The 72,089-nt window shown below is 49.3% G+C and overlaps 1 protein-coding gene across 1 annotated transcript; it reads right to left on the bottom strand.

Moving 5' to 3' along the window:
- Positions 1-15,860: 15,860 nt before the first annotated feature.
- On the bottom strand, positions 15,861-28,375 carry ptafr (platelet-activating factor receptor). The gene is made up of 2 exons (XM_070898406.1): positions 28,194-28,375; positions 15,861-17,766 (listed from the first exon to the last, which is right to left on the bottom strand). Exon 2 carries the CDS (start codon positions 17,714-17,716, stop codon positions 16,667-16,669), a length of 1,050 nt encoding a protein of 349 aa, XP_070754507.1. The 5' UTR covers positions 17,717-17,766; positions 28,194-28,375; the 3' UTR covers positions 15,861-16,666.
- Positions 28,376-72,089: the final 43,714 nt, after the last annotated feature.

A 72,089-nucleotide genomic window follows, 5' to 3' on the forward strand; every position in this document is an offset into this window, starting at 1 on the left:
AAGTGCCGTAACCTACAGGGCTACAGACCAAGACCTGGAAAGTGGGATTAGGCTGGATAGCTCTTGGTCGGCCGGTGCAGACACAATGGGCCAAAATGGCCTCCTTCTGTGCTGTAAATGTTTATGATTCTATGAACAAAACTATCTTGATTCAACAGCACATTTGTAGGGCTACAATGTCATGCCTCTGTGATGCTCGCAGCTCACAGCGGGTTGGGTTATTGATATTTCGGAGCGCAGTCAATGGGTGTTTGATGTTGTAATGTAAAAGCACCAATGTGCCTCCTCGGTGATCAGTTTCCATACAGGTGGATTGTAACTGTCATGTATCCAGACATGTTACTGCCTGTACTATTACATATGATGTGCCACCAGAGGGCACTACTATGGGAAACTTGTACCTCAGCAGTATGGTCACTAAGGTTTGCCACCAGAGGGCACAGCAGTGGGAGACTTGTAGGTTACCTGTACAGGTGTGCCAGGCCTAGTATAAAAGGCAGGCCATCAAGTGTGATCCTCACTCTGGAGTTATCAATAAAGGACTAAGGTGCAATACATTGCCTCATGGAGTCATTATCAGAGCATCTAAAGACATAACAATTGGCGACGAGATTACGAACTTTCACGTGAAAATGGTTAACCTTGGCACATTGCAGCAGTTCGCCGAGGGTGATGATTGGGACGCCTTTGTAGGAGGCTCGACCATTTCCTCACAGCAAACAACCTGGCAGGTGACAACCCGGCCACACTGGCTGATAAGCGCAGAGCTATCCTGCTAACCAGTTGTGGGCCCACCGTCTATGGCCTCGTCAGGGACTTGCTGGCACCAGCGAAGACAACGACCAAGAAGTACGAGGAGCTTGCAACGCTGATCCAAGAGCAACTCAAGGCCAAAGAGAGCATCCTCACAGCCAGACACCGGTTTTACACCCACCGACGACCCGAAGGCCAGGTAATCGCGAAATATGTTGCAGACCTCAGGAGGTTGGCGGCACCATGTGATTTCGGCGAACACCTCACCGAAGTGCTGCGGGATATCTTTGTCATCGGAATCGGCCACAAGAGCCTTCTTCATAGGCTACTGTCTGCGGATACCACAGTCACACTGCAGAAGGCCATCTCCGTGAGCCAGGCATTCATGACCTCGACCTGCAGCTCTAGGCGGATGACTCATCCTCAGGACTCAAACCCGGCAAGTACGGTACACAGAATGGTGCCTTTTAGAGGCTGGACTGTAGAACGTGAATCTCCTCAGGGAAGAGAGAACAGGCCCCTGAGTCCCTTAACTCAGAGTCTGCCGAGGGGGGCTAATTGTTTAGCACCACCTCTAGTGAATGTGTAAAAGAAATATGACTCACTGCGCTGATGAAGAGTCTGCAGATGGCCATGAATCCAGTGTGGATTATGAAACGATAGTCAGAGAGGCAGCTCAGCCCCACGATGAGGTGTTTAGAATGTTTCCCTGCACCACAGAATGTTCCCCATTGAGGATGGAAGTCGAGATAAACAGCATTCCAGTCTTCATGGAAGTGGACACGGGGGCGAGCCAGTCGGTAATGAATCAAGAAACCTTTGAGAGGCTATGGGACAATCAAGCTGAATGACCCAAGTTGGTCCCGGTTCAGGCAAAGCTGCTCAGCTACACCAATGAACTTATCCCACTCATTGGCTGTGCAAATGTAAAGGTACTCCATGATGGCGCGGTGCACAAGTTACCTCTGTGGATTGTTGCAGGTGATGGACCAACGCTACTCGGAAAAAGGTGGATGGAGAAGATCCATTGGAGCTGGGAAGATTTCATCCCTCCAGCGATCGATGTCGCCCGCGCCCAGAGACAAAGCAAGCCCTCACCTGAGGTTGGATCCGGCACCAGAGAGCAGACCAGCACAGCACCCGAGGCACAGACCGCTCAGCACGACTGCGTGGAGATGATCCAGCTGAGACAACCTGAACGCACCTTCCAGGCTCCAGTGGCAGGACTCCGGAAGAAGAAAATCGGATCCAAAGGCGACTTCCCAGCTTCAGTGGCAGAACCCGGGAAGAAGAGGATCACAGCAGTTGACATCATGGAGGGAGGAAAGAAGGCACCCAAACCACGAAGTGAGGCGCTGAAGGAAAAGATGGCGGCGGCCAGACCACGTGTGCAGCGCTGATGGAGCAACACGTGGCACCAAGCGAAGAAGAGGATTGGGGTAAAGATAGCAAGGCTCGCTTAAAGGAGACCAGCAACCCACCACACTTAAAGGGACAGGTCCACATTCTCAATCAATATAATAGCAACTGTGAGTTAAATATAAAGCTTGCAATTGATGATCAGAGTTTTATACATATAATAAACAAAGAAAAGTTGTGCAATTGCGATCGGAGCTACAGTTTATCTACAATGAGTAATGAAACAATGTGCGTTGTAGGATTTCAACTGTATTCAGATAATGTAGCGGGCAAACACCCATCCACACAGGTCCAGTGGGCTACCCAATGCTGTAGCTTGCGTCCCTGGGACCAGAGTGATGCACGACAGAGTGTGGCCACAAGCAGCTAACATAGACAAGCTGCAGAGCAAGTGATCTCAGGAGGGCAATGGCACTGGTATCGATACCCTGCCCCTGATCAGCTCCACCTCTCAGGCACCCGATGGCACCAACCGCCACGAGCCCGAAAGAGCAAACTGCGCTAAGGCGCAGCCCCCAGACCCCATCGCCACCAAGGCTACAACCGGGAACGAAGGTCACCCCGCAACGGGTCTCCCAAATGGGACCGGGACCAGCCAGGATCCCAAACCAAATAACGCCCAGGCAAGCGAGTCAGCAGTTCTCTGCCCGCTGCTAGACGACTGCCCCTCAGGGAGCAGCAGTGGCCCAGGGCGTAAGGAAAGGACAGGGAGGTCACAGGCATCTGTGAACCTGCCCGACGCTAGGAGCAACGGCAAAGGCCCTGAGAGCGGGCAACTCGAGCCAACCGGGTTCCCACTGCCAGCACCGGGCACCGCGCCACCACCAGACTATCTGGACAACATCCAGCAGCTCTGGTACTAGTTTGTCCTCATGCACCGGTGCTAACACCAGTACTGATTCCAAGTATGTATCAAGTATGTACCTCACCAGTCAAATATACTTGCCTCACAACTGTACCACAAATGTAATGACTTGAATGTATATGAATGTAATGAGCCACCGGCATAATCTATATGTGGAAGGGGGGAGGGGGGGGGGGAGAATGGAGTGGTCATGGACGCACAAACAGAAACCACCAGCACCTCTACTGCCAAGCAAACACCACCTACTCACCCAAGATGGAAACTGTCATGTATCCTACATGGCTACTGTTGGTACTATCACAAGGTGTGCCACCAGAGGGCACAGCAGTGGGAGACTTGTAGGTTACCTGTACAGGTGTGCCTGACCTAGCTCGGGTCCGAAGCGTTACCGGGGCGATGTGCTCGGTGATGACATCACGATCTCCGGGTGAAGGAGATTGGGACGCAATGACTTACCGCCGCCGCAAATCTCTCGCCTCCATTAGCGGGAGTCATTCACCTCGCCACACCCGGTCGGTAAATCGTTAGCGCCCTGTTAGCACCCCCCAGAGGCCATAATGGGAGGCGCTAAGGAGGCCAATTTCTCGGACGTATTTCTGAATCAGAGTCTATACTAACCATTAACCAACAGGGTGTGCTATTGATGTTATGAAAATTGGAACACAATATTGTTGCGACATTCCTTTGATATCATACAGTATTTTATTGTGGTAATCGGTAGGCTTGAAATAATGCCAATGAATTATTGATTATGTTCATATTATAGTTACTGTGCAATGTAATCGTTTGCAGATTCGCTCATAGACCTTTCCACAGGTAGAACTGAATTGCTGATTCCCTTTTCTCACCATCACTGTACAAATTTAAAACAGTCTAATTTCTGTACATCTAACTTAGCATGTTTCAGAATAAGGGGTCGCCCATTTAAGGCGGAGATGAGGAGGGATTTCTTCTCTCAGAGAGTCGTGAATCTGTGGAATTCTCTGCTCCAGAGAGCTGCGGAGGCTGGGTCATTGAATATATTTAAGGTGGAGATAGACCGATTTTTGAACTATCGGGGAGTGAAGGGTTATGAGGAACGGGCAGGAAAGTGAAGTTGAGGTCAAGATCAGGGAAATTAACCGATTACGAGTTCTAACCTTGAGTGACCTCCAGGGTGACCAAGGCTGGGAACTCAACATCCAAGGCTATTCAACATTCAGGAAGGATAGACAGAAAAGAAAAGGAGGCGGGGTGGCATTGCTGGTTAAAGAGGAAATTAATGCAATAGTAAGGAAGGACATTAGCTTGGATGATGTGGAATCGGTATGGGTGGAGCTACGGAATACCAAGGGGCAGAAAACGCTAGTGGGAGTTGTGTACAGACCACCAAACAGTAGTAGTAAGATTGGGGACAGCATCAAACAAGAAATTAGGGATGCATGCAATAAAGGTACAGCAGTTATCACGGGTGACTTTAATCTACATATTGATTGGGCTAACCAAACTGGTAGCAATGTGGTGGAGGAGAATTTCCTGGAGTGTATTAGGGATGGTTTTCTAGACCAATATGTCGAGGAACCAACTAAGGAGCTGGCCATCCTAGACTGGGTGATGTGTAATGAGAAAGGACTAATGAGCAATCTTGTTGTGCGAGGCCCCTTGGGGAAGAGTGACCATAACATGGTAGAATTCTTTATTAAGATGGAGAGTGACATAGTTAATTCAGAAACTAAGGTCCTGAACTTAAGGAAAGGTAACTTTGATGGTTTGAGGCGTGAATTGGCTAGAATAGACTGGCAAATGATACTTAAAGGGTTGACGGTGGATAGGCAATGGCAGACATTTAAAGATCACATGGATGAACTTCAGCAATTGTACATCCCTGTCTGGAGTAAAAATAAAACAGGGAAGGTGGCTCAACCGTGGCTAACAAGGGAAATTAAGGATAGTATTAAATCCAAGGAAGAGGCATATAAATTGGCCAGAAAAAGCAACAAACCTGAGGACTGGGAGAAATTTAGAATTCAGCAGAGGAGGAAAAAGGGTTTAATTAAGAGGGGGAAAATCGAGTATGAGAAGAAGCTTGCCGCGAACATAAAAACTGACTGCAAAAGCTTCTATAGATATGTGAAGAGAAAAAGATTAGTGAAGACAAATGTAGGTCCCTTGCAGTCAGAATCAGGTGAATTTATAATGGGGAACAAAGAAATGGCAGACCAATTGAACAAATACTTTGGTTCTGTCTTCATTAAGGAAGACACAAATAACCTTCCGGAAGTACTAGGGGACCGAGGGCCTAGTGAGAAGGAGGAACTGAAGTATATCCTTATTAGGCGGGAAATTGTGTTAGGGAAATTGATGGGATTTAAGGCAGATAAATTCCCGGGGCCTGATAGTCTGCATCCCAGAGTACTTAAAGAAGTGACCCTAGAAATAGTGGATGCATTGGTGATCATTTTCCAACAGTCTTTCGACTCTTGATCAGTTCCTATGGACTGGCAGGTGGCTAATGTAACAGAGCATTTTAAAAAGGGAGGGAGAGAGAAAGCAAGTAATTATAGACCGGTTAGCCTTTCATCAGTAGTGGGGAAATTGTTGGAATCAATTATTAAGGATGAAATAGCAGTGCATTTGGAAAGCAGTGACAGGATCGGTCCAAGTCAGCATGGATTTATGATGGGAAAATCATGCTTGACAAATCTTCTGGAATTTTTTGAGGATGTAACTAGCAGAGTAGATAGGGGAGAACCAGTGGATGTGGTGTATTTGGACTTTCAAAGGGCTTTTGACAAGGTCAAAGCACATGGTATTGGGGGTAATATACTGACGTGGATAGAGAACTGGTTGGCAGACAGGAAGTAGAGAGTCGGGATAAATGGGTCCTTTTCAGAATGGCAGGCAGTGACTAGTGGAGTGCCGCAGGGCTCAGTGCTGGGACCCCAGCTCTTTACAATATACATCAATGATTTGGATGAAGGAATTGAGTGTAATATCTCCAAGTTTGCAGATGACACTAAACTGGGTGGCGGTGTGAGCTGTGAGGGGGACGCTAGGAGGCTGCAGGGTGGCTTGGGCAGGTTAGGTGAGTGGGCAAATGCATGGTAGATGTAGTATAATGTGGATAAATGTGAGGTTATCCACTTTGGGAGCAAAATCGCGAAGACAGAATATTATCTGAATGGCGGCAGATTAGAAAAAGGGGAGGTGCAACGAGACCTGGGTGTCATGGTTCATCAGTCATTGAAAGTTGGCGTACAGGTACAGCAGGCGGTGAAGAAGGCAAATGGTATGTTGGCCTTCATAGCTAGGGGATTTGAGTATAGGAGCAGGGAGGTCCTCCTGCAGTTGTACAGGGCCTTGGTGAGGTCTTATGTGGAATATTGTGTTCAATTTTGGACTCCTAATCTGAGGAAGGACGTTCTTGCTATTGAGGGAGTGCAGCAAAGGTTCACCAGACTGATTCCCGGGATGGCCGGACTGACATATGAGGAGAGACTGGATCGACTGGGTCTTTATACACTGGCGTTTAGAAGGATGAGAGGGGATCTCATAGAAACATATAAGATTCTGACAGGATGGGACAGGTTAGATGCGGGTAGAATGTTCCCGATGTTGGGGAAGTCCAGATCCAGGGGACACAGTCTTAGGCCTTTTAGGACTGAGATGAGGAGAAAGTTCTTCACTCTGAGAGTTGTTAACCTGTGGAATTCCCTGCTGCAGAGAGTTGTTGATGTCAATTCATTGGATGTATTCAAGAGGGAGTTAGATATGGCCCTTACGGCTAAGGGGATCAAGGGGTATGGAGAGAATGCAGGAAAGGGATACTGAATGAATGATCAGCCATTGAATGGTGGTGCAGGCTCGAAGGGCCGAATGGCCTATTCCTGCACCTATTTTCTATGTTTCTATGTCTATGTTTCTATGAGTGGTGACAACAACCACAGGAACTGGAACTAAGATTACTGAACACTTTATTCAATTGGCAGCAGCAATAAGCAACAGCTCTAAATAATACTCACAACTGTGGACTGTGGTTCCAAACTGGTGCTTGTTGTGGGGGAGGACAGGAGTGTCTCCTTGTTTTCAAATCCCTCTGTGACCTCGCCCCTCCCTATCTCTGTAATCTCCTCCAGCCCCACAATCCCCGAGACGTCTGCACTTCTCTAATTCTGCCCTCCTGAGCATCTCTGATTATAATTGCTCAACCATCGGTGGCCATGCCCTCTGCTGCCTGGGCCCCAAGCTCTGGAACTTCCTCTCCAAAGCTCTCCGCCTCTCTACCTCTCTTTTCTCCTTAAAACCTACCTCTTTGACCAAATTTTCAGTCACCTGCCTAAATTTCTCCTTATGTGGTTCGGTGTCAATTTTTTTGTCATATAATATTCTTGTTAAGTGCCTTGGGATGCTTCACTACGTTAAATACAAGTTGTTGTTGTCATTCTTCTTTGTCTTCTTCATGTTGCTTCTCCTCCCGATTGCACAGTTCATTCTCTTTTTATACACTTTGGAGGTTTTGTCTTCTAATTACCGACTCCCATAAAAGGGGCCTCTCTGTAAATAACCCAAAACAATCCTGTAACCTCCAGCTTGATGCTATTCCTGCTAATGCTGCTTTCTTATTGATAGACACTCGTTGGTTCTCCCAGAACAAAATGCCTGATCTTGGGGCAAAGGCGGGGAACCTGTTTATATACTTACTCACAGTACATGTGCAAGCACATTTAGGGGTGGGTTATTTTCTTATGTTAAGAGTACAACGGATCTCGGGATGTCAGTTGTCCATAACACTGCTCCATACGCGTATGGAGTCAATCAAATCTCTGAATTATAACACACAACAGAATAACATGGCGTAATCAAGGCATGATAAAAAGTAATTACTTGAACAATAACAAAATACTTCTGAACTCTGACAGTGTTTCCTTCAAATAATGACTCGTCATCGCCTTTAGATAATAATTAGTTTATGTTTTGTTTATGCAAATTGTGCAAATTGTGCCAAGTATTATGCAAATTGTAGCACACACAGAAGAAAGAAAACACTTCAATAATATTCTTAACATTCATACTGTTATGTATGTAAACATTATAACTGTGTAAGACTTGCCACCAGAGGGCGCACCTGTTGGAGACCCAAGGGTCACCTGCACACCTCATGCAAGCGAATATATAAGGTTGTCTGCCATGCTGTTTTGGCACTCTGGAGTTTTATTAAAGAGACTAAGGTCACATCAGTTTAAGCTCACAGTACTCAGTCTTGTGGAATTATTCTAAACATAACAACTGGCGACGAGTAACAGATCACGAACTTTCACGTGGTTATGGCTGCTGTTGTTATTCTTGAACGATTTGTAGAGGGTGATGGTTGGGAAGCCTTCGTTGAACGTCTCAACCAGTACTTCGTGGCCAAGGAGCTGGATGGGGACGATAAAGCGATCGAGCGCAGGGCGATTCTCCTCACCGTGTGTGGGTCTACAATATACGGCCTCATCAAGAATCTGCTCGCAGCGGAGAAACCAGCGGAGAAGACATATACAGAGTTGTGTACGCTGGTTCGGGAACACCTCAAGCCGAAGGAGAGCATCTTAATGGCCAGGTATCGCTTCTATACGCACCATCACTCCGAGGGCCAGGACGCGGCGAGTTATGTCGCCGACCTAAGACGCCTTGCGGGACCTTGTGATTTTGCTGGATATTTGGGGGAAATGCTGCGGAACTTTTTTGTGCTTGGAATTGGCCATGAGGTCATTCTTCGCAAGCTGCTGTCTGCCGAATCCCCAGACCCGAACAAGGCTACCACCATAGCCCAGGTTTTCATATCCACGAGCGATAATACTAAACTGATATCTTCTCAGCATCGAAGCTCACCGGCAAGTACTGTGCATAAAATAACACCATTAGCAGGCAGAACTGTACATGGCAGGGCCTACATGTCTGCAGCTGCAAGACCTAGGATGACTCAGAGTCCGCCATGGGGCATGAATGCGAATCCATTAACACCATGTTGGCGCTGCGGGGGTAATCATCGAGCCCATCAATGTCGATTCAAGCATTACGTGTGCAAAGGCTGCGAAACAATGGGGCACCTCCAGCGAATGTGCAACCATGCTGCGACTCACCAGGTGGTAGAGTTGGCAGAAGATGGTTGATCCGAAGTGGATCACGCAGAAGGAGTAAGAGAGACAACTCAACCCAAGGCCGAGGAAGAAGTGGATGGGGTACACACCATCACCAAGAGCCCTCCTATCATGCTGAAAGTCAAATGAAATGGCATTCCAGTTTCCATGGAGTTGGACACGGGGGCGAGTCAGTCAATTATGAGCCAGAAAGCTTTTGAGAAACTGTGGGGCAACAAGACACAAAGGCCCAAACTGAGCCCGATTTATACAAAGCTGCGCACTTACACCAAAGAGCCAGAGTCAGTCATTGGCAGTGCGGCAGTGAAGGCATCGTACGATGGAACTGTGCATGACTGATCACTGTGGATTGTACCAGGCGATGGCCTAACGCTGTTCGGCAGAAGCTGGCTAGGAAAGATTCGATGGAACTGGGATGACATCAAAGCACTATCTTCGGTGGATGATGCCTCGTGCACTCAAGTGCTGAGAAAGATTCCGTCACTATTTGAACCAGGCCTCGGCAACTTCACAGACGCGAAGGTGCAGATCCATCTAGTCCCTGATGAACGGCCTGTTCATCACAAGGCTCGAGCGCTTCCATGTATGATGAGGGAGAAAGACGAGTTCGAACTGGACAGACTTCAACGAGAGGAATCATATCGACAGTTGAGTTCAACGAGTGGGCCAACCCAATTGTTCCGGTGTTGAAAAGCGATGGCACGGTCAGAATCTGCGGAGACTACAAGGTAACGATCAACCGAGTCTCGTTACAAGACCAGTATCCACTACCAAGGCGGATGACCTGTTCACAACATTAGCAGGAATTCAACGAGTTTATGACCCGCAATGGCATTAATCATGTCAGGTCTGCCCCGTTTAAACATGCATCCAACAGTCAAGCAGAACTGGCAGTCTAAACTATCAAGCAGAGCTTGAAACGCGTGACGGACGGCTCCCGTTTATCTCGGGTTCTGCTCAGCTACCGGACGCGATCCCACTCGCTTACCGGGGTTTCCCCCGGCGGAATTGTTAATGTAGAGAGCACTCAAAACCAGGCTCTCCTTAGTTCACCCAGATTTTAATGATCATGTGGAAACCCAGCGTCACCGGCAAAACATGTACCACGATCGCGTGACTGTATCACGTGACATTGATGTAAACGACCCTGTGTTTGTCCTTAATTATGGTCATGGTCCCAAATGGGGTTGCTGGCACTGTCCTGGCCAAGGAGGGGAATAGAGTGTTTATTGTCTAACTATGTAATGGACAAACGTGCAGATAGCATTTGGATCAGACCAAACTGCGATTAACTGACAACCAGGAACAACTTGAAAAGGACATCACCATCATCGATCCACCAACACACACCCAACCAACAATCGACCTCGCCGTCAATCAAGAGGATGAACCCACTATGCTCAACAGTCCAGTCAGACCAGCCGTGCCGCAGTGCAGCAATGGTCCAACCAACTCACCCATACCAGGGTTCAAACTCAGGCGTTCAACCAGGGAGTGAAGGGTCCCGCATCGCCTCAACTTGTAAATAACTTGTATCTAAGATTTGAGGGGGGGGGAGTGATGTTATGTATGTAAACATTGTAACTGTGTAAGACTTGCCACCAGAGGGCGCACCTGTTGGAGGTCCAAGGGTCACCTGCACACCTCATGCAAGCGAGTATAAAAGGTTGTCTGCCATGCTGCTTTGGCACTCTAGAGTTTTATTAAAGAGACGAAGGTCACATCAGCTTAAGCTCACAGTACTCAGTATTGTGGAGTTATTCTAAACATAACACATACAGTGGGACATGACAGGATTGCCAGCGTTTGGTCAGTCCTGCGCACAGGGACAATGTCGGAGAATGGGACCGAACAGGACATCTCCAGACCATTAACAGCTGAGCAACAGCAGTGGCTCAGCAACAAGTTGCATTCTGCAACATCTCAACCTTATCTCACATTTCCGAAGTTGATGTTAAAAGAAAGACTTGCATTTCTATAGCACCTTTCCCAACCACTGGACGTCACAAAGCGCTTTACAGCCAATGAGGTACTTTAGGAGTGTGGTCACTGTTGCAATGTGGGAAGCAGATACAGCTGAAGTTTCCAGCATGGGTTCTTTTCTGATTTGAAACTTTCGACATTTTTCCTATTGCAGCAGGATTCACGGAAAGTTGCAGGAAATCCTCTTTGCTGAGGTCCGGCAGCGTTGCACCATCACACATGATGTATTATTCTGCTGTTAAAATGTAGAATTGATTCCTCCCTTAGGGTGACAGGGTCTAACACTTGACAAAAATGACAAAAAGAGTTCATTTGAGGTGATGCACAAGCAGGTGGGTGTGTAGAAGTGTGGAAGTGTGAGCTTGCCTCAATGGCAGCATCTCCCTTCTAAGTCAGAAGACCGAGGCTGCAGGTTATTTCCCAGGACTTGAGCACAAAATCTAGGCTGACACCTCAGTGCCATACTGAACAAGTGCTGTATCTTCTGAGACTGTCTTTTTAAAAAATGTATTAATTCTCGCAATGTGGGCGTCGCTGGCAAGGCCGGCATTTATTGCCCATCCCTAATTGCCCCTTGAGAAGGTGGTGGTGAGCCGCCTTCTTGAACCGCTGCAGTCCGTGTGGTGAAGGTGCTCCCACAGTGCTGTTAGGGAGGGAGTTCCAGGATTGTGACCCAGCGACGATGAAGGAACGGCCGATATATTTCCAAGTCAGGATGGTGTGTGACTGGGAGGGGAACGTGGAGGTGGTGGTGTTCCCATGCGCCTGCTGCCCTTGTCCTGCTAGAGGGTAGAGGTCGCGGGTTTGGGAGGTGCTGCCGAAGAAGCCTTGGCGAGTTGCTGCAGTGCATCTTGTAGATGGTGCACACTGCAGCCACGGTGCGCCGGTGGTGGAGGGAGTGAATGTTGAAGGTGGTAGCTGGGGTGCTGATCAAACAGGCTGTTTTGTCCTGGAGGTCTGTTCAGGTTGATGTAAAATCATAAAGTTCTTCAACAAATTTCCCTTGCAGATTAATTGGCTATTGATCTCATTGCTGATTGTGGGACCTTTTTTTGAAGAGTAGTCACTGTTGTAATTTAGGGAGTCACAGCAGATAAATTGCACATAGTAAGATCCCACTAACAGAAATTAGGTTTTTACCGCAGCTACAGTTCAGGTTGCCTCTTGAGCGATATTCGGCTCTTTGGGGTTTTTTTCCATGGGGTAGCTCAGTCTGTGGATGGGGTCTGTGGATGGGGTCTATGGATGGGGTAGCTCAGTCTGTGGATGGGGTCTGTGGATGGGGGTCTGTGGATGGGGGTTTGTGGATGGGGTAGCTCAGTCTGTGGATGGGGGTCTGTGGATGGGGTCTGTGGATGGAGTAGCTCAGTCTGTGGATGGGGTCTATGGATGGGGGTCTGTGGATGGGGGTTTGTGGATGGGGTAGCTCAGTCTGTGGATGGGGGTCTGTGGATGGGGGTCTGTGGATGGGGTCTATGGATGGGGTAGCTCAGTCTGTGGATGCGGGTCTGTGGATGGGGTCTATGGATGGGGTCTGTGGATGGGGTCTATGGATGGGGTCTGTGGATGGGGTCTATGGATGGGGTAGCTCAGTCTGTGGATGGGGGTCTGTGGATGGGGGTCTGTGGATGGGGTCTGTGGATGGGGTAGCTCAGTCTGTGGATGGGGGTCTGTGGATGGGGGTCTGTGGATGGGGTCTGTGGATGGGGTAGCTCAGTCTGTGGATGGGGTCTGTGGATAGGGGTCTGTGGATGGGGTCTATGGATGGGGTCTGTGGATGGGGTCTATGGATGGGGTCTGTGGATGGGGTCTATGGATGGGGTAGCTCAGTCTGTGGATGGGGGTCTATGGATGGGGGTCTGTGGATGGGGGTTTGTGGATGGGGTAGCTCAGTCTGTGGATGGGGGTCTGTGGATGGGGGTCTGTGGATGGGGTCTATGGATGGGGTAGCTCAGTCTGTGGATGGGGGTCTGTGGATGGGGTCTATGGATGGGGTCTGTGGATGGGGTCTATGGATGGGGTCTGTGGATGGGGTCTGTGGATGGGGTAGCTCAGTCTGTGGATGGGGGTCTGTGGATGGGGGTCTGTGGATGGGGTCTGTGGATGGGGTAGCTCAGTCTGTGGATGGGGTCTATGGATGGGGGTCTGTGGATGGGGTCTGTGGATGGGGTAGCTCAGTCTGTGGATGGGATCTATGGATGGGGGTCTGTGGATGGGGTCTGTGGATGGGGTCTGTGGATGGGGTCTGTGGATGGGGACTGTGGATGGGGTAGCTCAGTCTGTGGATGGTGTAACTCGGTCTGTGGATGGGGTAGCTGGCCCCTGCTACCCTCAGCAACACCGCATTCCAGAAAGTTCCTGTCAGCTGCTGCAACCAATGCTCCTTTTTCCTTTAAATCCCCTCCCCCTCGGTGTACCAATCTCTCATGGCTATCCTCAACAAGCAGAATGTGTTTTCTTGATAATTTCCACAAGCCCATCACAGGATGGGAGTTATACTCAGCGTGACGATATAACGCCTGCTGCTTTCTCCCAGTCACCCGTTCCTGTTTCCTAGATCTAATTTATTATCAAAATCGTCAAGGGAAAAATAACCCTTAATGTCTTAAGGTTCTTCAAAACATACTTTCATCACAGATTCCTGAGCTAAAACAATTAAATCTTGAATAGTCTGCAACATTCATGAGAAGGAGTCACATAAAGCAATGTAAGAGTGATATAAACCCTGTCACTAGGCCGGAAGAGATTAAAAGACCCAGCGAGATGGTCCTCATAGGAATATTTTGCATTTTCCAGCATATATAAAGCAATTCACTCACAGCTGACAGTGAGAGACTTGTACATTTACCATCAGCTGCAGCTGTTTTTAATACTATTTTCGTCAACATGGAGATATATAGATGTAGTTCACAAAGTCGCTGTACAATTTGTCACATGTATGCACCTATGAGTATGCTCACAGGTTTGTCGAGCTGTTGAGCTGGAAGTGGCTTAGCCAGTCACGTGATGTTCACAAGACTCAATAGAAACATAGAAACATAGAAAATAGGTGCAGGAGTAGGCCATTCGGCCCTTCGAGCCTGCACCACCATTCAATATGATCATGGTAGATCATTTTTGCAACTTCAGTACCCCATTCCTGCTTTCTCTTCATACCCCTTGATCCCTTTAGCCGTAAGGGCCACATCTAACTCCCTTTTGAATATATCCAACGAACTGGCCTCAACAACTTTCTGTGGTAGAGAATTCCACAGGTTCACAATTCTCTGAGTGAAGAAGTTTCTCCTCATCTCGGTCCTAAATGGTCTACCCCTTATCCTTAGACTGTGACCCCTGGTTCTGCACATCCTCAACATCGGGAAAATTCTTCCTGCATCTAACCTGACCAATCCCATCAGAATTTTTAAAACCACAGCCAGTTGGGTCTAGGTCATCCACGATGGGGCAGGTGGTTGTGAGTCTGGTGGATGAACTGGTAATGTGTCGTGTGATTGTTAAACCTTTGTTAATTAACCAACTAGTTCTTAATAGCAATGTGTTGCATATGAATTCTTAAGCAAAGAACCCATGAAGCAAATACATTACAGTAGGGGACATCCTCGCCAGGACCAATCCTCATCTTACCTGACACTCAGGATTGAAAGTTTTGTTGGTCTTTCCTTCCGAAACCCAAGGGCGTTGAGACTTATTCTAGTGTCTCTACTGTTATCCTGGCTAAGTGCAACTTATTCGGTACAGACTGGAGATGGAACCCAAGCATGTTACTAGATTGTGTGCCTCAGTTCCCCAGCTGGGAGTACAGATACCTCATATGCAATCAGAGAGTCAAGAGTTAAAGTGTCTTTGAAGATAGGGTTTTCCGATTGATGCAATAAATTGATGGACTCTGTTCAGCACAGAGCTGAGCTTCAAACCCCACATCTTATCCATCACCAAAAGTGTCTACTGTACTTGCATCTCTGCACCATTGCCCCCAACCTTCCTCTACCTCACCCACCACTACACAAACCCTTATCCACACTTTTGTCATCGCTAGTCTTAATTTCTCCATTGTCACCCTTACTGGCCTCCCACATTCTCCACAGGCTCAACTACCCACGTCCTGTCCCACACTAAGTCACATTCACTGTCCGACATTGAATTCCTACCCCCCCCCCGCCACCCCGCCCCGCCAACCCCCATGCATTGAGTTCACAATCTTACCCTCATCTTCAACTTTCTCCAGCCCCTCATACCATCTTATCTCCGCAATCTCCGTCTGCTTTATAGTCCCACCTGCACCCTGTGGTCCTTTGGCTCTGGCAGTTGATGCATTCAGCTCTCATTCCACCTCAGCAATGGTGGTGGACACGTCACACACGTTGTTTGGATCTCACTCCCTAAACCCTGACAACGCTCCACTTCCCTTTCCAACTTTGAAAACGTTCTCAAAACTCATCTCTTTGACCAAGGTTTCAGTCACCTCCATGGATAAGGTGCTCAGTTCAATTATTAATCTGTCCCTTTACGCTTTGACATCTGTCAGCTGTGGCTTAGTGAGTAGCACCCTCGCCTCTGAGTCAGGCGGTGTGGGTTCAAGTCCAACTTCAGGGACTTGAGCACAAAAATCTAGGCTGACACTCCCAGTGCAGTACTGTGGGAGCACGCCACTGTTGGAGGAGCAGTACTGACGGAGCGCTGCACTGTCGAAGGGGTAGTACTGAGGGAGTGCCGCACTGTCGGAGGGGCAGTACTGAGGGAGTGCTGCACTGTTGGAGGGGCAGTACTGAGGGAGCGCTGCACTTTCGGAGGGGCAGTACTGAGGGAGCACTGCACTGTCAGAGGGACAGTACTGTGAGAGCACTGCACTGTCGGAGGGGCAGTACTGAGGGAGAGCTGCACTGTCGGAGGGGCAGTACTGAGGGAGCGCCGCACTGTCGGAGGGGCAGTACTGAGGGAGCGCCGCACTGTCGGAGGTGACGTCTTTCAGATAAGATGTTGAATTATCTGCTCTCAGGAAAGTATAAGATCCCATTGCAGTATTTCAAAGAAGAGCAGGGGAGTTATTCCTGCTGTCACTGGGCAATATTTATCCCTCAATCAACATCACTGAAACAGATTATCTGGTCATTATCATATGTGGGAGCTTGCTGTGTGCAAATTAGTTGCTGCGTTTCCAAACTACAATAGTGACCACTGATTCATTGGTTGTAAAGCGCTTTGTGATGTCCTGAGGTGCTGAGCTGTGCTATAGAAATACAAGTCTTTTACCTGTTCCTGTTCTCCCTCTATGCCATGTGCATCTTACACTAAGGGACCTGTTTAAATGCCTGTCGTTGAAAGCTAACATGCATCGACATGAAAACTTTTTCTATATACTGAAACTGGGCACCTTATCCATGGTGGTGACAATGTCATGATATTCAACAATGTGATGTTCACATTTATCAAAAGCACGACCAAAAATAAAAATAAGTTGATAAATTGCTGCTAAGAAAAGTCAACATTAATTCTGTCCAATCAGCAACGCCACTTCATGGGGGAACATTTAACAATGTAAAACCATTTCTCTTTCATCGTTGATCTCAGTGGTCATGGTCCGACTACTCTTCCGGTAACTTTTCCACTTGCTCAGGCGATGCGTCATAAACTTCCTGAACTTTTTGGTCAGGAAGCAGTATATGATGGGATCCAACGTGCAATTCAAACCCATCAAACACAGTGTGATCTGGTGGGCATCGTTGAGCGCGCGTCTGAAGGCACAGTCCTGGGTCCGCCAGAGGTTCAGTACTGTCAGGGTCCAGGGGCCGTGCACAAGGTGATGAGGCACAAAGCAGATGAAGAAGACACCGATGACTGCACACACCATGCGGAAAGCCTGCTTCTTCACCCTCTCGCTCTTGCTCGGCTGGGCCGGCTGGGTCGAGAGCAGATGGAGAATGCGTACATTACAGCAGATTATTATGAGAAAGGCAACAAAGAAAGCGCCAATCAAGATAAAGTGGATGATAACCACGGGGGTGGATGAATCGATGTCATATCCTTCAAAGCACTGCGTGACATTACCCACTTCATTAGTCCCTTTTTGGAATAGGAAGGGCGATGCACTGACAACGATCACAACCCAGACGACTGTCGATATGATGATACCTCGCTTTCTGCCATTGTATTGAATTGTTTCTATTGGGTAGGCCACAGCGCAGTACCTGTTGTAACTAATCACCGCAAGAAACACGACGGAACAGTAGGTATTGATGAAGAACAGACACCCCGCCAACCGGCAGGCCATCTCAGAGAATACCCAGTTCCCTTTGGTGCTGTAGTACACGATCCAAAGGGGAAGGGTCACGATAAAAAGCAGATCAGCCACGCTCAGATTCACCATGAAGATTTTAATCTCATTCGTATTTCTGGTCGGGGGCATCTGTTTAAAGACCCACAGCACATAGCAGTTCCCCAGGAGCCCCAGTATGAAGATGAAACTGTAAACGATGGGGAAGAGGATGTATCTGAATTCAGCATCGATCTGACAGGTGCCGTTGGTCTTGTTGGAAAAGGTGGCGATACCGGAAGCGGAGTTGTTACCGTCTAATGACATCGCTCAACTGCATGGAATCCAAACCTTGCAGAAAAGAATGCTGCGGAAATCTGGAGAAAGAAGAATTCAAATGATTGAGCACATAGGTCAAATTGTTTAAATCCCACCATGGCATTTCGAGAATTTGAAATCAATTTTAAAAATCTGTAAACAGAAAGCTGATATCAGCTTTTGTTAAATCAAAAAGTGACAATGATTGTAGTAAAATCCCAACTGGTCCTTGAGGGAAACATAGAAACATAGAAACATAGAAAACAGGTGCAGGAGTAGGCCATTCGGCCCTTTGAGCCTGCACCACCATTCAATAAGATCATGGCTGATTATGCAACTTCAGCACCCCTTTCCTGCCTTCGCTCCATGCCCCTTGATCCTTTTAGCCGTAAGGGCCACATCTAACTCCCTTTTGAATATATCCAACGAACTGGCCTCAACAACTTTCTGTGGTAGAGAATGCCACAGTTTCACCACTCTCTGAGTGAAGAAGTTTCTCCTCATCTCGGTCCTATATGGCTTACCCCTTACCTTTAGACTGTGACCCCTGGTTCTGGACTTCCCCAACATCAGGAAGGATCCCAACTGGTCCTTACCCGGTCTGGGCCTATATGTCACTCCAGTCCCATATCATGATTAACTCATAACTGCCCTCTGTATTAATCTTATTTTCAAATCCCTCAATGGCCCTATCTCTGTAACCTCCTCCAGCCCCACAACCTCCCGAGATGTCTGCGCTCCTCTAATTCTGCCCCCTTGAGCATCCCTGATTATAATCGCTCAACCATCGGTGTCCGTGCCTTCTGTTGCCTGGGCCCCCAAGCTCTGGAACTCCCTCCCTAAACCTCTCTTTCTTCCTTCAAGGCGCTCCTTAAAATTGCGTGATTTTTTTTGACGATATATCCAAAAATTATTCGGGGAGAAAAAGAATCACAGTCAATGGTGTATTTTAAAGCAAACTGTATTCTCAGAAGTTCCATTCTTTTAAAAAAAAGTCAGCATTATGAAAGGTGCTTAAAATGTTAATTTCCCCTAAAGAATGTCAATAATAAGCAATGTGTGAGCCTGTCTCAATAATCAATAAACACCTCACATTGTCTGAAGGGGTCTCTGCCCCGAGGGGCTCAGTATCAGTTCCCTAGAGTTGTGAACACAGATATAAAAGCACAAAAACAGAGACACACAGCCTGCCCCGCTATGTCTCTGGAAGCTCCTCCAGCCCCACAAGCTCGCACCCCATACTTCCTGTTCCTCTCACTCTGACCTTTTATGCACCTTCCCCTCCCCTCCCCTCGCCCAACCACTGGCAGCAATGCCTTGAACCCCCTCGGCCTGTACTCTGGAACCGCCTCGGCCTGTACTCTGGAACCCCCTCAGCCCCATACTCTGGAACCACCTCAGCCCGCACTCTGGAACCGCCTCAGCCCGCACTCTGGAACCACCTCAGCCCGCACTCTGGAACCGCCTCAGCCTCGTACTCTGGAACTCTCTCCCTAAACCTCTCCAGCTGTCAGACGCTCCCTAAATCCCACCTCATTGACCAATCTTTTTGTTACTCCTCCTAGTATGCTTTGGCTTGGTGTTCATTTTGTTCCTTACGCCTTGGGACATTTGCTCTAGTTAAGGAGCAGAAATTGTTGTTGTTACAGGAAGATAAGCTGTGCTGATTAAATTCCGTGAACCTGATGGTAATGGCTGGTCTGGTGGTTCATTGCCTGTGGAATGAGGCAGCTCGGTGATTTGTGGAGCCAGTTTTAGGATCATTGCTCTCCTGAACTTGCCCCAGGGATGGGGGGAAGCATTATCAGCACTTGCGGACGACACCAATGTAGAGATATGGTTAACTGTGAGGGGGACTGTAAGGGACTTGAAGAGAACATAGGCAGATCAACACATTCGACAGATAAAATGTAATGCAGAGAAATCTCACACATGCAAACTCCCGGTAGGAGCCGGCAGTCAGCGATCGAGAGTAGGACTGGATCGAGAGTAGGACTGGATCGAGAGTAGGACTGGATCAAGAGTAGGACTGAATTGATTTATCCCCTCATTACACCGGGGCACCTGCAAATAATTGCAGTTTCCTGACTGCTACCTCAGCCAGGATGGAGCCCAGGGCCTGTTAGGTCCGTATGCCTCAGTGCCACACCACGCTGGAGCTTTAGTTACCAGGCTATCGGGAGAGCATCATCAGCATCATAGGTAGTCCCTCGGAATCGAGGAAGACTTGCTTCCACTCTTAAATGAGTCCTTAGGTGGCTGTACAGTCCAATACAAGAACCACAGTCCCTGTCACAGGTGGGACAGACAGTGGTTGAAGGAAAGGGTGGGTGGGGAGTCTGGTTTGCCGCACACTCCTTCCGCTGCCTGCGCTTGGTTTCTGCATGCTCTCGGCGACGAGACTCGAGGTGCTCAGTGTCCTCCCGGATGCATTTCCTCCACTCAGGGTGGTCTTTGGCCAGGGACTCCCAGGTGTCGGTGGGGATGTTGCACTTTATCAGGGTGGCTGAGGGTATCCTTGTAACGTTCCCGCTGCCCACCTTTGGCTCATTTGCCGTGAAGAGAGGGAGAGGCTGCGAATACCGTCGGCATTTTGCCTCTAATGTGATCCTTCTTAGCTGGCCCAAAAACTACTCAGGGACACAGAGCAGCAGCCATTTCACGGGAACCCAGTTAAGGCCCACTTCTAAAAAAAATAATATGATAACAGATTGTATCCCTGGAATACTTCGCAGCCGGAAACATGGTCCAGTAACAAGCGGTAGGCATTCCCTAACTAAGCACTGAGATTGCATTCTGTCTCTCACCATCAGCGTTTGATCATGTGGAGCAGGTAACAGCAGTTGCCTGTGCTACATTATAACCATGGCCCCTATGTTCGCCACGATTGTGCGCCGTTTTTTGGGCGTGCAAACGTTTTTTTGGCGTGAATTACACCCTTTCCAACTTTCGCCAACGTTTGGACACTGGTGCCCGCTCAGTCCCACTTCCCCTGCCAGTTGAAGTTGAGGAGCGGGTGGGCCATTCGGCCCGGGGATTGCAGCAGGTCCAGCCCAGTGGGGTGGTGGGGCGGGGGGGGGAGGGGGAGGTCCTTTGTGGCCCTTTCGGCAGCGGTGGGGTGCAGTCCTTTCGGGGCAGCGGGTTTCGGCGTCTCTGGTTGCCCTGGCAACTTCAACTTTTCGCGCATGCCCGGAGAGTTTTTCAGCGCAGACTTGAAGCTCCGCCCCCCCCCCATACTAACTTCGGAGACCACGGTGCCAGATTCAAATGTTTCTTTGGTGAAAGTCCCAATTTTTTGCCGCGAACCTACACAAAGAAATCCCACATTAACATGCGCCACCGCCAAAAATCCCGCAAGTGGAAAATAGGGGCCTAAGTCTTCTCACTTTAGGATCAAATCCAATAAAGAACACCCTCCATCGCCCCACACCCACAAAAGCACTAATAAAACACAGAAATGTCAATGCCTTTATCCCTCTTTCGGATGAGACGTTAAACCGAGGCCCCATCTGCCCTCTCAGGTGCATGTAAAAGATCCCACGGCACTATTTCAAAGAAGAGCAGGGGGAGTTATCCCCGATGTTCTGGCCAATATTTATCCCTCAATCAACATCACTAAAAACAGATTATCCGGTCATTATCACATTGCTGTTTGTGGGAGCTTGCCGTGCGCAAATTGTCTGCCGCATTTCCTACATTGCAACAGTGACTACACTTCAAAATACTTCATTGGCTGTAAAGCACTTTGGGACATCCGATGGTCGTGAAAGGCGCTATAGAAAAGCAAGTCTGTCTTTCTTTTACTGTAGTCCAGGTGTGAGGCATGCAACAATTCTCTGTTTGGAACAGAGAGCAGTTCATCAGGGGCAGCCAAGTTTTGGATCACCTCAAGTTTACGGAGGTTAGAATGTAGGAGGCCAGCCAGGTGTGCGTTGAAATAGTCGTCTTCAGGTAACAAAGGGACGGAGGAGGGTTTCAGCAGCGACATCATCCGAAAACACAGCGTCAGTTTCCATATGTACGCTGATGACACTCAGCTGAGGCAGGGGTGATGACGGGCGATGTTACGGAGGTGGAAACAGGTGGTCTTGGTTATGCCGTGGATATGTGGTCGGGAGCTCATTTCAGGTTCAAATATGACACCAAGGTTGTGAGCCGTGTGGTTCAGCCACAGACAGATGTTAGGAAGAGGGATAGAAACATAGACATAGAAAATAGGTGCAGGAGTAGGCCATTCGGCCCTTCTAGCCTGCACCGCCATTCAATGAGTTCATGGCTGAACATGCAACTTCAGTACCCCATTCCTATAGAAACATAGAAAATAGGATGGAGTCAGTGGCTAGGGAACGGAGTTTGTGGCGAGGACTGAAAACAATGGCTTCGGTTTTCCCAATATTCAATTGGAGCAAATTTCTACTCATCTAGAACTGGATGTCGGACATGTAGTCTGACAATTTAGAGACCGAAGAGGGGTCAAGAGAAGTGGTGGTGAGGTAGAGCTGGGTGTCGTCAGCGTACATGTGGAAACTGATGCTGTGGGGATGATGTCACCAAGGGGCAACATGCAGATGAGAAATAGGAGGGGGCCAAGGATAGATCCTTGGGGGACACCAGAGGTAATGATTCAGGGGCTGGTGATTCTCTGGCTACGATGAGATGGATAACAATGGAACCAGGGAGTGCAGTCCCACCCAGCTGGACGACGGTGGAGAGGCGTTGGAGGAGGATGGAGTGGTCAACCGTGTCAAAGGCTGCAGACAGGTCCAGAAGGACAAGGAGGATAGTTTACCTTTGTCACAGTCACAAAGGATGTCATTTGTGACTTTGATGAGAGCCGTTTCGGTACTGTAGCAGGGGCAGAAACCGGATTGGAGGGATTCAAACAAGGAATTGCGGGAAAGATGGGCACGGGTTTGGGAGGTGACGACACGTTCAAGGACTTTGGAGAGGAAAGGGAGGTTGGAGATGGGGCGGTAGTTTGCAAGGACGGAGGGATCTAGGGTTGTTTTTTTGAGGAGAGGGGTGATGGTCGATTTGGGGGAGCGGGGGTGACAGTACCCGAGGAGAGAGAACCGTTAACATTGTCAGCTAACATGGGAGCCAGAAAAGGAAGTTGGGTGGTCAGTTTGATGGGAATAGGGTCGAGAGAGCAGGAAGTGGGTCTCATGGACAGGATGAGCTCGGAACGGTCATGAGGGGAGAGCGGAGAGAAATTGGAGAAAGATTTGATGTCAGGGCTCGGGCCAGGGGGAACCTTACAGGAAGTTTGGCCCAGTGGGCTCGGGGAAGGAAGGGAACTGGCAGAGGTGGCTGATCAGATGGTCCCAATCTTAGAGACATAGAAGTCCATGAGCTCCTCACACATGTTGTCGGAGGTGAGGGTGGAGACTGGGGAGAGGGGTTTGAGAAGATGGTTAGCAGTGGAGTACAGAACCTGGGGTTTATCTTTACATTCCAGAATGATTCTGGAATAGTGAGCGATTTTGGTAGATGAGAGCAGGGCCCGATAATGCTTTCCGTGGTCCAGCCAGATCTGGCGGTGATTGGCTAAACCAGTTGTCAGCCAAATCCATTCAAGTCTGCATCCCTTGGACTTAAGGGAGTGAAGATCAGGGCTGTATAGGGCAATGGCCAGGGTGAGAGAGTAATTGTTTTAACAGGGACTAGGTGGTGGTGAGGGTGTGATTGAGCAGGTCGGTGGCTGCAGCGATGCCCTGGTGAATGGAGGGCCAAAGGCTGGATCGTTGGGAGTTCATAAGTGCAGTTGTAAGAGAGTTACGCTAAACATCCGTAAGACAAAGGTCCTCCACCAGCCTGTCCTCACTGCACAGCACTGCCCCCCAGTCATCAAGATCCACGGCGTGGCCCTGGACACCGTGGACCACATCCCATACCTCGGGAGCCTCGTATCAACAAGAGCAGGCATTGACGATGAGATTCAACACCACCTCCAGTGCGCCAGTGCAGCCTTTGGCCGCCTGAGGAAAAGAGTGTTCAAAGACCAGACCCTCAAAACTGCCACCAAGCTCGTGGTCTGCAGGCCTGTATTAATACCTGCCCTCCTGTATGGCTCAGAGACATGGACCATGTACAGCAGACATCTCAAGTCGCTGGAGAGATACCACCAACGATGTCTCCACAAGATCCTACAAATCCCCTGGGAGGACAGACGCACCAACATCAGCGTCCTCGGCCAGGCCAACATCCCCAGCATTGAAGCACTGACCGCACTTGATCAGCTCCGCTGGGTAGGTCACATTGTTCGCATTCCCGACACAAGACTCTCAAAGCAAGCGCTCTACTCGGAACTCTTTCATGGCAAATGAGCCAAAGGTGGGCAGAGGAAACGTTACAAGGACACCCTCAAAGCCTCCCTGATAAAGTGCAACATCCCCACTGACACCTGGGAGTCCCTGGCTAGAGACCGCCCTAAGTGGAGGAAGTGCATCCAGGAGGGCGCTGAACACCTCGAGTCTCGTCGCCGAGAGCATGCAGAGACCAAGCGCAGGCAGCGGAAGGAGCGTGCGGCAAACCAGTCCCACCCACCCTTTCCTTCAACCACTGTCTGTCCCACCTGTGACAGAGTCTGTGGCTCTCATATTGGACTGATCCGCCACCTAAGAACTCATGTTAAGAGTGGAAGCAAGTGACTGCCTATGATAATGATATAAGAAAGTTGGGAGAGAGTTTTTCTACAAGTGCGGACACAGAAGGAAGCAGGGTTGGAGGGGGATGGAAAAGGGATGTGGGTGGAGAGCGATTCGAGGAAGTGGTCAGAGATGGCCTTATCTGCGATGGGCACGATGGGAGTAGCGAGGCCACGAGAAATGGCAAGGTCGACGGGCTGGCCGTGAATATGGGTTGGGGAGTTTATATGGAGGGAGAGATTAAGGGAGGATAGGAGGGTAGTGAACTCAGAGGACAGAGCGCATGATGAATTGAGATGGAGGTTGAAATCACCGAGGATGAGAAGTCGTTCAGTGCAGAGGCTGAGGAAGGAAAGCAGTGAAGAAATATCGGGAATAAAACTTTTATGGTACATGGGTAGGTGGCAGAGAACAAAACCAAAACTCGGCTGCCCCGTGCCTAACTCGCACCAAGTCCCGCTCACGCATCACCCCCTGTGCTCGCTGCCCATGTCCTAACTCGCACCAAGTCCCATTCACCCATCACTCCCTGTGCTCGTTGTCTGTGTCCTAACTCACACCAAGTCCCGCTCACCCATCCCCCATGTCCTAACTCGCACCAAGTCCCGCTCACCCATCACCCCCTGTGCTCGCTGTCTGTGTCCTAACTCGCACCAAGTCCCATTCACCCATCACTCCTGTGCTCGCTGCTCCGTGTCCTAACTCGCACCAAGTCCCGCTCACCTATCACCCCCGTGCTCGCTGCCCCGTGTCCTAACTCACACCAAGTCCCGCTCACCCATCACCCCCTGTGCTCACTGCCCTGTGTCCTAACTAGCACCAAGTCCCACTCACCCATCACCCCCTGTGCTCGCTGCCCCTTGTCCTAACTAACACCAAGTCCACCCACCTATCACCCCCTGTGCTCGCTGACTTACATTGTCTCCCGGTTATGCAACGACTCGATTTCAAAATTCTCATCCTTATTTTCAAATCCCTCCATGGCCCTCGCCCCCTCCCTATCTCTGTAATCTCCTCCAGCCCCACAACCCCCCCGAGATGTCTGCGCTCCTCTAATTCTGTCCTCCTGAGCATCCCTGATTATCATCGCTCAACCATCGGTGGCCGTGCCTTCTGTTGCCTGGGCCCCAAGCTCTGGAACTCCCTCCCTAAACCTCTCCGTCTCTCTACCTCTCTTTCCTCCTTCAAGACGCTCCATAAAACCTACCTCTTTGACCAAGCTTTTGGTCACCTGCCCTAATTTCTCCTTATGTGTCTCGGTGTCAAATGTTTTGTTTTATAACGCTCCTGTGAAGCACCTTGGGACGTTTGCCTGCATTAAAGGTGCTATATTACGTTGTTGTTGTTGTTGTTGCTGTCCATACTGACACTTCTCGGTGTTGCAAAGCTTCCTGCCAGAGTCACATCAGAGACAGTCCAGTGCACTCGGTCCAGTGGGGGAGGAGGTGCTGAGGAGACAGCTAATGATAGCCCTCGATTCTTTCTAGCGTTCAATCTTGTGAAGGCAGCCGTAAGTGTTTGCTATTTAATAAAGTGTTTCTTCTAAAGGCCGTCTCGCTAATGAAACCACATTAAATCCAGCATTTTCTGATTGCGAACATTTAATTTTTGACTTGAAGAGTACCTATTTACTCACAGCTGATTTCACCCAATTATCGGACCTGAATTCAGGGGAGAATATAAAACCGAAACGTTAGAAGCTTAAGCTGCTGCAACATCATTAGAGTCTCAAGCTTCTTTTAAATTAAATTGAGGCTTCATTAGAGGAAGCGAATGGGGCGAAAGGAATACCGAGGGGATTGTACCCACCTTAGACAACATTATTTTGCTATTGGGAAAAGTTCACAAGGCACACGCCAAAGATTGGGAACTGCAGCATTCTCAGAGCTACGTTCCCAAGCCAACGATTCTATCCGCTCCCTGCCCACTGTCTCAGGCTCAACCAGAATGTTCGCAACCTCGGCGCCCTATTGACCCCATATGGTCTCCATCACCAAGGCTACCTACTTTCACCTCTGTAATATCATCCATCTCCACCCCGCCTCAGCCCATCTGCTGCTGAAACCCTCATCCATGCCTTTGTTACCCCTACACTCTACTATTCTAATGTTCTCCTGGCCAGAGTCCCATCTTCCACCCGCTGTAAACTTGAGCTTATCCAATACTCTGCTGCCCACGTCCTAACTCGCATCAAGTCCCGTTCACTCATCACTCCTGTGCTCACGGACCTACATTGGCTTGTGGTCTAGCAACATAGAATCATAGAATCATAGAAAGTTACAGTCCATCATGTATGCGCCGGCTGACCACGAGCTCTCGAAACATAGAAACATAGAAAATAGGTGCAGGAGTAGGCCATTCAGCCCTTCGAGCCTGCACCACCATTCAATAAGATCATGGCTGATCATTCACCTCAGTAACGCTAATCCAGCCTAATCCCACTTTCCAGCTCTCGGTCCGTAGCCCTGTATGTTACGGCACTTCAAGTGCACATCCAAGCACTTTTTTAATGTGGTGAGGGTTTCTGCCTCTACCACCCTTTCAGGCCATGAGTTCTAGACCTCCTACCGCCCTCTGGGTGAAGAAATTTCCCCCCAAATCCCCTCTAAACCTTCTACCAATTACTTTAAATCTATGCCCCTGGTTATTGACCCCTCTGCCAAGGGAAACAGGTCCTTCCTATCCACTCTATCCAGGCCCCTCAATATTTTATATGCCTCAGTAAGGTCTCCCCTCAGCCTCCTCCAAAGAAAACAGACCTAGCCTATCCAATCTTTCCTCATAGCCAAAATTCTCCAGTCCAGGCAACATCCTCATAAGTCTCCTCTGTACTCTCTCTAGTGCAATCGCATCTTTCCTGTAATACGGTGACCAGAACTGCACACAGTACTCCAGCTGCGGCCTGACCAGTGTTTTATACAGTTCAAGCATAATCTCCTTGCTCTTGTATTCCATGGCTTGCTAATAAAGGCTAGTATTCTGTATGCCTTCTTCACCACCTTATCTACCTGGCCTGCTACCTTCTCATATTTAAAATTCTCATCCTTGTCTATTGAAACTCACAATTCAAAGTAATTATTCCAACTGTACAAATGGCAAATTTAGCAATATAACAAACAGTAATTACCTCCAGCATATCAGTTTAATTTTATCTCACCCAGTTCTTTCCTGTCTTCTATTGAGACTGACTCACACAAAGATAAAAAAACTCAGCCACGAGTTACTCTGAGGCAAGTGTCAACACGCTTTTCAGTTGAGCCTGGCCCTGGCCCCGTGATCTGGAGTGGGAAATTGGCTGATATTTATCCTTCCTTTGCCCAGGAGCATTAGGGCAATTGGAGTGTCCTTACAGATCAGCTCATTCGCAACATTCACAAAATCTTTAGCTTTAACTCAAGATCCCTAAATCCTGCTCTACGACCTCTAGGTTCCCCTCAGTAACATTTTCAAATATTCAGACAAAATACCCCTGGGTGATTCACAAGTAATTTAAATATAGGTGAGTTTTTTGTTGCTGTTGTGTTCTGGCATGTAAGTTAAGCTCTGGGGCACTTATGTCCTTAGGATGGTGCCCGCTGAAATTTCAACAGGTATGCCAGGACACAACATTGAGAGAAAGCTGCCTGGCTTTAAATGACCAAACGCTACCATTAAAATAGTCCATCCGGTTCTCCGTTCATTTTTACATCATCTTTAACACTCACAACAGCATCTGACTGTTCCTCAATGCTTTCTTTAGCACTGACTTTCACTCAATCAACATATAAACATGTCCACCTTATCACTGCCACTACCAAGTGAGGTTCCTTCACATACAGCAAGTAATTGAAAATACTCACCCTTCCACTTAAACTGCCCAGCAACTCCTAACCTCAGTGTCTTCAGCGATCCTAAAATATTTTCACCAAAGAAAGTACTTGGAGGACTCCAATGAGAATCACAACTATCAGCCGTGACACACTAATAACTGATGTTCACTGGTAACCTACAAGGCACTAGTACCTCTCCTGCAGCTGACCACTGGTTGGCCAATGTGTTTGTGGTATGACACATTGCATTTCTGTGAAGAGGAAGTAAAGGAAGGACACTGTGGTTTAAAAGGTCTTTTAATTTAAAATTAAAGGCACATCAATAGCATTACTACATTAAAAGTCTGCATAGTTCTGTAAAACTAACAATAAAGCCTTATTTCTAAAGGACACAAAGATAACACGATAATCTCTGATCTTTATCTGACAGAGGAGTTTGAAATACAGCCACACTGCTCGGAACTTTTACAGAATCTCCTTCTCAGAAAATATGAGAACAACCCTTATTGCTCAAGTCTAAAAATCTCATGACCTCATGATGAACAAACTTAGCACAGAACATGTGGCGACCAACTCATACGAGATGGTACATGGTTAATATGCTATTGTTGTTAATATGGAATAGGACAAGATGTCGATGATGTGGGATAGTACGCAATTATAGATAAGGTGAGATAGCCTTCGTGTTAAGGCTAAGGGATTGTGCATGATTGTGGAAGAGCTGCCAGCACAATTTATGTCAGCGGGCCTGGACAAGGGAGAGGTAAAAAATATAAATCAGCCAGAATTCCTGCTCCTGATCATTACCCAGGGACTCTTGGCTGGAAAGTAGGTGTGAGTGAGTGTCAGAGTGCTGCTTGTACCTCACCAGTTAATGCCCCTGATAATTTAATGTCTGAGCTACTTTAATGCAAGATAATTACAAATGAAAGATGCTATGTATGTAAACATTGTAACTGTATAAGACTTGCCACCAGAGGGCGCAACTGTTGGAGGCCCAAGGGTCACCTGCACACCTCGTGCAAGTGAGTATAAAAGGTTGTCTGCCATGCTGCTTAGGCACTCTGGAGTTGTATTAAAGAGACTAAGGTCACATCAGTTTTAGCTCATAGTACTCAGTCTTGTGGAGTTCTTCCATACTTAACAATTGGCGACGAGTAACAGATCACGAACTTTCACGCGGACATGGCTACCGTTGGTATTTTAGAGAGATTTGTAGAGGGTGATGATTGGGAAGCCTTCGTTGAGCATCTCGACCAATGCTTCGTGGCCAATGAGCTGGATGGGGACGATAAAGCGATCACGTGCAGGGCGATTCTCCTCACCGTGTGTGGGTCCACAATATACGGCCTTATCAAGAATCTGCGAGCACCGGAGAAACCAGCGGAGAAGACATATACAGAATTGTGTACGCTGGTTCGGAACCACCTCAAGCCGAAGGAGAGCATCTGAATGGCCAGGTATCGCTTCTACACGCACCACCGCTCCGAGGGCCAGGACGCGGCGAGTTATGTCGCCGATCTGAGACGCTTTGCGGGAACTTGCGCATTTGCTGGATTTTTGGGGCAAATGCTGCGGGACTTTTTTGTGCTTGACATCAGCCACGAGGTCATTCTTCGCAAGCTGCTGTCCGCCGAATCCCTAGACCTGAGCAAGGCCATCACGATAGCCCAGGCATTCATATCCACGAGCGATAATACCAGACAGATATCTTCCCAGCATCGAAGCTCACCGGCAAGTACTGTACTGAAAATAACGTCGCTAGCAGGCAGAACTGCATATGGCAGGGCCTACACGTCTACAGCTGCAAGACCTAGGATGACTCAGAGTCCACCATCGGGTGTGAATGCAAATCCATTAGCACCATGTTGGCGCTGTGGGGGTAAGCATCGAGCCCACCAATGTCGATTCAAGCACGACGTGTGCAAAGGCTGTGAAACAATGGGGCACCTCCAGCAAATGTGCAAGGGTGTTGCGACTCACCACGTGGCAGAGTCGGCAGAGGATGATCGATCCGGCGTGGATCACGCAGAACAAACAAGAGAGGCAACTCATCCCGAGGAAGAAGTGTATGGGGTACACACCTTCACCACCAAGCGCCCTCCTATCATGCTGAAAGTCAAATTGAACGGTATTCCGGTATCAATGGACTTGGACACGGTGGCAAATCAGTCAATTATGAGCCAGAAGGCTTTTGCGAAACTGTGGGGCAACAAGGCACAAAGGCCCAAACTGAACCCGATTCAGACAAAGCTACGCACTTACACCAAAGAGCTCATACCAGTCATTGGCAGTGCGGCAGTTAAGCTATCGTACGATGGAGCTGTGCATGATTTATCTCTGTGGATTGTACCAGACGATGGCCCAACGCTATTTGGCAGATAGTTTAGTACAAACACTTTGTCCCCTATCTCATTCCATCTCCCCCTCGAATTTCTGTCATGGTACTCAGCCAGCTTACGGCGCTTTGCCTCAACGATTTCGTGCATGTCTGGGAGGATTAATGAGAGCCTTGTTTTTAAAGTCCTTTTCATCAACAGTTGCGCGGGTGGGATCTCAGTCAGTGAGTGCGGACGAGATCTATTTGCCAACAGCAGTCGCGACAGGCGACCCTGCAGCGTGGGACTTTGGATTTTAAGCATGCCTTGTTTAATGATTTGCACTGCTCTCTCCGCCTGGCCATTGGAGGCCGGCTTGAACGGTGCCGTCTTGACGTGATTTATGCCGTGGTCAATTATAAAGTCTTGGAATTCTGCGCTGGTGAAGCATGGACCATTGTCACTGACCAATATGTCAGGGATTCCGTGCGTTGCAAACATGGTTGCGAGGCTCTCCACAGTGGTGGAGGTTGTGCTCGAGTTTAAAATGGTGCATTCGATCCACTTTGAAAATGCATCTACAACTACGAGGAACATTTTGCCCATGAATGGGCCCGCAAGGTCTACGTGCACTCGCGACCACGGTTTGGTAGGCCCGGGCCAGGGGCTCAGTGGAGCCTCCCTGGGGGCATTGCTGAGTTGGGCACAAATGGTGCACCTTCGGACGCAGAGCTCCAAGTCCACGTCAATATCAGGCCACCAGACGTGGGATCTGGCTATGGCCTTCATGAGAACGATCTCCGGGTGCTCACGGTGGAGCTCCCGGACAAATGCCTCTCTGCCTCGCAGAGGCATGACTACTCGGCTGCCCCACATCAGGCAGTCTGCTTGTAGTGATAGCTCATGCATGCCCCTGTGAAAGGGTTTTAATTCCTCGGGGCAGGCATCGCGAGCCTCTGCCCAGTCACCGGTTAGGACACATCTTTTTACTAAGGATAACGTGGGGTCGTTGGCCGTCCAAGCTCTGATTTGGCGAGCCGTCATGGGCGAACCTGTGGACTCAAAGGCATTGATTGCCATGACTATCTCACAGTCCTGTTCGTCAGACCCTTCCGTGGTCGCCAGGGGTAGCCTGCTGAGCGCTTCGGCACAGTTGTCTGTGCCTGGTCTGTGCCTTATGGTATAGTCGTAGGACGCCAGCATGAATGCCCACCGTTGAATTTGCGCCGAGGCATTGGCGTTTATTGCCTTGCTCTCGGATAGGAGGGACGTGAGGGGCTTGTGGTCGGTTTCTAACGCGAACTTGGCCCCGAAAAGGTATTGGTGCATCTTTTTGACACCGCACACGCACGCGAGCGCCTCCTTCTCTACCATTCCGTACCCGCGCTCCGCCCGCGAAAGTGACCTGGAGGCATAAGCTATGGGTTGTAATTTGCCCGCACTATTGACATGTTGCAAAACGCACCCGACCCCATATGCTGACGCATCGCATGTGAGAACTAGCTTTTTACCTGAGTCAAAGAAAGTCAAAACACTGTTGGAACACAGAAGGTTGCGTGCCTTATTGAAGGCGCGTTCCTGGGCATCCCCCGAAAACCAATCGCACCCCTTTCTGAGTAGCACGTGGAGAGGCTCCAGCAGTGTGCTTAAGTTCTGCATAAAGTTCCCAAAGTAATTGAGTAGCCCGAGAAAGGCGCGCAGTTCTGAGACATTCCGGGGCCTGGGTGCCAGGCGAATTGCTTCTGTTTTGGACTCTGTTGGGCGGATTCCATCAGCGGCAATCATTCTGCCCAAAAATTCAACCTCGGGTGCGAGAAACAGGCATTTGGATTTCTTGACTCGTAGGCCTACCCGATCCAACCGCTTTAGTACTTCCTCCAAATTACGGAGATGGGAGTCGATGTCCCTGCCCGTGATAAGTATGTCATCTTGAAATACAACCGTCCCCGGGATGGACTTGAGCAGACTCTCCATGTTGCGCTGGAATATGGCAGCTGCCGACCTGATGCCGAATGGGCTCCGATTGTACATGAAAAGGCCTCGATGTGTGTTGATGGTGGTGAGTAGCTTGGATTCCTCGGTCAATTCTTGCGTCATATACACAGGTGTGAGGTCTAATTTTGAGAAAAGTTTACCTCCAGCCAATGTGGCAAATAAGTCCTCCGCTCTGGGCAGCGGGTACTGGTCCTGTAGGGAGATTCTGTTTATGGTAGATTTGTAGTCCCCACAGATTCGTACGGATCCATCAGGCTTCATGACTGGGACGATGGGTCTTGCCCAGTCGCTAAATTCCACAGGTGATATAATGCCTTCCCGCAGAAGCTGTCTAGTTCGTGTTCAATCTTTTCCCTCATCACATAGAGTACAGCTCTGGCCTTGTGATGGACCGATCTAGCATTCTGTGTGATGTAGATTTTGACTTTGGCCCCTTTGAAAGTGCCTACACCTGGCTGAAAGAGATGTTCAAATCGCTTTATAACTGTTGAGCAGGAGGTCCGTTCCTCTAATGACATAGCATGGACATCATCCCATTTCCAGTTTAGTTTTGCCAGCCAGCTTCTCCCCAGCAGTGCTGAGGGGTCTCCGGGGACAATCCACAGGGGAAGTCGGTTCACTGTCCCTTTGTGTGTGACAGAGAGCATGGCGCTGCCGAGGACTGGTACGATTTCTTTGGTATAGGTTCTTAGTGTGGTGTCGACCCTTGTGAGTTTTGGTCTGTCTCTTTTATGCGGCCACAGTTGTTCAAATTGTTGAGCGCCCATGAGAGATTGACTCGCTCCAGTATCCAGCTCCATGTTGACAGATATCCCGTTGAGTAGGACCCTCATCATTATAGGAGGCGTCCTCTTGTAGGAGCAGCGGCCATTTATCGTGTTGACCCGCTGTACACCGGTGTTCCTGGGTACGGTCCCCACCATCTTCTGGTCCGCTTTCCGACCCATCTGATTCGTATACCAGCCGAGCTGCCGTTTTTTTGCACATGTGGGCCAAATGCCCTGTATATTCACAATTTCTGCAAACAGCCTGCTGAAATCAACATCCCCCCTTGATGAGTGCCCACCCTCACACCTCCAGCACAGACCTGTTCCATTGTTCAAAGAGTTCCCAAAGAATGAGCTGCGTCTGGCTGATCTCTCTTGAGCTTTTCTCAGTTTGTAGTTGATTGCTCGCATTGTGGGTTGATGAGGTGTGAACGGCTGTTCCTGTGGCCCTTGATGGCCTCTGCTGGCTATTGAGAGCCTGTTCTCCCGGTTTTTTCTGTGTGTGGGGGTAGCAGCTTGTTTAGTGTTTGTTCTGATATTTCGTTAGTTGTCATACCTGCATTGTAAATCAACCTCGTTTTTTCTTCCCCTACCAAGAATGTCTGTGCAACCAGTGCTGCTGCCTCTAAGGTCAGGTTCTTGGTCTCTATGAGCTTTCGGAATATGCCTGCGTGGCCTATTCCTTCAATGAAAAAGTCTCTCTCTATTTCTCTCCTCAGTTCATCGGAGAACTCACATAAACTAGCCAACCTCCGAAGTTCCGCCACGAAGTCGGGTATGCTCTGGCCCACACAGCGTCTGTAGTTGTAGAACCTGTGTCTGGCCATGTGTAGGCTGCTCGCTGGCTTCAGGTGGTCTCTTACCAGTGTGCTCAATTTTTCAAACGACTTGCTTGTTGGTTTCTCGGGTGCCAACAGATCCTTCATTAAAGCGTATGTTTTCGAGCCACAGCTGGTCAAGAGATGGGCTCTTCTCTTGTCTGCCTTATCGTCGCCTAACCAGACTTTGGTTACAAAGCTTTGCTGGAGCCTTTCTATAAAGTCCTCCCAATTGTCTCCCGCATTGTACTTTTCATCTGATCCATTGTTCGCCATTCTGTGGATTCTGTAATCCCATCCTCGTCGCCACTGTAAAGTCCTGTCCCCTCAGTACAGATTCACACGAGGCATGTAGTGAAGTCAAGGTCACTAGGGACCTGCACCTTTATTTCACAGCTCTGGAATGCTGCACATGCCTGAGACCTGTCCTTATATTCCTGTCTCTTGCAAGTGCACCCCTGGTGGTAAGGTATACTGGTGGTTACAGGTCATATCTTATTACAGTCATGTATAGCATGTTGGGATACAGTTATATATAATAATGTAAGATACATGATAGGGATGACCTCAAAGCACGATCTTGACTGGATGATGCCTCGTGCACCCAAGTGCTGAGCAAGTTTCCGTCACTTTTTGAACCAGGCATCGGCAACTTCATAGGCACCAAGGTGCAGATCAGCTAGTCCCCGATGCAAGGCCCGTTCATCACAAGGCTCGAGCGGTTCCATATATGATGAGGGAGAAAGTCGAGATCGAACTCGACAGACTTCAACGAGAGGGAATCATATCACCAGTCGAGTTCAAACAGTGGGCCAGTCCGTTGTTCCGGTGTTGAAAAGCGATGACACGGTAAGAATCTGCAGAGGCTACAAGGTAACGATCAACCGAGTCTCGTTACAAGACCCGTACCCACTACCCAAGGTGGATGACCTGTTCGCAACGTTAGCAGTGGGGAAGTCGTTCACCAAGTTGGACCTAACCTCCGCCGACATGACACAGGAACTGGCTGAATCTTCGAAAAGATGGACATGCCTCAACACGCACTAAGGTCTGTTTATATACCACAGGTGCCCTTTTGGGATTTGCTCTGCTGCTGTCATCTTCCAGAGGACCATGGAGAGTCTGCTGAAATCGGTTCTGTTATATATGTGGACTTGTATTTACTCTGTACAGCCACGAGTGGGCTCATTCCCTGGAGTCCTAAGGGATCCCATAATCCCTTGGGAGCACAGGTATTTAAGAAGGCTTCACAGGTTGGATAGGCACTCTGGAGATCTGCAATAAAGACTATGATCACACTTTACTTTGAGCTCACAGTGTTCAGTCTGACTCTTTCTCCATACACAACAACTGGCGACGAGATACAGATAGCGAACCCAAAGATGCAGGGAACAGTGGGCGTCCTGGAGAAATTTTCGGAGGGAGATGATTGGGAAACTTTTGTAGAGCAACTCAACCAATACTTCATAGCCAACAAGCTAGATGGGGAAGAGAGCGCTGCCAAACGAAGGGCGATCCTCCTCACCGTCTGCGGGGCACCAACGTATGGCCTCATGAAGAATCTGCTCACTCCAGCGAAACCCACGGAGAAATCGTACGATGATTTGTGCACACTGGTCCGAGAGCATTTGAACCCGAACGAAAGTGTTCTGATGGCGAGGTACCGGTTCTACACCTACAAAAGGTCTGAAGGCCAGGAAGTGCCGAGTTATGTCACCGAGCTGAGACGCCTTGCAGGACATTGTGAATTTGAAGGACATTTGGAGCACATGCTCAAAGACTTTTTCGTACTTGGCATTGGCCACAAAACCATACTTCGCAAGCTTTTGACTGTAGAGACCCCAACCTTGAATAAGGCCATAGCGATAGCCCAGGCGTTCATTGCCACCAGTGACAATACGAAGCAAATCTCTCAGCACACAAGTGCTGCTACAAGAACTGTGAACAAAGTGATGTTGTTTTCAAATCGTAACGTACAGGGCAGATCACACATACCTGCAGCTACACGTCCACAGATGTCTCAGAGTCCACCATCAAGGGTGATGAATGCAAGGCCATTAATACCTTGTTGGCGCTGCAGGGGTGATCATCGTTTCCATTCATGCCGATACGAAGGAAGAGCTATGGAAAAATGGGACACCTCCAACGAGTGTGCAGGTGAGCTGCTAAGCCTGTTAAACCTGCAAACAACCACGTTGCAGAGGGGGACAGATCCACGGAGGATCACTACAAACCAGAGCCTCAGATGGAGGAGGCAGAGGTACATGGGGTGCACACATTCACCACGAATTGTCCCCCGATAATGCTGAATGTTGAACTAAATGGACTCCCGGTGTCAATGGACACGGGCGCGAGCCAGTCCATCATGGGCAAAAAGACTTTCGAAAGGTTGTGGTGCAACAAGTCCTCAAGGTCAGTCTTAACTCCAGTTCGCACGAGACTAAGAACTTACACTAAAGAACTGATTCCTGTAATCGGCAGTGCTACCGTAAAAGTCTCCTACGATGAAGCGGTGCACAAGCTACCACTCTGGGTGTTATCGAGCGATGGTCCCACGCTGCTCGGCAGGAGCTGGCTGGGAAAGATACTCTGGAACTGGGACGACGTCCGAGCACTATCGCCCGCTGACGACACTTCGTGTGCCCAGGTCTTAAACAAATTTCCTTCGCTGTTCGAACCAGGCATCGGGAAATACCAAGGAGAAAAAGTGCAGATCCACCTAATTCTGGGGGCGTGAACCATCCATCACAAGGCGAGAGCAGTACCGTACATGATGAGAGAAATGGTAGAGATCGAGCTAGACCAGCTGCAACGAGAGGGCATCATTTCACCAATCGAGTTCAGCGAGTGGGCCAGTCCTATTGTCCCAGTCCTCAAGGGAGACGCACCGTCAGAATCTGTGGCGATTACAAAGTAACTATCAATCGTTTCTCCCTGCAGGGCCAATACCCACTACCAAAAGCCGACGACCTCTTTGCAACGCTGGCGGGAGGAAAGACGTTCACGAAGCTGGATCTGACTTCAGCCTACATTACGCAGGAACTGGAGGAATCATCGAAGACCCTCACCTGCATCAACATGCACAAAGGTCTTTTTGTTTATAACAGATGCCCATTTGGAATCCGATCAGCGGCAGCGATATTCCAGAGAAACATGGAAAGTTTACTGAAGTCGGTCCCGCACACCGTGGTCTTCCAGGACGACATCTTGGTCACAGGTCAGATCACAGTCGAGCATCTGCAGAATCTGGAGGAGGCTCTAAGTCGACTCAACCATGTGGGGCTCAGGTTAAAACGCTCAAAGTGCGTTTTCCTGGTGACTGAAGTGGAATTCCTGGGAAGGAGGATTGCGGCAGACGGCATCAGGCCCACCAAGGCGAAGACGGAGGTAATCGAGAATGCACTGAGGCCACAGAATGTGACGGAGGTGCGGTCATTTCTGGGTCTCTTGAATTACTTTGGTAACTTCTTACCGGATCTCAGCACCCTGCTAGAACCACTGCATGTCTTACTACGAAAAGGGGGCGAATGGGTTTGGGGCAAAAGCCAAGAAAATGCCTTTGTAAAAGCGAGAAAATTGTTATGCTCAAACAAATTGCTTGTGTTTATGATCCATGTAAGCGTTTGGTACTAGCATGTGACGTGTCGTCATATGGTGTCGGGTGTGTATTGCAACAAGCTAATGATTTCAGGAAACTGCAACCGGTTGCTTATGCATCCAGGAGTCTGTCTAAGGCTGAGAGAGCCTACAGCATGATTGAGAAAGAAGTGTTAGCGTGTGTCTATGGGGTAAAGAAAATGCATCAATACCTGTTTGGGCTAAAATTCGAATTGGAAACTGACCATGAGCCACTGTTTTCCGAGAGTAAAGGGATAAATACCAACGCATCGGCCCGCACCCAGAGATTGGCGCTCATGTTATCCACATACAACTATGGCATCCGCCACAGGCCAGGCACAGAAAATTGCGCCGATGCTCTCAGTAGGCTGCCATTGCCCAGCATGGGGGTGGAAATGGCGCAGCCTGCAGATCTAGCCATGGTTATGGAAGCATTTGAGAGTGAGAAATCACCCATCACTGCCCGGCAAATCAAAACCTGGACAAGCCAGTACCCCTTATTGTCTCTAATCAAAAGTTGTGTGCTTCATGGGAGCTGGTCCAGTGTCCCAGTGGAAATGCAGGAAGAGATAAAGCCGTTCCAGCGGCACAAAGATGAACTGTCTATACAGGCAGACTGCCTTCTGTGGGGCAATCAAGTAGTGGTCCCCAAGAAGGGCAGAGACACCTTCATCAATGACCTCCACAATACCCACCCAGGCATCGTAATGATGAAAGCGATAGCCAGATCCCTCGTGTGGTGGCCCGGTATCGATGCGGACTTAGAGTCCTGCGTTCACAGATGTAATACATGCTCGCAGTTAAGCAATGTACCCAGGGAGGCGCCGCTAAGTTTATGGTCTTGGCCCTCCAAACCGTGGTCTAGGGTACACGTCGACTATGCAGGCCCGTTCTTAGGTAAAATGTTCCTTGTGGTTGTAGACGCGTACTCCAAGTGGATTGAATGTGAGATAATGTTGGCTAGCACGTCCGCTGCCACTACTGAAAGCCTGCGGGCCATGTTTGCCACATACGGCTTACCCGATGTCCTGGTGAGCGACAACAGGCCATGTTTTACCAGTGCTGAGTTCAAAGAATTCATGACCCGTAACGGGATCAAACATGTTACATCTGCCCCGTTTAAACCAGCATCCAATGGCCAGGCAGAGAGAGCAGTGCAAACCATCAAGCAAGGCTTGAAAAGGGTAACTGAAGGCTCACTGCAGACTCGCCTATCCCAAGTCCTGCTTAGCTACCGCACAAGACCCCACTCACTCACTGGGATCCCACCTGCTGAACTGCTCATGAAAAGAGCACTTAAGACAAGGCTCTCGTTAGTTCACCCTATCTACATGAACAGGTAGAGAGCAGGCGGCTTCAACAAAGTGCATACCATCATAGCGCAAATGTGTCATGCGAGATTGAAGTCAATGATCCTGTATTTGTATTAAATCATGGACAAGGTCCCAAGTGGCATCCCGGCACTGTCGTGGCCAAAGAGGGGAAGAGGGTGTTTCGGGTCAAACTTTCAAACGGACTCATTCACCGGAAACACTTGGACCAAATCAAACTCCAATTCACAGACTACCCTGAGCAACCCACCTTGGACCCTACCTTTTTTGATCCCCCAACACACACACCAGTGCCAACGGTTGACCACGGTTGACCACGAAGCAGAACCCATCATCCATAGCAGCCCTGCAGGGCCCAACACACCAGGCAGCCCAGCAAGGCCAGCTGCAAAGCAGCCCAACGAGGGCCCAACAAATGATTCAACAACACCAGCTTTCACACCGAGACGATCAACCAGGGCAAGAAGGGCCCCAGATCGACACACATTGTAAATAGTTACTATTGACTTTGGGGGGGAATGTTGTTATATATGTAAACTTGTATATACTCTGTAAGCCACCAGAGGGCTCATTCCCCGGAGTCCCAAGGGACCCCATAATCCCTTGGGAGCACAGGTATTTAAGAAGGTTTCACATGTTGGAGAGGCACTCTGGAGACCTGCAATAAAAGACTAAGGTCACACTTTACTTTGAGCTCACAGTGTTCAGTCTGACTCTTTCTCCATACACAACAGTTCTGCGCACGGTTGTGTTTCAAGACGACATCCTGATCACCGGTCGTGACACCATCGAACACCTGCACAACCTGGAAGAGGTTCTAAGTCGACTAGACTGAGTGGGACTCAGGCTGAAACGCTCCGTGTGTTTTCCTGGCGCCAGAGGTCGAATTTTTGGGGAGAAAAATTGCGGCAGACGGCATCAGACCCACGGACTCAAAGACAGAGGCCATCAAGAATGCACCCAGACCACAGAATGTGACGGAGCTACGTTCGTTCCTGGGACTCCTCATCTATTTTGGTAACTTTCTACCCAGGTTAAGCACTTTGCTGGAACCGTTGCACATGTTGCTATGTAAGGGTGACGACTTGGTTTGGGGTAAATCTCAAGAGACAGCCTTTGAAAAGGCCAGAAACCTACTTTTTCTAATAAATCACTTGTACTGTATGACCCGTGTAAACGATTTGTGCTAGCTTGTGATGCATCTTCATACGGGGTCGGCTGTGTGTTACAGCAAACCAATGTATCGGGCAAACATCAACCGGTTGCATACGTGTCTAGAAGTCTGTCTAAGGCTGAAAGAGCCTACAGTAAGGTCGAGAAAGAGGCGTTAGCATGTGTATATGGGGTTAAGAAATGCACCAATACCTATTTGCACTTCGGTTTGAGCTTGAAACCGACCACAAACCGCTCATTTTGCTGTTTTCAGAATGCAGAGTTATAAACACCAATACTTCGTCCCACATCCAAAGATGGGCATTAACATTGTCCGCCTATGACTATGTTATCCGCCACAGACCAGGCACGGAGAACTGTGCTGATGCCCTCAGTCGGCTACCATTGCCCACTACCGGGGGTGGAAATGGCGCAGCCCGCAGACTTGCTTCTGGTCATGGATGCTTTTGAGAGCAAGGGGTCACCCATCACTGCTTGCTAGATCAGGACCTGGACCAGCCAGGATCCTGTGCTATCACTTGTAAAAAGTTGTGTCCTCAGTGGGAACTGGTCGGCCGTTCCCAGGGAAATGCAAGATGAAGTTAAGCCGTTTCACCGATGCAAAGATGAAATGTCCATCCAGTAGGATTGTCTCTTATGGGGTAATCACATGGTTTTGCCAAAAAAAGGCAGGGAAACGTTTACACGCGACCTACACAATACCCACCCAGGCATAGTCATGATGAAGGCTATAGCCAGGTCGCATGTTTGGTGGCCCGGCATTGATTCGCACTTAGAGTCATGCATACACCAGTGCAACCCGTGCTCACAACTGAGCAATGCACCGAGGGAGGCTACAGTGAGTTTGTGATCATGGCCTTCAAACCGTGGTCCAGGATCCACGTAGATTGCTGGCCCCTTTCTCGGAAAGATGTTTTTAGTTGTAGTGGACACTTACTCTAAATGGATTGAATGCGTAATCATGTCATCCAGCACAGCCACTGCCACCATTGAAAGCCTCCGGGCCATGTTCACCACCCATGGCTTGCCCAACGTCCTTGTCAGTGATCGTGTTTCACCAGCTCGGAATTCAACGAGTTTATGACCTGCAATGGCATCAAGCATGTCAGGTCTGCCCCGTTTAAGCCCGCATCCAACAGTCAAGCGGAACGGGCAGTCCAAACTATCAAGCAGAGCTTGAAACATAAGGCTCCTTGCAGACCCACTTTATCTCGGGTTCTGCTCAGCTACCGGACGCAACCCCACTCGATCACTGGGGTTCCCCCTGCAGAATTGTTAATGAAGAGAGCACTCAAAACCAGACTCTCCCTAGTCCAGCCAGATCTAAATGATCATGTGGAAACCCGGCGTCACCGGCAAAACATGTACCACGATCGCGCGGCTGTATCGCGTGACATTGAGGTTAACGACCCTGTGTTTGTCCTTAATTACAGTCATGGTCCTAAATGGGTCACTGTCACTGTCTTGGCCAAGGAGGGGAATAGAGTGTTTATAGTCAAACTACTGAATGGACAAATGTGCAGAAAGTATTTGGATCAGACCAAATTGGGGTTCACCGACAACCAGGAACAACCTGAAGAGGACATCACCATCATCGATCCACCAACACACACCCAACCAGCAATCGGTCTCGCTGTCAATCAAGAGGATGAACCCACCATTCCCAACAGTCCTGTCAGACCAGCCGTGCCACAGTGCAGCAATGGTCCAACCAACTCACCCATACCAGGGTTTGAACTCAGACAATCAACCAGGGAGTGTAGGGCCCCGGATCGTCTCAACTTGTAAATAATTTATATCAAAGACTTGGGGGGGGGGGGGAAGTGATGTTAAGTATGTAAACATTGTAACTGTGTAAGACTTGCCACCAGAGGGCGCAACTGTTGGAGGCCCAAGGGTCACCTGCACACCTCGTGCAAGGGAGTATAAAAGATCATCTGCCATGCTGCTTAGGCACTCTGGAGTTGTATTAAAGAGACTAAGGTCACCTCAGTTTTAGCTCACAGTACTCAGTCTTGTGGAGTTCTTCAATACTTAACAAAAGCCATTTGACCCATCTTAATTCATCCATCCAGAGAGATCCTAACCCTTCCTCCCCGCCCCCTCCCATTGTAACATACACTTGTTTCTGAAATGACTGCAGGGGTTGTGCCTGGGTTGCTCGAACTGGAAGCGTAAGTCGCAAGTTGATTGTACATCGTGTGAGGAATCAATCCGAAAGTTACCTTTTACCGGTGTCGCTCTGTGACCCCTAGTTCTACCGCTGCATTTTTAACACAATCTCAAAATTGTTTAAAAGTAGTGGGAGAATGGCTGTATTAAAACAGCACAGAGAGAAACGGAAGACCAAAACACTGCCCATTGAGGGAGGAAATAGCACATTCGAGTGAGTAGATTCCCGGGTCAGGTCAGCAGTAGTGTCCCTGTGGTCAAATAGCCCGCTGACACTCATCGTTAAGGCTCACGTGAAAAGCAGCTATCTCCAGCCCCCAGCCTCTGCACTTGCTGAATCTCTAACAGTGTCTAGTTCGGCTGAAACCTTGGCCTGAAGAATTGCGGTTGGCGGTGAAATTTCAGAGTCGGCCACCAACCTCCGAAACGGATACAGACTTTGCTGGAGCAAGGCCCCGAACATAGACTTGCTACAGAGTAGTGCGCGGCGTATGACATCACAAAGGCCAGCAGCGCAGCGTACAGCCTGTGCGTATACGTGAAAGGAGTCAAGGGTTATGGGAAGCGGACAGAGAAGTGGAGTTGAGGCCAAGATCAGATCAGCCATGATCTCATTGAATGGTGGAGCAGACTCGAGGGGCCGAATGGCCAACTCCTGCTCCTAATTCTTATGTTCTTATGTAAGGGAAGACATGCCCACAAAATCTGTCAAAACTAAACCCCAGCCACAGAAACTTGCTTCAGTCTTTTCCATTTTAAAACCTTTTTAAAACTTTTAATTAAACTGGCACTCGCACTTATTTCATATATCAGTGTCTTGTTAAAATGATGTAACAAAATACCAACAATAATTTGGCACCTGTTTTCCACTTAAAAGAGATAATTTGAGGTCAATGGAAAGATTCTTGTCCTTTGGCAGATCACTGAAGGGAAATAAATCGTTTTGCTGTTCACCTTCGCTGGGTGTTAAACCGTTTCTCTCGCCTGGGGAGTGTATTCAACGTTACATTGTTTATATTTCATACCGAGAAACTTGTTCCTTTCCTTGTTTGCATTGTAGAGCGTTGTCGAGTTGCTAGCGCAAGTATTTACCTGTACTCCATAAGAACATAAGAAATAGGAGCAGGAGTCGGCCATTCGGCTCCTCGAGCCTGCTCCGCCATTCAATGAGATTGTGGCTGATCTGATCTTGGGCTCAGCTCCACTTCCCCGCCCGCCCACACCCCTTTGACTCAAAGGTTGTACTTCAAACATCCAGGCTTTTTAAATTAAGGACGTGTTTGGATTTATTTTATGATAAGCATTGAAGAGGTTGCAAAGTTTCTGTTTAGAGAATGGACTTAGTCAAATATTTCGTGGATTTTATTTTTCTGAGGGTATTTTCCCTATGCTGGTTTTTGGTAAAACTCCAGAGACCACATGGCAGTTAGCTGTGACATAAGAACTGTCAGTCATCCATTGACAGAAGAGCTGTTAGATATATTCAAGAGGGAGTTAGATATGGCCCTTACAGCTAAAGAGATCAAGGGGTATGGAGAGAAAGCAGGAAAGGGGTACTGAGGGAATGATCAGCCATGATCTTATTGAATGGTGGTGCAGGCTCGAAGGGCCGAATGGCCTACTCCTGCACCTATTTTCTATGTTTCTATGTTTCTGTCGGCCAGGAAGGGGGGCCATTGACAAAGCCACTCTAATATGCAAAAACACTTCTCAACTCCATCTCAGAAGGAAAGCAGAACAATGGACCCACTAGCCTGGCCAGCCGAAGAGGAGCTGGGTTTTTCCCAACACACAGACTGAGAGAGATGTCCAGATTAAGGGCCATCAGCCCAATACACATGGGTTGGACGGCCCATCACTGACTAAGTACCCATGCTTAGAAACAAAGGGATTTTAAAGATTGGCGGGAAAGATTGGGGCAGCAAGACTTCCATAAAGACAGGGTCTTTCCACTTTATTTTTAGTTTGGAGCTTGGAGTGAAGCTTGGAGCTTGCAGCTTGTATCTAGAGAGAGCCCCCTCTCCCTCTCGCTCTCGCTCCACCAAGGTCGATGTACCAGAGGAAGGGGCCGCAGTACTGCAGGAGAAGCCACCGAGACTGAAGACCAGGCAGTGACTTCCCACAGCTGAGCTGAGCTGCGTGTGGTGGTGAGCATGGTCGCGAGTGTCCCAAGCCAGTAACCAGAGATCCCAGGCGAGCTGGGTGAGGTGTAAGGGCTCCGGGTTTTCTCAGAAGTGAAGCTTTTCAGGGCTATTCTGGGGAGGAAGCTTCACCTGGGTAATTTGTTGGTAGGGGTGGAGTTAGTATCCGTCAGGGAATTACTGCGTGTTACTCGGTCTCATTTCTGTACTGTATGTATGTTGTTTGTAACCTGGGTTTTATTCTCCACAGAGACAGTGATTTCGTCTAGTAGTGCATGTTTTAGCCAGTGTATGTTAGATCAAATAAATATAAGTCCGATTTTTCACCGAAGCATTCCTGTCCGTGACTCATTTCATTTACACTCTGAATAATAATTCCCGGGGCTAGAACTTTCGTAAGACGGGGTCGATTCGAACCGTCCGTCTAGTAATTGGGCTAGGATCAAAACCGCTTACAGCATCTACCTGCACTTTAACTATTGCTACACTATTGCTCAGACATGGAATCAAATTGCCGTCGAGTGATTCAGTGCATTTCCCATCACCACAGCACAGCAGGGAAATGACAGACAAGAACACTGATATATCCTTACTGTACAGTACAAATGCTCATAAGGCCCATACTTGAGAGAAGGTCACTCTGTGACCAGTTACCTTTATTACCAAGACCTCAAGTGATGAAGGTGGGTGGAACTTCCCCTTTTATACCGGAAAGTCCAGGTTAGGAGTGTCTCCCACAAGTTCACCCACTTGTAGTCAATGTTCTCAAGGTGTACAACTTAGGTCAGCTAATATACGGGTTACAATGATAGTTGAATACATGACATCACTTCCCCCCCCAAAGTCTTATTGGAATCACAGGTTAAGTCTCTCTGGTAGTTTACGCTCCCTTGTAGAGCGCCTGAGTTGGGGCTCCAGTTGTTGGGCGCTGACCTGAGTGTCTGCTGTTTGCGGTGCCTCAGGCCTGTCCGGACTGCCCACAGTGACTGGGCTCTCCTCCACTTGGTTCCGGTGTTCGGTCACCTGTGGTGGAGTAAACTCTATATCGTGTTCTTCCTCTGCTTCTTCTATGGGGTTGCTGAACCTCCTTTTACTTTGATCCACGTGTTTGCGGCAGATTTGTCCATTGGTAAGTTTAACTACCAAAACCCTATTCCCCTCTTTGGCAATCACAGTGCCTGCAAGCCATTTGGGCCCTGCAGAGTAATTAAGGACAAAAACAGGGTCATTGACATCAATACATCGCACCCTCGCATTCCTGTCATGGATGCCTGCTCCCAACAATTTCTTTCATAGTGGGGAGTAGAAAGGATAACCTGGTTTTGAGCGTCCTTTTCATTAGCAGCTCTGCGGGTGGAACCCCTGTGAGCGAGTGTGGTCAGGATCTATTGGCCAACAGGAGGCGTGATAAGCGGCTTTGTAGGGAACCCCCTTGGATTCTGAGCATCCCCTGTTTGATTACCTGCATAGTCCACATGGATGCGTGACCATGGCTTGGCGGGCCAGGACCAGGGGCTAAGGGGGGCTTCCCTGGGTGCGTTGCCCAGATGGGCACACGTGTTGCACCTGCGAACACAAAGTTCCAGGTCTGCGTCTATCCCTGGCCACCAAACGTGTGACCTGACAATTGCCTTCATCATGACAATGCCCGGGTGCTCATTGGGAAGTTCTCTGATAAACACCTTTCTGCCCATCTGGGGCATGACTGCGCGGTTTCCCCACAGTAAGCAATCGGCCTGAATCGAGAGTTCATCCTTGCGCCTATGAAACGGTTTAAATTCCTCAGGGCATGCCCCATACGTGGCTGCCCAGTCCCCATTCAGGACACATTTCTTAACTAAAGACAGTAGCGGGTCTTTATTTGTCCAGACTTTAATCTGACGGGCTGTCACAGGTGAGCCTTTGCTTTTGAAAGCTTCAACAGCCATGACCATCTCAGTATCATGCTCGATAGCCCCCTCAGTGGTGGCTAGTGGGAGCCTGCTGAGTGCATTGGCGCAGTTTTCAGTGCCTGGTCTGTGCCGAATTGTGTAGTCATAGGTGGCTAAAGTGAGTGCCCACCTCTGTATGCGGGCCGATGCATTCGCACTTATGGCCTTGTTGTCGGCCAAAAGGGACGTTAGGGGTTTGTGATCTGTCTCCAGCTCAAATTTCCTGCCAAACAGGTACTGGTGCATTTTTTTTACTGCATATACACATGCTAGTGCTTCCTTTTCTACCATCCCGTAGCCCTTTTCTGCCTGGGACAGACTTCTGGAGGCATAAGCTACCGGCTGTAACTGACCATTGGCATTCACATGCTGCAACACACACCCGACACCATAGGACGACGCATCGCACGTTAAAACAAGTTTCTTACACGGGTCATATAGCGTTAACAGTTTGTTGGAGCATAACAAATTGCGTGCTCTATCAAAAGCCATTTCCTGGCTGTCGCCCCAGACCCAATCGCGACCTTGGCGTAGGAGCACGTGTAGCGGCTCTAACAGCGAGCTCAATTTGGGAAGAAAGTTACCAAAATAGTTCAAGAGCCCCAGGAACGAACGCAGCTCCATCGTGTTACGGGGTCTGGGTGCTCTCTGGATCGCTTCCGTTTTGGACGCAGTAGGGCTGATCCCGTCTGCTGTTACCCTCCTCCCCGGGAATTCTACCTCTGGAGCTAAGAAGACGCACTTCGCCTTTTTCAGTCGCAGCCCTACCCGGTCCAGTCTGCGTAGCACCTCCTCCAGGTTGTGGAGGTGTTCTTCAGTATCGCGACCCGTGATGAGGATGTCGTCTTGAAAAACCACCGTCCTTGGAATCGACTTGAGGAGGCTTTCCATATTTCGCTGAAAGATCGCGGCGGCCGAGCGAATCCCGAACGGACATCTGTTCTACTCAAACAACCCCTTGTGTGTCGTGATGGTGGTCAGCTTCTTCGACTCACTCGCCAGCTCCTGGGTCATGTAAGCTGAGGTCAGGTCCAATTTTGGAAAAAGTTTGCCACCGGATAGCGTCGCAAAGAGGTCCTCCGCTCTTGGTAGCGGGTACTGGTCTTGGAGTGACACCCGATTGATGGTGGCCTTGTAATCACCACATATCCTGACCGACCCATCCGCCTTGAGCACCGGCATGATCGGGCTCGCCCAGTCACTGAATTCGACTGGCAAGATGATGCCTTCCCTCAGCAGGCGGGCCAATTCGCCTTCTATCTTTTCCCTCATCACGTACGGCACCGCTCTGGCCTTGGCCGGGCGTCCGGGTTTATGTGAATCACTACCTTGGTCCCCATGAAAGTGCCGATTCCGGGTTGAAATAATGAGTCAAATTTGTCCAGGACCGGTGAGCCTGATACTCGCTCCACAGAGGAAATTGCATTGACATCGCCCTATTTCCAGTTCATGACAGCAAGCCAACTCCTCCCCAGTAGTGCGGGACCGTCCCCTGGGACAATCCAGAGTGGCAACCTGTTCTCCAAATCTTTGTGGGTCACGACTACTGTGGCGCTGCCGAGCACCGGAATGATCTCGTTTGTATATGTCCGTAGCTGTGCGTCAATTGGCAATAATTTTGGCCTCCTGGCCTTGGACACCCACAATCTTTCGAACTGTTTGATACTCATCAGGGACTGGCTGGCCCCCGTGTCTAGCTCCATTAATACTGGGATGCCATTGAGGAGCACTTTCATCATTATCAGTGGCATCCTGATATATGAACTGTATATGTGCTCCACATGAACTCGCTGAATTTCAGCTTCCAGCGATTTTCCCCAGTATTCATTTGGCCTCGTAGGGCTTACATCGGGCCCGTCTTCATCGTACATCAACCTGGCTGCAGGCTTCCTGCACATACGCACCAAGTGACCGCTGACGTTGCAGTTTCTGCAGGTATATTGCTGATACCTGCAAGCTCTGGTTGGGTGTTTGCCTCCACACCTCCAGCATGAGCCGTTGTTGGAAACAAAAGGTCCATTACCAGTCAATCGTCTGACTGTCTCTGTAACTGTCCTTAAGCGCACCATTAACAGGTTTTGATGGCCCCATTACTGGCCGCATTGTCCATTGCGATGGTATGAATCGCCGTTCAGCTAGCCTTTGGGTTCGACTACATGTTGGGGCACGTCCGATTGCCCTTGACTGCCTAGAGAACTGTGTGCCGCGTTAACAATGTTGACTCCCTAGTCGTTTGCCGCATTTGAGCCAAGATTTTTGTCATACATCATTCTGGTCTCTTCCTCCCCTGAGATAAATGTCTGGGCTATCAGAGCCGCCGCTTCCAAGGTCAAGTCTTTAGTCTCAATCAGTTTCCTGAAAACCCCAACGTACCCGATGCCCTCAATAAAAAAGTCTCGCAGCATCTCCGCTCTGCATGTAACTTACATAGACTCGCCACTCACCAGAGGTCTGCCACGAAGTCTGGGACGCTTTGCCCTTCTCGCCGCCGGTGTGTGTAAAACCGGTGTCTCGCCATGTGCATGCTGCTCGCCGGTTTAAGGTGTTCCCCGATCAACTTACTGAGCTCTTCGAACGTCTTGTCCACCGGCTTCTCTGGCGCTAGAAGGTCCTTCATCAGGGAATACGTTCTGGATCCACAAACCGTCAGGAGATGAGCCCTGCGTTTGTCGGACGAATCCTGTCCCAGCCATTCCTTAGTGACAAAACTTTGCTGTAGTCTCTCAATAAAGTCATCCCAATCATCACCAACATAGTACCTCTCTGTGCTGCTATTGGCCATGCTCACGTGGTTTAAATCCCAGTTTCTCATTGCCAATGATATGTCCGTACAAATGCATATAAGGCCCATACTTGAAAGAAGGTCACTCTGTGACCAATTACCTTTATTACCAAGACCTCAAGTGAAGAAGGTGGGTGGAGCTTCCCCTTTTATACATGAAAGTCCAGGTTAGGAGTGTCTCCCACAAGTTCACCCCCTTGTGGTCAATGTTCTCAAGGTGTACCACTTAGGTCAGCTTATACATGGTTTACAATGATAGTTGAATACATGACAAACACCTTCCTAAAGGTGAGCAATGAGTCACTCTTTCTATTTCTGTCTGGGTCCCAGTATCTTGATACATGCCATTGATATGTTACATTAAAACCTTTGCTGTAGCTCCAATGCTCTAAGTGTGTCAGCCACAGCTCAGTGGGCAGCGCCCTCACTTCTGGGTTAGCAGGTTGTGGGTTCAAGTCCCACTTCAGGGACTTGAACACAAAAATCCAGGCTGACACTCCCAGTGCAGTGCTGAGGGAGTGCCACACTGTCAGAGGTGCCTTCTTTTGGATGAGAAGTTATACCACGGTCCCGTCTGCTCTCTCAAGTAGACATTAAAGATCCCATGGCACTATTTTGAAGAAGAGCAAGAAAGTTATCTCTGAGTCCTAGTCAATATTTAATTTATTCATTGGATGTGGGCGTCGCTGTCAAGGCCAGCATTTATTGCCTGTCCCTAATTGCCCTTGAGAAGGTGGTGGTGAGCCGCATTCGTGAACCGCTGCAGTCCATGTGGTGAAGGTGCTCCCACAGTACTGCAGTTAAGAGTCAACCACATTGCTGTGGGTCTGGAGTCACATATGGGCCAGACCGTGTAAGGGTGGCAGATTTCCGTCCCTAAAGGACATTAGTGAACCAGATGGGTTTTTATGAGAATCCAGTAATTTCATGGTCCCCATTCACTGATACTAACTTTTCAATTTCAGCTTTATTTAATTAACTGAATTTAAATTCCCCAGCTGCCATGGTGGGATTTGAACCCATGTCTCCAGATTATTAATCCGGGCCTCTGGATTACTAGACCAGTAACATTACCACTATGCTACTGTACCCCTATTTATTCCTCATCCAACATCACTAAAGCAGATAATCTGGTCATTATCACATTGCTGTGTGTGGGAGCTTGCTGTGCACAAATCGGCTGCCGCGTTTCCTACATTACAACAGTGACTACACTCCAAAAAGTACTTTATTGGCTGTAAAGTGCTTTGAGACGCCCTGAGGTAGTGAAAGGCGCTATAGAAATGTAAATCTTTCTGTTATCAGCTGCTCTGAGCCGCAGTTAGCTGTGAGGAGGACTATGATAGAAAGCTTGGTGACAGCACTCTCCGTGCATTACCAGCAGACACTGACCCTATTTGTGCTGGTAAGTGTCAAGCTTGATATTTTGCAATTCAACTGCAGAAGGGTACCTAAAGGAGCAAATTTCCACCTCAGCATTCTGACCACTTCCCTCTTCCCAGCTACCGATTAATGCGACACACGTCGGCACCTGGGAATCTGTTAAAAGTCTTCTCTAAAGTACTTTTCGCCGTGCTGTGCTCTATATCTGTTCTCTTTCCTCTCTTTCCTCTCTTTCCACAGTCCTTTTGGCTTCATAGCCAAAACTTTGTCTTGTTTAATTGTGAAGCCACTTGTGTTCTGGTTTACAGATACCACTGTGTCACCTCACTTCACGTCTGATTATATTCATGACCGCTTTGTTACTCTCGTGTTACAAGGACTGATGTAACCCCTGGACTGCACCACATGAAACCCCCGGACTCCGCCACGTGACACCCCCGGACTGCACCATGTGACACCCCCGGACTCCACCACGTGACACCCCCGGACTCCACCATGTGATACCCCTGGACTCCACCACGTGACACCCCTGGACTCCACCACGTGACACCCCCGGACTCCGCCATGTGACACCCCTGGACGACACTACGTGACACCCCCGGACTCCGCCATGTGACACCCCCGGACTGCACGACGTGACACCCCCAGACTGCACCACATGACACACCCAAACTCTGCCACATGACACCCCCGGACTGCACTACGTGAAACCCCTGGACTGCACCATGTGACACCCCCGGACTCCACCACGTGACATCCCCAGACTGCACCACGGGAAACCCCCGGACTGCACTACGTGAAACCCCTGGACTGCACCATGTGACACTCCCGGACTGCACCACATGACACCCCCGAACTCTGCCACATGACACCCCCGGACTCCACCACGTGACACCCCCGGACTCCGCCACGTGAAACCCCCGGACTGCACCATGTGACACCCCCGGACTGCACCATGTGACACCCCCGGACTGTGCAAAGGGACACCCCCGGACTTCACCACGTGACACCCCTGGACTGCACCACGTGACACCCCCGGACTTCACCACGTGACACCCCTGGACTGCACCACGTGACACCCCGGGACTGCACCACGTGACACCCCCGGACTTCACCACGTGACACCCCCGGACATCACCACGTGACACCCCCGGACTGTACCATGTGACACCCCCGGACTGTACCATGTGACACCCCCGGACTGCACCACGTGACACCCCCGGACTGCACCACGTGACACCCCCGGACTGCACCATGTGACACCCCCGGACTGCACCACGTGACACCCCCGGACTCCACCATGTGACACCCCTGGACTCCACCACGTGACACCCCTGGACTCCACCACGTGACACCCCCGGACTCCGCCATGTGACACCCCTGGACGGCACTACGTGACACCCCCGGACTCCGCCATGTGACACCCCCGGACTGCACGACGTGACACCCCCAGACTGCACCACATGACACACCCGAACTCTGCCACATGACACCCCCGGACTGCACTACGTGAAACCCCTGGACTGCACCATGTGACACCCCCGGACTCCACCACGTGACATCCCCAGACTGCACCACGGGAAACCCCCGGACTGCACTACGTGAAACCCCTGGACTGCACCATGTGACACTACCGGACTGCACCACATGACACCCCCGAACTCTGCCACATGACACCCCCGGACTCCGCCACGTGACACCCCCGGACTCCGCCACGTGAAACCCCCGGACTGCACCACGTGACACCCCCGGACTGTGCAAAGGGACACCCCCGGACTTCACCATGTGACACCCCTGGACTGCACCACGTGACACCCCCGGACTTCACCACGTGACACCCCCGGACATCACCACGTGACACCCCCGGACTGTACCATGTGACACCCCCGGACTGTACCATGTGACACCCCCGGACTGCACCACGTGACACCCCCGGACTTCACCACGTGACACCCCTGGACTGCACCACGTGACACCCCCGGACGTCACCACGTGACACCCCCGGACTGTACCATGTGACACCCCCAGACTGCACCACGTAACGCTCCCGGACTGCACCACGTGACACTGTTTTGGGGAGGTCTCCTCACAACATGGGCCCTGACCGTCCGACTGTGAGGGAATCCCAGTACGGTGTCACGCTGGAAGCAAAAGGTGTTCAGGCACTCGGGACTCTTGCGTACTTTATGAACTTACACAGTTTTACGGGGTCTTTAATATTTTGAGACAGCGGACACGCCTGACAATATGGTAAACTTACCGGCTCCGTACGGCGCCCTGTGTGCTCAGTGTCCGACCACCAGCGTAGTGTAAGGCGGCATCCCGAGTGCGTCTCAAGGGTCTTGTCCAATCTGGCCCAGAAAGTGGTTTGTGCCGACGGGTTGTCACGGATTGGGTGCAGGGACGGACCCGAGGCCCACCCCATATTGGGCATCATTTATATCAGGCCCGCCAACTGCAGGTGTACGCCCGAGAAGGCCATCTGACCACCTTCATGTCATGGGGGGGAGGGGGGGTTCGAGGCAGCGATGGGGAAGGGGGGGCTCGAGGCAGTGTGGTGGGATGGGATGTGGTGTGGTGGGGTAGGGTGGGATGGGGCGGGAGTGATGGGGTGGGGATGATGGGATGGACGGGGATGGGATGGGGCAGGGGTGGGGTGGGGCTGGGGTGATGGGGCGGGGGTCGGGGGGATGGAGTGGGGGACAAGGAGGGGGGACAAGGGTGATGGGATGGTGAGTGCTGGACAGCGCAGCCGATGGGTTTAATGTGTAGCCGGGACGTGCACTCCTGCATATCCCAGTCCCACAGTGAGGTATTTTGTGAAAGCGTTCCTTGCCTGTGGCGGTCGGAGGCAGTCCCTTTGAAGGCCGCTGGTGAGGCCCGTGTAGACCCAGCCTCCTGAGTTCAGCCAGCCTGGAGCCGCTGCTTTCAGGGCGCACCGATTTGGCATCCAACAGGCGCTCGGCCCAGGATTTACAGCTGCCTGTTTCAGGAGCAGACCTCCGACCCCTCTTCTCAGGCCAACACCAATATGGCGAGTGGCGAATTTCCGGTTCAGAAGATGTGTGTACACATCACCCGCTATTTTGGGCACTTTGGAGCCTGATTTACCCCAAAAAACAGGTACATAATAAATAGGAGCAGGAGTCGGCCATTTGGACCCTCGAACCTGCTCCACCATTCAATAAGATCATGGCTGATCTGACCTTGGGCTCAGCTCCACTTCCCTGCACGCTCCCCATAACCTTTGACTCCCTTATCGCTCAAAAATCTGTCTATCTCCGACTTGAATATATTCAATGACCCAGCCTCCACAGCTCTCTGGGGCAGAGAATTCCACAGATTTACAATCCTCTGAGAGAAGAAATTCCTCCTCATCTCTGTTCGACATGTGCACAACATCATCAAATCTTTAGGCCAATGTTTCAAATAACATGGGAACTTAGAAACCAAGATGACAGAGCTTGTGTCAAACTATTTTATGGATACTGACAAAAAAATTCTCCTCATCTCGCGTCTGGTTCTTTTGCCAATCACCTTAAATCTGTGTCCTCAGATCAGCTGTGATCTCACTGAATGAGGGGTTTGAGGGGCCGAATGGCCGACTCCTGCTCCTAATTCTTGTGTTCTTATGTTTACCGACCTTTCTGACACTGCAAACAATTTCTCTTGCTATCAAAACCACCAAGTCAAGGACATTCTTGCTATTGAGGGGGTGCAGCGAAGGTTCACCAAACTGATTTCCGGGCAGGACTGACATATAAAGAAAGACTGGATCGACTAGGCTTATATTCACTGGAATTTAGAAGAATGAGAGGGGATATCACAGAAACATGTAAAATTCTAATGGGTTTAGACAGGTTAGATGCAGGAAGAATGTTCCCAATGTTGGGGAAGTCCAGAACCAGGGGTCACAATCTAAAGATAAGGGGTAAGCCATTTAGGACCGAGATGAGGAGAAACTTCTTCACTCAGAGAATTGTGAACCTGTGGAATTCTCTACCACAGAAAGTTGTTGAGGCCAATTCATTAGATATATTCAAAAGAGAGTTAGATATGGCCCTTACGGCGAAAGGGATCAAGGGGTATGGAGAGAAAGCAAAATTGGGATACTAAAGTTGCAAAAATGATCAGCCATAATCATATTGAATGGTGGTGCGGGCTCGCAGGGCCGAATGGCCTACTCCTGCACCTATTTTCTATGTTTCTAAAACCCCTCCTGATTTTGAACGCCTCAATCAAATCTCCCCTTAACCTTCCCTGCTCTGAGGAGATCAACCCCAGCGTCTCCAGTCTCATCATCATTTGGAAAGAGAACAGACGGATTAACAGCGGGCGTAATCCTTCTGCAGATCTGAAAATGGAATGCAACGATTTCAGTGGAGTTCAAAAAAGGCAGAAAGAGGGAAAGAAACAGCAGGGAGAAAGTGAATGGGCTGCAAACTACCAAACCAAGAAGTACGGAACTATTCTGCTGTCCCCTGAGCCAAGGTTCCCCACAACAATTGTTGCAAGAAGTTTAACTCCATCCACAATTTCTTGCTGCTCTATTGAGCAGATTGTGGGTCATTGCTCGCATGAACTTCCTTGCCTGAGATTTGAATATCTGTTGTTTCATCCTCCCCCCACTCCCTGAAACCCTCTTACACTCCTGTTACAGACTCTGAACAGACCTGCTCCAGCTCCTGCCGTTTTTCTGCCTGCTTCAGAATTCGTAGCATTTCCCGGTGTTCCCTGTTGCGGTGTGTTTGCGCAGTGAGTGTCGCAGGATTCCAGGAAAGGTGTGGGGGTGTCTGTTGCAAAAGATTACTCTGCAGCTCCGTGACCCAGCAGCAATAACACTCCTTCAACCTCGCACCACAACAAGCGTGGTTTCCTCCGGCAATATTGTCCACATCACAAACTGTTCCTAATCGAGACTGAGCAGCCTCTGGAAACGTGCTCACTCGCTGTTCCTCGCGGTGAGGCCGGGTTTGGCTCGCCATCCTGGACCTCCCACTGCGCACGTGGTCAGGATCATCAACTCAACAGGAGCTGAACAATTCGAATCTTTATTCATTTTTTTTAATTTCAAAATATACTTTATTCATATAAAAATTTGGACAATACATTGGAAGACAGTTCACTACATTTGGATGCGGTTAGCAATTCCATACAATACATTTGGATGCTGACGGCAGTTCCGTTCAATACATTTGCTTGCTTTACATTTCGAGTTACAATTCAGTACAATCCAGGATACATTGTAATACAGTCATCAAATTACGTTACATGTGGCACTATACGGTACACGGAATGGGTGAGGGTACAGTTACATTTCTTTGCAACATACATTACTAAACAGAACTTGCATTATACATGGCACTACATAGGATTTTTCAGATCATAGTGCTCCATGTACACAAAAAAGAAGTTACAAGTACGGCCCGAGGGGGGTTTGTACTGATTCCTGCCCCCGGGTTTACCGTGGCAGAAGGGCTTTAAACTGTGGCCCTTCCCCACCGTGCCTTTGCGGTGACTGCACCAATTTTAAGTGGGTCCCTCAGCACGTAATCCTGGATCTTGGATTGCGCCAGTCTGCAACACGCAGACGTGGACATCTCCTTGCTCTGGAAGACCAGCAAGTTTCGGCAAGACCAAAGAGCGTCTTTGACCGAGTTGATGGCCCTCCAGCAGCAGGTGATGTCTGTCTCGGTGTGTGTCCCTGGGAACAGCCCGTAGAGCACAGAGTCCTGTGTTACGGAGCTGCTCGGGATGAACCTCAACAGCAACCACTGCATCTCTTCCCAGACCTGCCTTGCGAAGGGGCAGTCCCAAAGGAGATGGGTGACTGTCTCGTCCACCCCGCAGCCGTCTCGGGGGCAGAGTGCCGCGTCTCTGAAACCCCGGCTGTGCATGAACGCTCTGACGGGTAGGGCCCTCCTCACCGCCAACCAAGCTACATCTTGGTGCTTGTGTGAAAGCTCTGGTGATGAGACATTCTGCCAGACTAGTTCGACAGTCTGCTCGGGGAACCTCCTGACAGGGTCCACCCGCTCCTTCTTTCGTAGGGCGTCCAGGACCTTACGTGCTGACCACTGTTTTATGGCCTTCGGATCTTTATTCGTTTAATAAACAAGGTCAGAGTCAAATCTGCTTCTACCAGTCTTGGCACTGCCTGAGAGGGTGGTGGAGGCAGTATTGTATTGGTGAGCGAGTTTATGTTGCGTATGTACGTGTGTGTGTGTGTGCACGTATGGCGTGCATGTGTGCAAGTGTGCTTGTAGTTACGTGTACCAAGGTAGGCGGTGGTGGCCTGGGAGCAGCGTGGAGGCCACTTCAGAGTGCTGGAGTGATGGCATCAAGGTTCAGGTCGGTGATTGGAGCGTGGGCAGATACAGCAGGAACAGTGAGAGACTGAGGAGGGATGTGATCGGGGCCAGAGGCAGCACGGGCCCAGCCCACACTGCGATGTGTGAGCGCACTGGGTCCGTGCAGCAGAGCAGGTCTCCAGTCGTCCTGGTTAACCCTTGCCACTGGACCAAGACCTCGCTCTGTCAAGCCCGTGTGGTGGCTGGTGTGCAACGGTCACCCCACGTTAAAAAAATCCACACACAGGCATCTTCCACCCCTTCAGGATGTAGTTCAGGATCTGGAATATTAGGTCCTTCATTGAAACACCTGTGAAATGTGAACTCATCCTTTTTTGGCGTGGAAGCAAGTCATCCTCGCTTCGAAGGACTGCCTGTGATGATGATGGGTGGAGGCAGACTCAATCGTGGCTTTCAAAAGGGAATTAGATAGGTACCTGAACGGAAAAAAATTGCAGGGCTACGGGGAAAGGGCGGGGGAAGGGGACTGGCTGAGGTGCTCTTGCAGAGAGTCGGCACGGGCTCGAGGGGCCGAATGGCCTCCTTCTGTGCTGTAACCGTTCTGTGATCATATACCACAAGGCAAGTTCCCCAATAACTTCTGCCACAGTGAAGGAAACCCTCTCAAGGCCCCACATCGCGAGGTGTGTCACTTTCAAACAGAAGTGAGCGCAAGTGGGCGAGGAACATGGTCAGACTGAGCAGGAAGTGGAATTTCCATAATTTATCCATCTATGAATGTGACAGAAAACAAACCGCTCACGGGGCATCACAGAATCCGTTCCGCCCTATACTGAGCATTAGATAAGCAACAACATTGCCTTTCTTTGTTTTATTGTTAGGAAATGTTGGCGTCGGTATTAAAACAGAAACAATTCGTACAAACACAAGGCAATTTTTCTTCTGGCTGCCATTTGTTGCACAGCCCAGCGTTTTATTTCAGTGTTCTGTGGAAATGTACTTTTATCTAAGCTGATACCATACGGTATTTGTGTGCCCTTTGCAATATATATATAACAAAATGGAGTCCTGATCCTTCCAGAACTTTCTGCATTTTAGCAGTCAGCTTGCATAAACAGCTAAACCTGGTTTGAGATGGCTGATGGCCATCAGACAGCTAGGAGACAAGTCATGCTGAGACAAGTACCCCCCCCCCATGGTGCTCTCCTATTGTCTACACGACAGGAGTTCCATGTCACCCCACCCTTATCTTCTAGACTCAAACCACCAGCCATTATCTCTTGCAGAGACCTCATCTATTTGATGCAAACAGATAAACTGACCAGGAAATTGAACAATCCTGACACAATGCAAGACAGGTAATAGCTCATTACCACACCCTCATGGAGTAATGGCCGGCTGGCCAACTAATCACCCTGACAAAAGGAAATGCCTGGAAACCATGTCAGGACAAGGGTGTAGTAATTAACTCTTTATCTGTATTCACTGACTGCGAGACAGAGCCAATACACAGGGAGAGGCCATAACTTGGGTTTTACTGTATCAATATCTTGTGAAACTGTACCATTGCGGAGGTGTTCACTTAGCCCTTGACTGAGTGTGACCTGCCCCTTGCTAGCAAGTAAATTAAAGAAACTTCTGCCGGAGCTGAAAGTGTCGGAGTCATTCTTTTCGGAGGTCGAGATTTCGACAGTTCAGGTTAAAAGTCAAGTTCGACCATCAGGCCAGAAACATGCTCCAACAACAAACAATAGTGAGGGGCCTAGAAGTAACAGAGAGAATGAAAAGAAAGTACGGGAACAGACATTAGCAGGAGGTGGAAGTTACATATAGCATTCACACCTCCATTTATAACACTGTCCGTGTTTGCTCCCAGCCCCTTCACAACCGATGCCAATGTTCCGTGCTCGCTTTGACAGCACCAACACTGACATTGCAACGATACGGGGAGGATTGACAGCTTGCTAAGATCAGAGAAACATCAGCATTTCATTCTGCACTTAAGCACAACTGCTGGTTGCTGTTCCACTCCAGGAAAGACTCCACCTCAGTAAATAACGTTGAACAATGCATCTGACCAGCATCTGTGCGAGGGCTGCCAGAGCAACAGGCTGTCACACCTCTCCGCTCACTCTATCTGGGCCATAAACCATTTCCCTGCAGGCCGAAAGCGCCCTCAGCTAAAACAAACGACAGCCTCATTTTAGCATTAAAAACAACAGTTAGCATATTGGTGATTGAGACAGGAGGTCCTGGGTTCAAGTCCCTCTCCAGAGACTTGAGCACAAAAATTCAGGCTGACACTCCCAGTGCAGTACTGAGGGACTGACGCACTGTCGGAGGGACAGTACTGAGGGAGCGCCGCACTGTCGGAGGGGCAGTACTGAGGGAGTGCCTCACTGTCGGAGGGGCAGTACTGAGGGAGCGCCGCACTGTCGGAGGGGCAGTACTGAGGGAGCGCTACACTGTCGGAGGGGCAGTACTGAGGGAGCGCCGCACTGTCGGAGGGGCAGTACTGAGGGAGCACTGCACTGTCAGAGAGGCAGTACTGAGGGACTGCTGCACTGTCGGAGGGGCAGTACTGAGGGACTGCTGCACTGTCAGAGGGGCAGTACTGAGGGAGCGCCGCACTGTCAGAGGGGCAGTACTGAGGGAGCGTCACACTGTCGGAGGGGCAGTACTGAGGGAGTGCCGCACTGTCGGAGTGGCGGTACTGAGGGAGCGCCTCACTGTCGGAGGGGCAGCACTGAGGGAGCGCCGCACTGTCGGAAGGGCAGTACTGAGGGAGCGCCGCACTGTCGGAGGGGCAGTACTGAGGGAGCGCCGCATTGTCGGAGGGGCAGTACTGAGGGAGTGCCGCACTGTCGGAGTGGTGGTACTGAGGGAGCACCTCACTGTCAGAGGGGCAGCACTGAGGGAGCGCCACACTGTCGGAAGGGCAGTACTGAGGGAGTGCCGCACTGCCGGAGGGGCAGTACTGAGGGAGTGCTGCACTGTTGGAGGGGCAGTACTGAGGGAGTACCGCACTGTTGGAGGGGTGGTACTGAGGGAGTGCCGCACTGTCGAAAGGGCGGTACTGAGGGAGTGCCGCACTGTCGGAGGGGCGGTACTGACGGAGTGCTGCACTGTCGGAGGGGCAGTACTGAGGGAGTGCTGCACTGTTGGAGGGGTGGTACTGAGGGAGTGCTGCACTGTTGGAGGGGTGGTACTGAGGGAGTGCTGCACTGTCGGAGGTGCCATCTCTCAGATGAGACTTTAAACCGAGGCCCCGTCTGCCCTCTCAGGTGGACGTAAAAGATCCCATCCCATGGCGCTATTTTGAAGAAGAGCAGGGGAGTTATCTCCGGTGTCCTGACCAATATTCATCTCTCAATCAACATAACAAAAACAGATTATCTGGTCATTACCACATTGCTGTTTGTGGGAGCTTGCTGTGCGCAAAATGGCTGTCACCTTTCCCACATTACAAAAGTGACTGCACTTCATTGGCTATGAAGCGCTTTGGGACATCGGCGGTCGTGAAAGGCGCTATATAAATGCAAGTCTTTCTTTTTTTTAATGGGGAACATGATGGGTGCTTAGAAAGCCTGTATAAAATGGGTGATCAGCATCAGACCTGTTCTGGGCCGATAAAGTCAGTGGTTTGATCAGTTGGATGTGATGAATCTTGCCCTGTGAGGCAGTTTCATCCATGATCATTTGTGGGGGAGGAGACCAAAACTCAGGGCTATAAATACAAGACAGTCACTAATAAATGTAATCGTAAACTCAGGAGAAACCGCTTTAACCAGAGAGAGGTGAGGATGTGGAACTCGCTGCCACAGCGAGTGGATGAGGTGAATAGCATCAATGCATTTAAGGGGAAGCTGGATAAACACATGTACGGGAAGGGGAATAATCTTATCTAGAACCTTGGTTGGACCTTAGTTGGAGTACTGTGCTCAGTTCTGGTCTCCGTATTACAGAGGCACAAGAGAAGGTGCAGAAAAGGTTTTACAAGGGTGTTACCAGAACTGGGAGGTTATAACTATCGGGAAAGACTGAACAAACTGGGGCTCTTTTCTCTAGAACAGAGAAAGCTGAGGGGTGAACTATTAAGATTATAGAAACATAGAAACATAGAAAATAGGTGCAGGAGTAGGCCATTCGGCCCTTCGAGCCTTCACCGCCATTCAATAAGATCATGGCTGATCATTCCCTCAGTACCCCTTTCCTGCTTTCTCTCTATACCCCTTGATCCCCTTAACCGTAAGCGCCATATCTAACTCCCTCTTGAATATATGCAATGAACTGGCATCAACAACTCATTGCGGCAGGGAATTCCACAGGTCAACAACTCTCTGCGTGAAGAAGTTTCTCCTCATCTCAATCCTAAATGGCCTACCCCTTATCCTAAGACTATGTCCCCTGGTTTTGGACTTCCCCAACATCGAGAACATTCTTCCCGCATCTAACCTGTCCAGTCCCATCAGGATCTTATATGTTTCTATGAGATCCCCTCTCATCATTCTAAACGGCAGTGAATAAAGGTCCAGTCGATCCAGTCTCTCCTCAGATGACAGCCCAGCCATCCCGGGAATCAGTCTGGTGAACATTCGCTGCAGTTCCTCAAAAGCAAGAACGTCCTTCCTCAGACTAGGAGACCAAAACTGAACACAATATTTCAGGTGAGGCTTCACTAAGGCCCTGTACAACTGCAGTAAGACCTCCCTGCTCCTATATTCAAATCCCCTAGCTATGAAGGCCAACATACCATTTGCCTTCTTTACCGCCTGCTGTACCTGCATGCCCACTTTCAGTGACTGATGAACCGTGACACCCAGGTCTCGTTGCACCTCCCCTTTTTCTAGTCTGCCGCCATTCAGATAATATTCTGCCTTCGTGTTTTTGCCCCCAAAATGGATAACCTCACATTTATCCACATTATACTGCATCTGCCACGTATTTGCCCACTCACCTAATCTGTCCAAGTCACCCTGCAGCCTCTTAGCGTCCTCCTCACAGCTCACACCGCCACCCAGTTAAGTGTCATCCGCAAACTTGAAGATATTACACTCAATTCCTTCATCCAAATCATTATTGTATATTGTAAAGAGCTGGGGTCCCAGCAATGAGCCCTGCGGCACCCCATTCTGAAAAGGACCCATTTATCCCGACTCTCTGCTTCCTGTCTGCCAACCAGTTCTCTATCCATGTCAGTACATTACCCCCAATACCATGCGCTTTGATTTTGTACACCAATCTCTTGTGCGGGACCTTGTCAAAAGCCTTTTGAAAGTCCAAATATACCACATCCACTGGTTCTCCCTTGTCCACTCTACCAGTTACATCCTCAAAAAATTCCAGAAGATTCGTCAAGCATGATTTCCCTTTCATAAATCATTGGTCCGATCCTGTCACTGCTTTCCAAATGCGCTGCTATTTCATTCTTAATGATTGATTCCAACATTTTCCCCACTACTGATGTCAGGCTAGCTGGTCTATAATTACCCGTTTTTTCTCTCCCTCCTTTTATAAAAAGTGGCGTTACATTAGCTACCCTCCAGTCCATAGGAACTGATCCAGACTCGATAGATTGTTGAAAAATGACCACTATTTCTAGGACCACTTCCTTAACTACTCTGTGATGCAGACTATCAGGACCTGGGGATTTATCGACCTTTAATCCCATCAATTTCCCTAACACAATTTCCCGCCTAATAAGGATATCCTTCAGTTCCTCCTTCTCACTAGACCCACTGTCCCCTAGTACATTCGGAAGGTTATTTGTATCCTCCTTTGTGAAGACAGAACCGAAGTATTGATTCAATTGGTCTGCCATTTCTTTGTTCCCATTATAAATTCACCTGAATCCAACTGCAAGGGACCTACATTTGTCTTTACTAATCTTTTTCTCTTCACATATTTATAGAAGCTTTTGCAGTCAGTTTTTATGTTCCCTGCAAGCTTCCTCTCGTACTCTATTTTGTCCCTCTTAATGAAACCCTGAGTGCCCCTCTGTTGAATTCTAAATTTCTCCCAGTCCTCAGGTTTGTTGCTTTTTCTAGCCAATTTATATGCCTCTTCCTTGGCTTTAACACTATCCTTAATTTCCCTTGTTAGCCACGGTTGAGCCACCTTCCCAGTTTTATTTTTACTCCAGACAGGGATGTACAATTGCTGAAGTTCATCCATGTGATCTTTAAATGTTTGCCATTGCCTATCCACCGTCAACCCTTTAAGTATCCTCTGCCAGTCTATTCTAGCCAATTCACACCTCATACCGTCGAAGTTACCTTTCCTTAAGTTCAGGACCTTAGTTTCCGAATTAACTTTGTCACTCTTCATCTTAATAAGGAATTCTACCATATTATGGTCACTTTTCCCCAAAGGGCCTCGCACAACAAGATTGGTAATTAGTCCCTTCTCATTACACATCACCCAGTCTAGGATGGCCAGCTCCCTGGTTGTTTCCTCGACATATTGGTCTAGAAAACCATCCCTAATACACTCCAGGAAATCCTCCTCCACCGCATTGCTACCAGTTAGGTTAGCCCAATCTATATGTAGATTAAAGTCGCCCATGATTACTGCTGTATCTTTATTGCATACATCCCTTATTTCTTGTTTGATGCTGTCCCCAACCTCACTACTACTATTTGGAGGTCTGTACACAACTCCCACTAGCGTTTTTTGCCCTTTGGAATTCCGCAGCTCCACCCATACCGATTCCACATCATCCAGGCTAATGTCCCTCCTTACTATTGCATTGATTTCCTCTTTAACCAGTAATGCCACCCCGCCTCCTTTTCCTTTCTGCCTATCCTTCCTAAATGCTGAATACCCCTGGATGTTGAGTACCCAGCCTTGGTCACCCTGGAGCCATGTCTCCGTGATGCCAATCACATCGTATCCGTTAACTGCTATCTGCGCAGTTAATTCATCCACCTTATTCCGAATACTCCTCGCATTGAGGCACAGAGCCTTCAGGCTTGTCTTTTTAACACACTTTGCCCCTTTTGAATCTTGCTGTAATGTGGCCCTTTTTGCTTTTTGCCTTAGGTTTCTCTGCCCTACACTTTTACTATTCTCCTTTCTATATTTTGCTTCTGCCCCCCTTCTATTTCCCTCTGTCTCCCTGCATAGGTTCCCATCCCCCTGCCATATTAGTTTAACTCCTCCCCAACAGCACTAGCAAACACTCTCCCTAGGACATTGGTTCCGATCCTGCCCAGGTGCAGACCGTCCGGTTTGTACTGGTCCCACCTCCCCCAGAACCGGTTCCAATATCCCAGGAATTTGAATCCCTCCCTTCTGCACCACTCCTCAAGCCACGTATTCATCTGAGCTATCCTGCGATTCCTACTCTGATTAGCGTGTGGCACTGGTAGCAATGACTGAGATTACTACTTTTGAGGTCCTACTTTTTAATTGAACTCCGAGCTCCCTAAATTCGTCTCGTAAGACGTCATCCCATTTTTTACCTATATCATTGGTGCCTATATGCATCACGACAACTGGCTGTTCACCCTCCCTTTTCAGAATGTCCTGCACCCGCTCCGAGACATCCTTGATCCTTGCACCAGGGAGGCAACATACCATCCTGGAGTCTCGGTTGCGGCCGCAGAAACGCCTATCTATTCCCCTTACAATTGAATCCCCTATTACTATCGCGCTCCCACTCTTTTTCCTGCCCTCCTGTGCAGCAGAGCCAGCCACGGTGCCATGGATTTGGCTGGTACAGTACTTTGCCAGAAATTTTATTTGAAAACAGGAAGGTGAATAACACTACCGAATCTGTTGGTACAAATAGTTTATTTTAAGTTCCAGAAGTGATTTGTTACAGCAGCTCAACCAGTGGCTACAACTTACCTCAGCCAACAACCCCCCAAAATATGCTGCCAATGCCCATTTAATGACCGTATAGGTGTCCTGATCAGTGCCTAATTCCATTCAAATTTGTGTATCGTCTTTCTTGAAAGCTTCCCCTGATGAGTCATCCCCCTCAACAGTACCCAAAGCAGTGTATCTGTTTTGCAGGGGGATGACCGCAGGGGACCCCTGCACTACCTTTCCTGCACTGCTCTCCCTACTGGTCTTCCATTCCCTATCTGGCTGTGGACCCTTCACCTGCGGTAAGACCAACTCACTAAACGTGCTATTCACGTCATTCTCAGCATCGTGCATGCTCCACAGTGAATCCACCTTCAGCACCAATTCCGCAACACGGTCCGTCAGGAGCTACCAGTGCCACGTGCTAGTCAGAGTAGGAATCGCAGGATAGCGCAGATGAATACGTGGCTTGAGCAGTGGTGCAGCAGGGAGGGATTCAAATTCCTGGGGCATTGGAACCGGTTCTGGGGGAGGTGGGACCAGTACAAACCGGACGGTCTGCACCTGGGCAGGACCAGAACCAATGTCCTAGGGGGAGTGTTTGCTAGTGCTGTTGGGGAGGAGTTAAACGAATATGGCAGGGGGATGGGAACCAATGCAGGGAGACAGAGGGAAACAAAAAGGAGACAAAAGCAAAAGACAGAAAGGAGATGAGGAAAAGTGGAGGGCAGAGAAACCCAAGGCAAAGAACAAAAAGGGCCACTGTACAGCAAAATTTTAAAAGGACAAAGGGTGTTAAAAAAACAAGCCTGAAGGCTTTGTGTCTTAATGCAAGGTGTATCCGTAATAAAGTGGATGAATTAACTGTGCAAATAGATGTTAACAAATATGATGTGATTGAGATTACAGAGACGTGGCTCCAGGATGATCAGGGCTGGGAACTCAACATCCAGGGGTATTCAACATTCAGGAAGGATAGAACAAAAGGAAAAGGAGGTGGGGTAGCATTGCTGGTTAAAGAGGAGATTAATGCAATATTTAGGAAGGACATTAGCTTGGATGATGTGGAATCTATATGGGTAGAGCTGCAGAACACCAAAGGGCAAAAAACGTTAGTGGGAGTTGTGTACAGACCTCCAAACAGTAGTAGTGATGTTGGGGAGGGCATCAAACAAGAAATTAGGGGTGCATGCAATAAAGGTGCAGCAGTTATAATGGGTGACTTTAATATACACATAGATTGGGCTAACTAAACTGGAAGCAATACGGTGGAGGAGGATTTCCTGGAGTGCATAAGGGATGATTTTCTAGACCAATATGTCGAGGAACCAACTAGGGGGAAGGCCATCTTAGACTGGGTGTTGTGTAATGAGAGAGGATTAATTAGCAATCTCTTTGTGCGAGGCCCCTTGGGGAAGAGTGACCATAATATGGTGGAATTCTGCATTAGGATGGAGAATGAAACAGTTAATTCAGAGACCATGGTCCAGAACTTAAAGAAGGGTAACTTTGAAGGTATGAGGCGTGAATTGGCTAGGATAGATTGGCGAATGATACTTAAGGGGTTGACTGTGGATGGGCAATGGCAGACATTTAGAGACCGCATGGATGAACTACAACAATTGTACATTCCTGTCTGGCGTAAAAATAAAAAAGGGAAGGTGGCTCAACCGTGGCTATCAAGGGAAATCAGGGATAGTATTAAAGCCAAGGAAGTGGCATACAAATTGGCCAAAAATAGCAGCGAACCCGGGGACTGGGAGAAATTTAGAACTCAGCAGAGGAGGACAAAGGGTTTGATTAGGGCAGGGAAAATGGAGTACGAGAAGAAGCTTGCAGGGAACATTAAGACGGATTGCAAAAGTTTCTATAGATATGTAAAGAGAAAAAGGTTAGTAAAGACAAAGGTAGGTCCCCTGCAGTCAGAATCAGGGGAAGTCATAACGGGGAACAAAGAAATGGCAGACCAATTGAACAAGTACTTTGGTTCGGTATTCACTGAGGAGGACACAAACAACCTTCCGGATATAAAAGGGGTCAGAGGGTCTAGTAAGGAGGAGGAACTGAGGGAAATCCTTATTAGTCGGGAAATTGTGTTGGGGAAATTGATGGGATTGAAGGCCGATAAATCCCCAGGGCCTGATGGACTGCATCCCAGAGTACTTAAGGAGGTGGCCTTGGAAATAGTGGATGCATTGACAGTCATTTTCCAACATTCCATTGACTCTGGATCAGTTCCTATCGAGTGGAGGGTAGCCAATGTAACCCCACTTTTTAAAAAAGGAGGCAGAGAGAAAACAGGGAATTATAGACCGGTCAGCCTGACCTCAGTAGTGGGTAAAATGATGGAATCAATTATTAAGGATGTCATAGCAGCGCAATTGGAAAGAGGTGACATGATAGGTCCAAGTCAGCATGGATTTGTGAAAGGGAAATCATGCTTGACAAATCTTCTGGAATTTTTTGAGGATGTTTCCAGTAGAATGGACAAGGGAGAACCAGTTGATGTGGTATATTTGGACTTTCAGAAGGCTTTCGACAAGGTCCCACACAAGAGATTAATGTGCAAAGTTAAAGCGCATGGGATTGGGGGTAGTGTGCTGACATGGATTGAGAACTGGTTGTCAGACAGGAAACAAAGAGTAGGAGTAAATGGGTACTTTTCAGAATGGCAGGCAGTGACTAGTGGGGTACCGCAAGGTTCTGTGCTGGGGCCCCAGCTGTTTCCACTGTACATTAATGATTTAGACGACGGGATTAAATGTAGTATCTCCAAATTTGTGGATGACACTAAGTTGGGTGGCAGTGTGAGCTGCGAGGAGGATGCTATGAGGCTGCAGAGTGACTTGGATAGGTTAGGTGAGTGGGCAAATGCATGGCAGATGAAGTATAATGTGGATAAATGTGAGGTTATCCACGTTGGTGGTAAAAACAGAGAGACAGACTATTATCTGAATGGCGACAGATCAGGAAAAGGGGAGGTGCAACGAGACCTGGGTGTCATGGTACATCAGTCATTGAAGGTTGGCATGCAGGTACAGCAGGCGGTTAAGAAAGCAAATGGCATGTTGGCCTTCATAGCGAGGGGATTTGAGTACAGGGGCAGGGAGGTGTTACTACAGTTGTACAGGGCCTTGGTGAGGCCACACCTGGAGTATTGTGTACAGTTTTGGTCTCCTAACTTGAGGAAGGACATTCTTGCTATTGAGGGAGTGCAGCGAAGGTTCACCAGACTGATTCCCGGGATGGCGGGACTGACATATCAAGAAAGACTGGATCAACTGGGCTTGTATTCACTGGAGTTCAGAAGAATGAGAGGGGACCTCATAGAAACGTTTAAAATTCTGATGGGTTCAGACAGGTTAGATGCAGGAAGAATGTTCCCAATGTTGGGGAAGTCCAGAACCAGGGGTCACAGTCTAAGGATAAGGGGTAAGCCATTTAGGACCGAGATGAGGAGAGACTTCTTCACCCAGAGAGTGGTGAACCTGTGGAATTCTCTACCACATAAAGTTGTTGAGGCCAATTCACTAAATATATTCAAAACAGAGTTAGATGAAGTCCTTACTACTAGGGGGATCAAGGGGTATGGCGAGACAGCAGGAATGGGGTACTGAAGTTGCATGTTCAGCCATGAACTCATTGAATGGCGGTGCAGGCTAGAAGGGCCGAATGGCCTACTCCTGCACCTATTTTCTATGTTCCTATGTTTCTATGAGCTGGAGGCGGACACACTTCCCGCACACGTAGTCGTCAGGGACACCGGAAGTGTTCCTGACTTCCCAAATAGTACAGGAGGAGCATAACATGTGTCTGAGCTCTCCTGCCATGACTTAACCCTTAGATACACTTAAATTGGCAACAACAATGCTAAAAGTTAATTACTGATATATATAAGGACGGGAGAGTGGAGAGCACCAGTTCCAACTGTCGCAGGAGAGAGAGTGGAGAGCACCAGTTATGAAAGGGTTTAATGGGGTAGATGTACATGGAGTAGTTGGAGTAAATAGCACAGGTGCATTTAAAGGGATAAACACAGGAGGGAGAAAGTATTGTGCTCCTAACACAGATGAGACTGCACACAGGTAAGTTAAAGTAACAGTGACCTCAGGCTTTATTAAGACACTCCAGAGTGAGGGGCCGGCTTATGCTGGGATCCCTTGGGACTTCAGGGGATGTGCTCCCTGGTGGCAGAACATGGGAGTGCATGCTTTACAGATACATATCACTCCCCCGCAAAGTCAAAGTGAAAACTATTTACAAGGTGAGGTGGTCGGGAGCCTTTCTTTCCCTGGTGGACCGCCTCGGTACAAATGTCTGTTCTGGTGTGTTGGCTGTGCCCTCGCTGGGCTGGCGTGTTGTTGGCCCTGCAGGGCTGCTGGGTGAGCCTGGCCTTGCTGGGCTGTTGGGCGTGATGGGTTCGATTTCCTGGTCCGGCGTGGTGTCGTTGATCCTTTGGGTGTGTGTTGTGGGCTCGAAAAAGGTGGTGTCTGCTGTGGGTTGTTCAGGGCAGTCTGTGAACCGCAGCCTCGTTTGGTCCAGGTGCTTTCTGCAAATTTGTCCATTGTCTAGTTTGACTACAAACACCCTATTCCCTTCTTTAGCTATCACCGTGCCCGCGATCCACTTGGGACCATGTCCATAGTTTAGCACATACACAGGGTCATTCAGATCAATTTCCCATGACACAGTGGCGCGACCATCGTTTACATTTTGTTTCTGCCGCCTACTCTCTATCTGATCATGAAGGTTGGGGTGAACCAGCGAGAGTCTGGTTTTAAGTGTCCTTTTCATGAGTAGCTCAGTCAGGGGCACCCCTGTGAGCGAGTGGGGTCTCGTGCGGTAGCTGAGCAGTACTCGGGCAGGCGGGTTTGGAGTGAGCCTTCTGTGACTCATTTGATTGTTTGTACTGCCCGCTCTGCCTGCCCATTGGAGGCTGGTTTAAACGGGGCCGAGGTGACATGTTTGATCCCATTGCGGGTCATGAATTCTTTAAATTCGGCACTGGTGAAACATGGCCCGTTGTCACTGACCAGTATGTCAGGCAGGCCGTGGGTGGCAAACATGGCCCTCAGGCTTTCAATGGTGGCGGTGGCGGTGCTTCCCGACATTATTTCACATGCAATCCATTTTGAAAAAGCATCCACCACCACCAGGAACATTTTACTGAGAAACAGGCCCGCATAGTCGACATGGATCCTCGACTATGGTCTGGAGGGCCAGGACCACAAACTTAGTGGTGCCTCTCTGGGCGCGTTGTTCAACTAAGCACATACGCTGCATTGCCGTACACAGGACTCTAAGTCAGAGATACCAGACCACCACACGTGGATCTGGCTGTCGCTTTCATCATTACTATACCCGGGTGTGTGCTGTGGAGATCCGAGATGAATGTCTCCCTGCCCTTTTTTGGTAGCACTATGCGGTTACCCCACAACAGGCAGTCTGCCTGAATGGACAGCTCGTCCTTTCGCCGCTGGAACGGCTTGATTAGCTCTTGCATTTCAACGGGGATGCTGGCCCAGCTCCTATGCAGTACACAGTTTTTTACTAGGGACAGCAGAGGATCTTGGCTGGTCCAAGTCCTAATCTGGCGGGCCGTGACAGGTGATTTATCATTTTCAAACGCTTCCATGACCATCAACAAGTCTGCGGGCTGCGCCACCATCAACAAGTTTGTAGGCTGCGCCATTTCCACCCCCGTGGTGGGCAATGGTAGCCGACTGAGAGCATCCGCACAGTTCTCGGTGCCTGGCCTGTGGCGGATGATATAGTTATACGCTGATAGCGTGAGTGCCCACCTTTGTATGCGGGCCGAGGCATTAGTATTTAACCCCAGCAAACAGGGATGTGAGGGGCTTGTGATCAAATTTGTTCGGTTTCCAGCTCAAATTTGAGGCCAACAGTGCTGATGCATTTTCTTTACTCTGAACACACACGCTAATGCCTCTTTCTCAATCATGCTGCAGGCCCTCTCGGCCTTAGACAAGCTCCTGGAAGCACAGGTGACAGGTTGCAACTTCCCCGCAACGTTAGCTTGTTGTAATACACACCCGACTCTGTACGGCGACACATCCCCTGCTAGCACAAGTCTTTTACAAGGGTTATACAATACAAGCAGTTTGTTGGAGCATAAAATGTTTCTGGCTTTCTCAAAAGCAATTACTTGGTTTTTTTCCCTATACCCAGTTCTCACCTTTGCGCAATAACACATGTAGGGGCTCTAAGAGTGTGCTTAACCCCGGTAGGAAGTTACCAAAATAATTGAGGAGTCCCAGGAACGACTGCAGCTCCGTGACGTTCTGTGGCCTGGGCACGTTCCTGAAGCCTCTTTCTTGGCGTCAGTGGGCTGAATGCCGTCCGCCACGATCTTTCTCCCCAAAAACTCCACTTCAGTTGCCATGAAGACGCATTTCGACCTCTTCAGCCGCAGCCCTACGCAATCCAGTCGCTGGAGGACCTCCTCCAGGTTTTGTATGTGCTCGGCGGTGTCCTGACCCGTGACTAGTATGTTATCCTGAAAAACCACCGTGCGTGGTACCGACTTGAGTACGCTCTCCATGTTTCTCTGGAAGATCGCTGCAGCCGACCGAATTCCAAACGGGCATCTGTTGTAGATGAACAGTCCCTTGTGCATGTTGATGCAGGTGAGGCCCTTCGAAGACTCCTCCAGCTCCTGCGTCATGTAGGCCGAAGTCAGGTCGAGCTTGGTGAACGTCTTGCCTCCTGCCAGCGTCGCAAGTAGGTCGTCTGCCTTAGGTAGCGGGTATTGGTCCTGTAGTGAGAAACGATTAATAGTTACTTTGTAATCGCCGCAAATCCTGACCGTGCCATCACTTTTGAGTACTGGAACAATCGGGCTGGCCCACTCGCTGAATTCCACTGGGGAGATGATGCCCTCACGTTGCAGCCTGTCCAGCTCGATTTCCACTCTCTCCCTCATCATGTGAGGTACCGCTCGCGCCTTGTGGTGAATGGGTCGTGCCTCTGGGACCAAGTGGATCCGCACCTTCGCCCCGGAAAAGTTTCCAATGCCTGGCTCAAAAAGGGAAGGAAATTTGTTAAGAACCTGGGTACATGAGGCCTCATCGACATGTGATAGCGCTCGGATGTCATCTCAGTTCCAGCGGATTTTGCCCAGCCAGCTCCTTCCAAGCAGTGTGGGGCCATCGCCTGGGACAATCCAGAGTGGCAGTTCGTGAACCGTGCCTTCGTAGGTGACCTTGACCATGGCGCTGCCCAGGACAGTGATAAGCTCTTTGGTGTATGTTCTCAGCTTCGTGCGGATGGGGCTCAGGGCTGGTCTGAGTGCCTTGTTGCACCACAGTCTCTCAAACATCTTTTTACTCATGATGGATTGGCTAGCGCCAGTGT

Source organism: Pristiophorus japonicus, chromosome 14 (genome assembly GCF_044704955.1).
Source record: "Pristiophorus japonicus isolate sPriJap1 chromosome 14, sPriJap1.hap1, whole genome shotgun sequence".
Lineage (NCBI taxonomy): Eukaryota > Metazoa > Chordata > Chondrichthyes > Pristiophoridae > Pristiophorus > Pristiophorus japonicus.

What these genes read in the sequence shown, in the direction of transcription:
- ptafr (XM_070898406.1), bottom strand. Translation starts at nt 17,716, where the DNA reads ATGTCATTAGACGGTAACAACTCCGCTTCCGGTATCGCCACCTTTTCC.